General features: G+C 42.6%; 1 protein-coding gene across 1 annotated transcript; it reads left to right on the plus strand.

The window, feature by feature from the left end:
- Positions 1 to 565: 565 nt before the first annotated feature.
- Positions 566 to 53,170, plus strand: cdh2 (cadherin 2, type 1, N-cadherin (neuronal)). Its single transcript, XM_068748321.1, has 16 exons — positions 566 to 625; positions 2,214 to 2,322; positions 32,804 to 33,015; positions 35,967 to 36,128; positions 37,745 to 37,900; positions 38,190 to 38,334; positions 38,701 to 38,873; positions 39,869 to 40,006; positions 40,494 to 40,679; positions 42,230 to 42,483; positions 43,078 to 43,220; positions 44,533 to 44,766; positions 45,509 to 45,742; positions 45,966 to 46,105; positions 50,625 to 50,789; positions 52,964 to 53,170. Exons 1-16 carry the CDS (start codon positions 566 to 568, stop codon positions 53,168 to 53,170), a joined length of 2,718 nt encoding a protein of 905 aa, XP_068604422.1.
- The last annotated feature ends 18,919 nt before the right edge of the window (positions 53,171 to 72,089 follow it).

Below are 72,089 nucleotides of genomic sequence, written 5' to 3' on the forward strand. Positions count from 1 at the left end.
GAATCGTCTTCCTCTGCTTCTGCCTCAAACACTGCATCGTGATCTTCTTCATCATCAGACTTGTCGTTTGTAAAAAAATAAAAAATAAATCGAAACTACAAATGTCCACTACGGAGGACATTTAAAACAAACAAACACTTGAATACTTTGATCAAATCCATTTAAAATAATCCGGACAGCAGACTTATAGAATGTATGAGCTGTCGTGAGGACCAGCTGCTGTCCTGGTGCTGAAGTTGTTGGTGTGACCGGTAGGGAGAGACAGTGAGGTGGTCGGTTGGAGACAGGCGGAGGGGGCTCCCTTTGTTTTTCATTCGGACTGGATGGGGAGGGCGCAGCAGCCTCAGTACCAGGAACGGCTCTCCCTCCGAGCTGACTGCTTAGATTGAGGAGGAGGCTGCTGCACGCCGCCGCCGCCGCCGCCGCTCCTGCCTTTGTCGTGAAGGGATCTTCTTCTTCGCCGCGGCCGCACTTCAGCCACACGGATACTCTTTCCTATTATAATTTTTTTTTTCTACACGGATTCCGAACGGGGGGGGGGAAGCTAAGTGTCGCCGGCGTACCAATGTACTCACTACACGAGGGCAGCAGGCTGTTCCTGCTGGCGGTCTTAACGGGACTGACGGTAATGCGATTTCCCTCCGGGGTTCTCTCGCCGTTACAACCGGACAGTGTTTGTGTGCTTTGTTGCCCTGCGGCGACGGTGTTCGATGAGTTACGAGCCCGGTAGAGCTGCTAGCCGCAGAACCGGGGACTCGACGCGGCATTCGTTGCGCGTAACGGTGTCCTGACGCACCTCGAATTCACCACGGAGCGCGTCTGAATCCACGCGACCTGGCGAGCTCGCTGCTCTTTGAGACGCTTACCTGTAGAAATTGTGCAGCCAACTTTAATTTCGTCATTTTAAATGATTCGGAATCGCACTCGCAGCGAAATATAAACCTTCAAATTGCTGCGTATTTTATTGCATCTGGAAGTTGGGTCGTATTGACCCACATTAACCTGGTTCTCATCTGCTTGTGTTTAGTTTAACTGTCGTGATTTTTTTTTTTTTTTAATTGCTGCAGCTTGTGTTCGTTTAACTCAAGTAAAAAAAAATAAAGAAATAAGAAATGTTACTGGCAGCGATGCAACTGTAAATTGTGACAGTGTGTAGCCCATTTAGGGGTTAAATGCTTGTTGTCCGACCGCAATGATGTAAAATGTGTTTTATATTTGAATGGTTAAATTCTTGACTATGGTTAACATTACAGCAGCCACGCAGTTGGGCAATGGATGAAATAATCGCGTTAAAGGACTGTCGGACGTGTTAATACTCCTTTCTGGAAACGTACGTCCTGGTGCGTTTGCCCCCCCCCCCAAGTCTGCAAGCATTTTTCCCATTTAAATTCCTCTCATTAAGAATGGCAAGTGGCACGGATTCCCACAATGCTCTTTTTGAGCAGGGCTCCTCTCGTTGTACATTCTTTTCAGCGTGCATGCGGGTAAATAGGGCCCCGGCTGCTCGGTCCCAGGAGCCCAATCAATGCTGGGGTTGTTATGTTGGACTATATTCTGACATGCCTGCACACCAGAGCATTTTCTTCCCAGTTTGCTGTGTTATTTATCATTGTTAATTGTCAAGTTTTTAAAAAAAAAACAATTATATAAATGTGTGATCCACCCTTCAGCCAATAATCTTCCAAGCTGCCACATTAAAGACAGTTTTAATTTTCAAAATGAGAGGGAGGGAGGAGCGCCCTATATCGATCGCCTGTGGTGTCTGCACACGGCAGCAGTTGTTCTATCTTTTGTTCCAGGCATTTACAATGATATGTTTATTCCCTGTGGCTTGTTAGCATTTGCTCTGTACTTCAAAAGTGGAGTGTTCGGCCAGAGTTAGTCTGTTGATCATTCAGGCCAACTGAGAGAGTTGGTCATAACCCTGCGCTGTGCCTGGGCCCCTGTGGGAGACAAATGGAGCTTGTTCTTGCCTAGCCATGCTCTCTGGCTAATGCCTTAACCCTTTTGGCCTCATTATCCTAATTGCAGTCCCTGCTATAAAAACAACAGATGCTTTTGTCCAACTGTAAGGGCTTCAGAATGTGACCAGGAGGTTTTTCTTTTGCAGGCAACAGAGTGTAATTTGAGGGTTGATTTATAACTCATTGTTGCCCCCCCCCCCCCCCCCCCCCATCCTTAATCCCCCACCCCCCCACCCCCCTTCATCACAGATTGCAGCAGAGGGCAGGGGCATCCTACCATGCAAGCCGGGCTTCTCTGAAGATGTATACAAGGTTGTGGTGCCAGATATCATAGAGGAAGGACAGACTCTGTTCAGCGGTGAGTGGTGAAATATTTCTAGCTCTGTTTTGTGCTGGATGCTTGTTATGTCTGCGTGTGTGTGTGTGTGTGTGTGTGTGTGTGTGTGTTGGCATGCCTATCAGTTGTGCGAGCTCACCTCCCTGTGTTACTTTCAGGGAGGATCGGTACAAGCCTGACATATTTAAACAATTAGCTTCAGTGTTGCTGTGTGGTATTTTGCAAGTCGTGTAGTTTGCCTTGTAAAAGTGCTCAAATGTGGTTCGACTTTACACAGCTCCTACTCTTTCTGCTTCCAAGGCTGCCTTTTCTGTCAAAGCAGAGACGGACGGAAGTAGATTGTTCCTTCAACACCTGAACATGTATTGTGGCTCAACAATTAGTGGATATATGCTTAAACTGAGGGAGATTAAAAGTGGGAACTGGGGCTGTTTTTAAACGCACTGGATAAAAAATCAACTAACAGAGATTTGAATATATATGTAAGTTTAATCACCAGATATCTCAGCTATTAAACATTTAATATATAGTGTTGCTGGTGCATTTAATCATTTCCAGAATAATTATTTCATGTGCCTTTAATTTGCATTGGCCCTTCCCTTCGCTGCAGAGCTGCACTCTCTGTTATTACTTTTGCTAAAAGGTTCCCACTAGAATAATAATACAGTATTTTATCAATTTCCAGTGTTACATTGCAAAACCCGCTCAATTATAGGAATGACAGCAATTTTATATTTCCAAAGTTTACTACAGGAATGATCCCTCTGTGTGAAACCCAACAATAGTATGCTTAAATTCCTTTGAACCTGTAACGTGCTGCAAACAAGAAAATGGAAAATACAGTTTCTTTTTCTTGCAGTTAATTACGTAGCAGTAGGGATGACCGACACTTTCGTGTTGGAGTTAATATACAGGTAAAATGATGCCACGCCTGCGAAACAGTACGAAACAGCCTTCAGAGGGTAATACAAGATGGAATATATCACCCATGTGCCATCAGAGACGATAGAGCCTTGAGGTCATCTGGACCGGTAAACACTCTTCCTTGTGTTGGATATCACAGTGTGTGCCTAAAATTTACACACTGCCGTTGGTGCGAGTCTGGGGTGGGGTGGGGTGGGGTGGGGGGGGGGGGGGGTAGCAATGACGCAAACAAAGGAGAGAGGAAGGAGTGTTAAGTTGGGTGGATACAGCTTTCACTAAACTTTACCTCAAGTTTCTGTTTGATCCTGCAGGTGATGGATTTCCCTCTGTTGGCTTGGGGATGAGCCGTGACTGGGGGTGGGGGTGGGGATGGCATAATCGGGTTCCCTTTTGTATGCCCCCCTTTTCACTATCCACTCTCTTCTTTTCACTACCAACCCCTTCCCCCAGCGAGCTGTGGTTCTGTGGGATTTCCTTGCCCAAGAGGGGCACTCCAGTGTCATTGTAATGCAGTCGGACTCGCCAGCATGGGCTGATGTTAATGAAACTGCATTCTCTATTGAAAAGATCCTGCAGCTTGTTTAGAACGATGAAGCCCCCCCCCCACATGTGGAAACAAAAGTTTTCAACTTTACTTGCACAGTATGTTTCTGGTATATTTCTGTGGACTTTTCTTTTTTCTGGGTTGATGCATTTAGAACTACATGTTCCAGGCAAAGGAACATGTTATGCGAACGGGTTGTTAAAACCAAGTCCCATAATGGAAATGCACATAAGTTAACAGTTGGAGTTACACTACCAGCGCTTTGTGTGGGGTGTCAGTGCCATCGAGGTGTCGGTGATATCAGTCCTCTGTTCACACACCTGAGGTGAGCTGATGCCTTTGTCCCAACTAACTGCAGCCTCTTCTTTGTTAGTGCTTTAAAGAATACACACCCTGGTGTCTGTAAAACCTGGAAATGGCAGTTCACATGCAAATGACTGATGTTTCTGACTTAAAAACTTCCTGTGGATTTGTTGATGGCCAAGCAGTTAACATCATTATTTGTTTATCAGATACAGTCATATCCCGGGGGTGTTAACTAGTCTGTAATGGTTTGCTGGCCTGGGTTGATGCCCCATTGATATTCAATAGATTTCGTGAAATCACATTAATTTAAATTTGCTTGGCAGAGCAACAAAGAGAAACGGCAGGAAGGACAACTGTTGTTCTCCAAGAACTCCTCTCCAATGATCCATTAAAGCGGGGGTTATGCTTATTGTCTGCAGATTTCAAACCACATTAAGCTTAGCAGGCTAACGAACACAACCCCCCTACAGCCTGCATAAGTGGGTTGACACATCCTAACCTGGTAATTGATCATCGAGCCATACATACGTAAGCAGATGCACCCTTTAAAACGTTTGTGCTCTGTTTTGTCTCATCTTGTTAAGATGCTTGATGAAATGGCTCGTTTTATGAAATTCCATTTAATTTCAAGTAGACTGCAGGTAGCTTGCACCTGGGTGTCTAATGGAATTCTGGCAGCCTTGGAGAGCCAACAAATGTTGTTAAAAAAAAAAAAAAAAAAACTCCCCATATGAGGCTTTTAAAGCAGCCTTGCAAAATGAGTCATTTAAAATATTATTCAGCAGAGGTTTCCCTCCCTAAAAACTGGGTTAATGAAAAGCCCAGCAGCCTAATTGATCTTAATACAACCTCTTACACTGGGGCGCTGCCATCTCTACCCCTAAGCATCTATTCAGCTTTCATTTCTCTCCTTGCTGCTGCACAACGCTGCGTTTTTCTCCCTTTTCTTGGCAATTATGTAAGTTCTGGTAATGAAAGAGAAGTGCGCCTATAGTGTCCTTTAGCCTCGGTTTCAAGTGCTTGAAATGTGAGTCCGTCTGGAGGTTTCGGTGAGGCAGAGGCACAAACGCGTACAGCTGACCAGTTTGACAATGTGATTTAACCAATTAGCGTCACCATCAATAATGAGAGCGTGAGCTAGGGGGATTTCTCTGACCTTCTATATATACACATCATGGACTTTTCATTTAAGACATTTAGTATATTTACCTGTCTGTCCCGTGTTTGCTTAAAAAATACCCTCTGACCCAAACGTCACCATTTTGACAAGAAAAACAATGTAATAACAAAATCCTGAACTATGCAATGTTGTTCCGGAGCTCTACGCCCAATCTGGATTCTGGTGGCCTTGGGTACAGCTGGGGCCGCTCAGTGTGTTTAATGGGCCCCACTGTTTGGTGAGATGTGACCCCATTCGCCCCCTCCTGTAAACTGGGCTCGGCCTTTTTTTTTTTCAGTCTGAACATTTGAATGGGGGATTTTCTGGTGACATAGAGATGAATGAAAGAACAGTCTAAGAGGTTGTGACCCATCACCTGGGTGGGTGCTTTTACACCGCTCCCCTACCTCATGTTATTTTGACCTGTCGAGTTGTTGAGAGAGACGTATTTAAAAAGGATTTCAGGATGTCTGCCTAAAAAAATATTTTGGTTTTTTTCATCCAGCAGCATGATAGAGAATATAGAATTATAAAAGCCTTTGTGGTTTGGTCCGTTGAGTCGTATGCTGCCCTGTTGTTTATTCAAATATTCACAATAGGTTGATGACAGCTTGGATCATCAACCTATTGTGGACCTGGATCAGAATACCAGCTGAGAGAACCTTTGCTGTTTAGATCTTTATTTTTGAGGTGTATGAGGTCTGAACTGATGTCTGCACCATTTCTGAATAATTCAACAGCCAAACAAGCCTTTCTTAATATTCAGAACTCCGTTCAGGATTGGATGCTCGAGCATGGAGGAGCCATCACATAACAAATGAGAAAAAATAAAACCCACATGAGACCCGGTGAAGCTCCTCCTTTCTAATTGTACAGCACTGCTGCTTGCTTCACGCAATGTCTTTGTCATTGCGGTGCTTCAAATGCGACCCCACGTCGATCGCTCCTCCTTATGAGGAGGATCCAGCTTTGTTCACATTTAGAGGCTGTGGCAGCAGCCGCACTTTGTTTGTTCGGAAGAGTATTTGACTGCCCCACTCTGGAAAGGGGATCAATAAATCCAGGGTCTTTGGTCGTAGTGATCAATATGATGTAATGGAGGCTGTGTTCCAAAGTCCAAGCTAAAGCGTCACTGTCTGGTTGGGTTTGAATTTATGAGAATCATTGTTCTCAGCTTCCACACATCTCCCATCGCTGTCCCTGTCTTCCTTGGGATGCCATGGCCTAGATAAACACCACATGGTGTGACGACAGATGGAATATGACGGTAACCTAAACCTGCAGTTTGCTTGAAATGCGACAAGGAAGCAGATTTGGTTGATGCGCCACTCCGTCGCAGTCTTAAGGCTATATTGTAAAAAGTACTCTGTTGGTGTATTAAAGTGCACCCACCCATGCTTTGCGAGCCTGCTGGGTGGCAAGACAGGATGGAGATTATTTTATTTATATCTGACCTTTTTAGGCTTGACATTCTGGACCGAACAAGTCATGCAGCCTGAAAATAATCCCCACATACTCAGTCAGGCAGGTATTCGGACAATGCCTAAGTGTAGATAAAAACATTTTGTAGAGGCTGACACTATCCGTAGCTTCTCATCACTCTCTTCATGTCGCTCTTATCAGCTGCAGCTGCAGACCCTGGTCTTTGCTACTGGCACCTAACTGCATTTGACATTGGGTAGTAAGTAAGTAAGGTATCTATGGGGGATTTGTCCTTGCCTTATAATTAACTTTGTGTCCAAGCGGCTCCTGGAAACATAGATTTCTATAACTAACTGTTGTAGAAATGCTAATTGACCTAGCTGTCCTCTGTCAATGCCAGATTTGACTGGTAATCGGCAGTCGCATGTTGTGTCAGCTGGTTGTGTTGAATGGGCTCTTTTGTTTTCCACAAGGTTGCATGTAAGGATGATTACCGGTACTAAATGAAAATGTCATGGCTGTCATGATCTAGCATAACGGGATACGTAACTGAATAGCAAGCCCTTTATTGTGTCGCTCCCTCATACAATCGTGTGAAAGTTAAAAGGCTTTTATGTTCCTTCGTACCAGATCACACCTGGGTTCCTCCATCTGTGATGCCATATTACGAGTGTTCAAAATCAATGTGAGTGCTTCCACTTAAGAAGCTCTCGGAAGTAAGAAGATTTATTTCTACTTTTAAACAACCCTCTCCTGTTGGCATCGGATGTGAGGGAGCTGGGAGCTGGTTTAGTGATTGCGTAGCTGACACTCTGGTTGTGACGCTTTATCTAATGTGCATAAGTTGCCCCCCACTATTTAATGAGGCCGTGTATAAATAGTTCTATTGACCTGACTTTCTGCATGTATGCCTCCTTATATCTAGGCTAGTGTTGTTTTTCACAAGTGAAATGCTAGCAGCAGTGTGGAAAAGAACATGCCAGCTTGCACCTAGAAGACAAGACATCAGCACTATGGAGTCAGCCGTTTACTTTTGCGGGGAGTGATTTGTGGTGCCTCTTTTTTGCTGGTTGCACACAACCCCATATCTTTCACAGCTCCCGTCTCAACAGAGAAACTTCTGTTTGCAGTGTTGCCCCAGCTTTTAACTTTGTAACCGCCCTGTTCAATTTTTGCCCTCGGTTTCTCTTTCTCCTTTGCTTGCTTTTGTCATTATTCTAAGGTAGATGAGGGCATACAAAGCCTGAGCTTTCCACCGGAAGGCATGTGAAGGTAAGCACTCTCTCTGCTGCTTTCTCTCTCCTCTTCAATCTTTTGTTCAGGAGGCAATACATTTAGCTTCATTTAGCCACAGCTTTGTTGCTTTTAGACAAGAGTGAATTCATCGGCTGCCTGGCTGTAGATGCAACTATGCTCAACAACAAACAGTAGATGCACACAGCGTCTGTGCACGAGGGCAAACGGAGAAGCTAATACTCAAATGAGTATATTAATGAGACTTCAGCATGCGGAAGATTCATGTTTATTTTCACATATAAGCTCACATTTTCAAACATCACGCTGTGAAGAGGCGACATGAATTGGTACGCTATTATTCCTCTGAGAACAATAAAGAAATCTGAAGCGGGGACATGTTAATTGACCCAGATACTGTAATCATATTCATGAAGGCCAATATCCTGTCTGGGAAGAGATGTTTTCCTCACACAGGCCCCAGCAACTATCGTGCTCCAGCAGAGACTTTCATTTCAGTGTACCGATGCTCTTCTTGTTTTATCCATCCTTCTATCATCCCCCCCGTCGAACATGAGCTTCACGATGGAGTACATCCCTTGGTTCTATGATGATGACTAAATTGAGTAATGCAAAGAGATAACAGTAGCATCTAGTCCTATACCGTAATTTATTTAGTTGGAGTTTGTTGCTTCACAATTTAAGTCCTGAAAGTAATTTTCTTTGTGCTTTTGCTCGGTGAGGCAGTTGAGAGATTGGCTATGAATACTGTCCCGGTCTCTATCGATTCCAGGGACTGTATTCACAAAATAGAGGCTAACATTACCTTTTACTTATAATTAGTAAATCGGTGTATGACTGGTTGCCGGGAAGCTCCCCCCCCCCCCCCCCCTGCACCCAAGACTGCTGCCTCACCAGATGAGTATATGTAGCGCACCATATTGCTTGTCTCAAGTGATCCACATCACCAGGCCGTGCTGACACCAGCGCCTGCGATCGCCACGTAGATATTACGATCGACCTGCTGCAGTTTCTTGCCTCCATTTGAACTCACCCTACGGCAGTGAGAAATGTATCGTTCCGCAGCCTGCACTGTCTGAGTTTATATTATCTGTCGATATTTACTGAGGCATTAAAGAGCGTGCAGCATGTTGCCACTTTATTTCCTGTAGCACTGCCTGCTCAGCAGGACTGGCGCTGGAGGGGGTTAGTCTTACTAAAGGGTGTAGCTGCTGCTACAAGATAACGTTCTGCTAATTTCTCTGAGCATATTAAGTGCAGCTTGCATAAAATAAAATTTTACGTATGGTGGAAATCAGCAGCAATGGGTTGGCTGAGGCAAATTCGTATTACACAAGTTCGAATTTTGATTATAAATTCTTGTGAATTGCTTTCTTCTTGAAGTTGTAAACTCAATTATATTACTAATCTATTAATTTTGAAGAAATGCATTTTAATCTTGGTCTACTTTGCTTCAAGTGTCAGCAAGACTCCAAACGTTGCTTTAATACTTACTTTACTTTAATAGTATGCTATAATATACTGGATATTCATCTTATCAAGACTACACTATTTATTTCTCCAGAAATCAATGTTTATATGCATAATCAAAAATATTTCATTTTCCTTAGCATTAGTTATCGGAAGCATAATATCTATTTATCCAGGTCATCAACATGTTAATGGCCAATGAATGGTTGAATTCTTTAAAAATCTACGTAATAAATTGAGGCTGATGTTGCATTGCTTCACGGTGAGTTGTCTAAGTGTGCAACCTTTTAGTCATACTTAATAAAGCAAAATGAAAATGGTGTTTGGTAAGGTTTAATTAAATCTCAATTGTGCTTCTTGAAAATTTAAGAAGCAGCTTCCTAAATGCTCACTATCATCCCACCTACCTTCACCTTATCCCAGCATAGAGCCATACACAATCCTATATCGGCCCAGTATTAGCCCTTCACTCTGCCACTAAGTGTTCTGAGCACTGTGACCTTTGCAGAAGATAAGATTCCTTTGACTGACTTGAAGAGTTTGGAATAACTGCCCCAACCATTCATTTATGGCGTTGCTATCCACATGAGGGCTATGAGCCAAGGTTATTGACCTTTCACACCTGTCACTGGTGATAGAGGGAGCCGGACCCAGGAGGAAAATGGTTTGGGCTTATTAAAGAGCTCTTCTTTGAATCAAACCTGGGGGGGGGGGGGGGGGGGGCTTTCTTTGAATGTATCTGGGGAAAAGGTGCCATGTGTGAAATGCAATGCACATCTCAAACTGAACTCAATTCACTATTATCATCTGAAAAAAAATCTATGAATTGAATCAATTTCTTTACAAAGTTGATTTCAACTTCTGGACAAAATGTTAATTTCACTCACTAATCAATTTTCTTTTGGAGTCTACAATTGTGATTTACATGTTCATTTGTAAGAGTAAGAGAAATGCCAGACAAGCAGAAACCCCTTTTAATAAAGTGAAACACAGAAAGAAATGTTTTCGGTGCTGCAGAGAAACGGAGCTCTGGACAGAGAAGATGGAGCACATGTTATTTTAGTCCAGTTCTCCCCAGTCTGCAAAACCTGGTGGGAGGCAAGGGAGGCATGTATTTATATTGGATCAACATGCTATGAATTTATTTTTCCAACCCCACCACCTATGTTTATAATCAGAACTAGACCCTTCTGGAGTTCAACTAAAACCATTTTTATTGACTTGGGAGAAGCTTATCTCTGTGTCTGAGGTATTGTTTTTTCATAGGACCGAAATCACATTCCTGCTGGAAATGAGCAATATATGAGAACAGAGACTTGTACCACACATGTGTTTTTGTTATTAGAGGGCATCCCAGGTGAGGGTTAACTTTTTAATATTGTTCATTTGGTTTGTTCATGCGTACACCTCCGATACTTCAGGTCGGCTTCACTCTGAGATCATTAAGAGAGCAAGAACTGAGAGAATCGAGGCTGTCCTCCATCATAGGTCTAGTTTATAGGAACCTGTCTCAAATGTTTGTTTCTATGCGATGAGACGGTAAAGGAAAAATAGGAAACAGAAGTGTTTTCTTTGTGTTGTCAGAAAGTTCTCCGGTCAGATGGCATCAAAATGATCTTCATGCACGTGAATACACGTGGAATGATCCCAATAGACTACTCAACATTTGAGATGTGATTTTCCTTTTCTTAAAATCCTCGTTACTAATAGACATACGGACGGGACCAACGCTTTCTTACCACACAAGCTCGGTTTGAACTGGTGTTGCTCACATTGTGAGTCATTTTTGTGATCTTGTACCACCAAATGCTGCACTTAAACACTGAGTGCTTTCTCTCACAGTACTAAAGTTGTCAGGAGGAAATGGACACAGTTTAACGTAAGCAGATGGACAATACGACCCCGCTGGTTGTTTCACCAATTAAAGCAAGCTGCAAAAGCACTTCATGAAACCGTGGCGGCTCCATTTCCGGTCTGCACAAGTGTAAATGTGTCGATAGATGTTAGTCACGGATAATGGCATGGATTCCATTTAATCTGTTTATACTCGTCTTGCTTTGATCCAGTACGCAACTCAAAATCCCTGTCAGTTGTTGATAAATCTGTCAAACAACATTTTAGTGTGAGCAACATGGAGGCCCCATGTCATCCGTTAATCATTAGAGCGTTGGAATTCTTTCTTCTCCACGAAGGAAGAGCTTTTCTCCATTAATCCCAGAACATACCGAAATCTTTCTTAGCGACGGCAATGTGAGGAGAAACATTTTGACAGATTTTGCTTTTAAATCAGTTAATAGCTAAATGAAAGAATCCTCACACCCGTCAACAGAGAACTTCAGTCCTAAATAAAGTATGGCCTGCCGAGAACATAAACCATCAGGTTATTATGTTATTGCCTCAGTATTTATTGTTTGTTGAGAGCATCTCCATCACACACACACAGAGCTAGACTTCTAAAGTTATTGGATAAATAACGTAAAAAACGACCGTTTTCCATTCTGTTCTACCAAAAAATGTGCTGTCTGGGCGAGCGGAGGTCAAAAGACAAACAAGGCTTTGTTTTGCTCTGAGACTTTATCTTTGCATTGACTGTAGTGGTTAACAATTGCACACTGTTTTTTTTATACATCTATTAAAGGATTGGTTTTCAGGTAATGGAAAGATATTTATTCAAGAGTTGTAAAAAAGAGCTGTAAAAAATGCATTACCTCTTGACTGCCAAGATAGTCACACCTCCTTGTCTAAGAACCGAAGTTGTGTATTTGTGTATTTTCCTTGACATGAAACAATCTATAGATGAAAGATTCATAACACACAAGAAGTCAAATGTGAGGAAGTGATCTGTGACTTTCCTTTAATAGATATTTGATGATACAAGACGAAGAAAAATAAAATCCACTTTATTCGTTTGAGACTTGAAACGTTAGATATAGCGCATGCAAACATGCAAAGACGCTGCATTTTTATGACTCAAGCCTTGAATATTAACAGTTATTTATAGTACTGAATCCATGGCCCAGGAACTAAAGAATGATTGCTGGATTTGATATCCTGAGCGTTCTGTTAGACCTGTGGTCTAAGTCCCTATCCTAAGGGTTTTACCCCAGGGGCCCCACTTCTGTTAAGAATTTAGCATTTAGATTATTTATTACAGAAAGTGTACAAAACCCATGACCTTTACTTTCTGTATTTGCCATACTTATGGATGGAATTATAGCCCAAATAAATTATGCCCCCCACCTCTCGAAACCCACTCAACGACTCCTGGGGGACCCTGGACACTTGGAATAATACTGCCAAATCATCCCATTACAAAGATGAGGGGAATTATCCACATTTATCTACCACTTATGGCACAATCATAGCTGGCATTTCTTTTAAGGGTAGACAAACTAACAATCAGAGCTCGATCACGCCGGGCTCCTCTCTTGGTGCTCCAGTGGTGTGAGTGCAGCAGTAGGTGTTCGAGCCTGCTGACCCTTGGAACTAGATCTTAGCAGCCGATGCGGCATCAAGCATCTACTCAGCCTCTAATACACAGCCTTCACATGTTAGTCCATCCCAAGTGTGCTTGGAAAACGCAATTGCACTACCATTGATTTGCGTCAGTTGGAAATAAGGTGATCCAAGACCTATGTACAAGTGCCCCCGCCCCCATGCCTTTATTCTGTCTTTCTTTTGCATATTTCTCTCTTTGCTCCTCCTCCTCTTGTAAATCCATTCTCAGCATGAGGGAGATGACGGTGCCTTAGCCGCTTATCATGCCTTCCACCCGACCACCAAGAGGACTAAGCATGTGCACACAGGCAGCTGTGCATGGCCGTTGAACTCAATTCTGTGCAGGATAAGTCGGGTTTGGCATGTTCTCAGCCCATCAGCACGGTTTTCATCTGCTGAAAAATGACAGCTGTATAGTGGCTTTTTTTCTCTCTCCTGGTACGCGACAAACACCAGCGATGAGATGTGGACAGAACTACAGGAGGCACAAGGAGTGTGTGTGTGTGTGTGGGGGGGGGGGGGGGGGGGGCACACCTTAATGACTGTTGCTTAGAGCAGAGCAAATGTTAGCACATGTGTTAGGAGTTAGTGCCGACATGGCTGTTTTTAAGTGTGGCCTAACACATTAAAGATGCGTGGCTGGCTCCTCTACCTCCCTTCTTTACTATATATGCCATAAACACTGAGCGGTAATGGGAGGAAGGGCAGAAGAAGAGTAATTTATGTGCGGAGGAGAAGCCCGAGATGAGCCCTCCCTCTGGGATTAATGGGAGTCTCTGTCTCTGTTCACAGGAAATATGAAAGGCCCTTTGTTGGTAAAGGGCTTGATTCTGCCAGCAAATAACTACCCCCTGTCATATCGAAAATCCCCCAACCTCGAAATTCATTGCCTCCTCTGCTGCTCATCCTTCAACCCCCCCCCCATAAGCCGATGTGTTTTCTGTCAAAGTCACTCATTTAGGATTCTACCCCTTGCCTGCCGTATAGAAACCCAGGAGACACAAGCTCTTGTTGTTAGTATTCACTGTTCACTTCTGGCCATTGGGTTGGCAGAAGGCGCGGGGAAACGGTACAGTGCAGGTCGTGATTCATACGTTGATGCCATGTTCCCTTGTCTTGCCTCTCCTCTTCACCACTTGAAGTGTATGAGACTCACTCACATATTAGGCAGGCAATAGCTCTTTCCTTGTGGTTAATGTGTGGCCGGTGGACTGTGCTGGGGGAGTAATGATTTATTTTTAGTGTTGTGCCGGTGTGTGTACGTCTGTGTGTCAGCTAAACATACCTCCTTGGGCTATGCTAAATAAAGAATGGCTTATCAGTGAGGGGAAATGGCTGTTTGGCACTAAACTGACAGTATGTCTCTCTTCTGGTCACACCACTGGCTCAGAACAGGAGGGTGAAAGGCTGTTTGTAGGTGCTAATTGCTTAAAAAAATAAATGATGCAGAAAACAAGATATAATACTTAAAATAGTTTTGCTCTCTCAAATGACATATCACACAGCTATTTTTTGCACCCAAAACAGAATGGGGAAGAAGGAAGTGTTTCACGACTCAATGTTTGAGTTTACTTTGTATTGTTCAATTTCGCTTTGCTTAATAATAAATAATAAAGCACATACTATTAATGTGTTTCTGTACAAAAGTCAGTTTTTCTGCACCGCTAAGTTTGCCAAAAGAATTACCTTCTTTTGTCCCACATGTCCAGCTTTTTATTTAATTTCATAAAATTCTGTTATTGGAACACATCTGCCACACCTTGATAAATCTTGACTGTCTGCAGGAGAAAATGGCAGCAGCATTTAAAACAAAATATCTATAAACAACATTCCCCCTAAAAATATCTTCTTGCTCTGCTTAAAAGAAAAAAAAAAACACCGTTACAGTTGCTTTGAGCTGTTGCCATCCCTGCTTCAGGAGCGGCACGCTGGAAGCAAATAATCTATTGGCTCCGTATTGACTTCCCCGAGCTGTCTCCGATGGATTTGGCATGGATAACATGGTTGTGTTTGCAACGAAATGGGGAGGAGGACTTAATAACAGGAGACCCCATCTGAAAAAAAGAGGGAGGAAGAGTGAATTGAGGGGAAGAAGGAAGAAGGCTCAAATTGGCCAAAGCTATGGGTTGTCAGGAGCAACTAAAATGCCAGCGTGTAATCTGGCTCCCTTTCACCCGTTCTTTAAGAACCCTCAGATGCCGTCATATAGCAGGGCTGAATGTGAGCCTGACATTGAAATGATGAAACAAAATGCACACGTTGAATGTCTGCCTTTTTCTTTTATAAATGATTTGTTATTGAGTTTCCCCTGGCTTGGCATGGAGTGTAGATGGAGTAGAGCTTTAATGAGCTTCATAGTTTGATGTTATTCTACGCTCTAATTGTAATACTGAGGATGCCATTCATTTTTTTAATTTACTAGACTGGGAGATGATGGCTGAGTAGTGGGGGGAGTTTAATGGCCATCCTCTGGAAAGGATAAGGCTTATTAGGTCTGATGGGGCCTCCTGTCTCATATAACCTAATGTGGCCATGATAGACAGATAATTCTGGGTTTGTATACATTGAAACTATAAATCGAAGCATATTCCCAGACCCTTGGATTTAGTAATTGCCCATTAGGGGCTCTGTTTGAAGATGACGGGTCCAGATGGTCATGATGTGGCTGAGGGTCCGGCATGGGCTTTAAGTCACAATGCAGTTTAGATGAGGAGCCTTGGTTGGATTTTGTCATTCATTAAAATGACCTTCTCTCATCTCGCAGACCTATAAAAAAAACCCTTTAATGTTCTTACCGGACAAGCTCCACATATTCCTCGGGCTTCTGTGGCTGTAAGGGAAGAGAATTGAATTCCATATGAATTCTTTGCTCATGACACCAGCTGCCTGTCCATGTTAAAATCTAACCCTTGGGCGCCACTCCCTCCATTTGCTGTGTTCCATATGGTCCATTGATCTTTGATGCTTGGCTCCCGCTGGTCTATTTGAGCAGAAGACCTTAGCATGATTGAGTGGGACATATGCAAGGACAACATCAAACATCCGAGTAGATGGTGTAAAATAACCCCGATGTTAATCTGATTGATTTATGATACAAAAGGATTATCTCATATTACAACATGCCTCATTTCTCATTGTTCTACCCTTTTAGAAGATGTGGTCGGTGTTCCAAGGAACTGGGCTATCATGCTATGGTTACGCCAGACTTGCTGTCGGAAATAGTTTGACTGTTATACTGTGCATGCACGGAAGCGTCCGCTCTTCTGTGAACATCCTATCTCTTGTTTGTTTTTCGGCTCTAAACTCCCATGCACAGCTGCCACCAGGCTATGTCTGGAGTTTCTGTGATGCCGATGACCTCCTAAAGTGGATTCCAGTGAGGCAGAAAGGCAAATGTTTGTGCGTCCAGGTCTTCCTTATATCCTCGGTTGCTACAGCTGTCACGTTCTCCCCTTCCTGCCCAGGCTCTTCAGTTCTGAACACAACACAATATCTGCTGGCATCCCAGCTGCAGACACTTAAGGTATATGCAGTTTCTTTCTTTTGACAGACGCCTGCATGCGTAATTATTAGGCGTCTGGCACAGTCCCCCTCATTGAGGCTGAAGTCGCAGCCTTCAAGGAAGGAATCTGATTTAATGCCCTCGTGATGCCATGCTCTCCTGCAAATGCTGAAAGAACTATACTTGAGCTGTGTATTTTAGAGAATGTTCACTCAGGGTAGTAAACTCTGCTTAACTACGCTTCGTGAGTGTGCAAAAATCCAGTCTCCCACCATGTCTTTAATGTCTTTGTTTTCTATTCTGTGGAATGTTGTGGTCTTGTTTGCATGCTGGTCATAATGAGAGCGAGTGGAAATCTTATTTACACTAGCTGGGATTAAAAGCGTTGCCCAGCACAGTGGAAAGTGCCCCCCCCCCCTTTCTGTCTGTCTACGGAGTCGACGTTGAGCTTTTTTCTGATGGATGGGTCTTTTAATGTGACAGTTGAAAGAACCCCCACCATTTCTGCCATGGACCAGGAGCCAATAAAAGCGCTAGTATAGCTCTGCCTGTGCTCCCCCCCCCCCCTTTTTTTTTTCTTTGTTAATATTTTTTTCCTGCCTTATTCAGTTTCCTCTCCCGTTTTCTACATCTCGTCTTTCTCTTGGTCGAAAACTGATACGCAAACTGCTTCAGGTTACAGTGCAGCCGGTGAACAATGGGATGTAGCAGGGATGTGGGCATGGGATGGGGGAGCGCAGCACCAAGGGAGGAGCCACGCTACCCTTTGCCGCTAGGCTAAAAGTATTCAGCTCCTGCCCATTGTGAATCTTCACTCAAAGGGATTTGTGGTGGGACTGATCTTTGACCCCTATACGCCTACATTATGTAAATGAACATACAAAAGAGGGGTGTCATTTTTTTAGACGGACATGTTTTTAAATGTATACATATTTTGAATTTTGCACAGCATAGAGAAAAATATGCTGTCATGTAACTGAGCTTTCTCCATACGTCGTTATTGCGATGTCGGGGAAGGTAACCAGATCCTCCCGTTAGCCCTGCAGCCCCCCCCCCTCCCTCCCCACTTCCCAAATGCTGTTATTGTCCCTGTGCACAAAGGATGGGATGGTGAAACACACGATAGTGGCACACTGAGGTTCATGGACAACACCCTGTCCCACACTGTATCGACTGACCGTTTCTGGTTGTGGAAGTTTAATATTTCCCCAATGAAGGGGGAAAAAATTGGAAAAGTAGTTTAAAGTTTAAAGCAGCGTGATCAACAGAGGTTTTTTGACGTTTTTAAATTCTGATCGGAACAGTGACTTAACTCACCATAAACTACTAGGATTGGATTGCACGTTACACAGGTGTGGCCTTCTATTAATGTCAGCAATAAAGTCGCATCATGAATATACAGAGATGTGGGAAAGTGCTTTAAGAGGACAGGACATGACACAAAATGCTGTATATGGTTTAAAACTGCTGTGAGACCAGATGCGACCTTTGTGCTACGCCAGTACCGGATTAGATATGGGTTGAACTTGTGTTCAGCATCTGCTTCATGTTCAGGCATTGAGTGTGACAGACAGCAGTCACCAGTCAGTGACTCATCATTTTTAACATGCTCAAGAAATCAAGATAATAATTGTCTGCTATCTTGCTGTGTTTCTAAAAACAGAGACTGATAGCAAGACTTATCCTGTAGGGTTAATGGGTAGAAAAGTATCTGGTTTGACACTTCAGCAATGGAAGTTACACAACTGAAATAAATGGCTGGTGCTCGGCCGTCTGTATTTATCCACCCCCGCCCCACACAAACACCTTCCGCACCTTTTCGAAGCTTTTATGTTGATTTTCCTCAGTAAAGCAATGTCCTTTGGAACATAATAATGAATCTGAAGAAAGGACGGCCTTCTGACTCGTTAACTGAAGATGCATTTGAGATTTGCAGACAGCTACTAAATAGTATTTAGTATTTAATTTAACATTTTAATATTTCTCACCTGAATAATATTTATTTAGAGGTGTAAAATGTGTCTGGAAACCGCCGTACTGCATTATAGAGTGGAATCATTGATGTTTAAAAACATAAGATTGTGCTCTTACAGTGAACTCGCTGTCAAGGTCTTTTTTTATTTTATTTAAAAAAGCCGAAGAAGTCAGCTAAATACAGGATGTATTTTTTCTTAAATTTTTGAGTTGTGCTTTTAAGATATCACATCAGTGCAGTATTTCTACATAACAAATTGCTTGTCATTATGTATTTTTATTAGTCCAGCATTTCCAAATGCAAGAATCCTCAGCTTGTTTTTAAAACTCAGTAGGACTCTGATGTTCTCGACTCAAACCACATGTTTTAGAAACTTGAAAGGGTTTCTGGAGCATCAACAGACACAGCTGGCCAGCAGTCTGTGATCTCATAGCGTGCTATGTTTGCCATAGTTTGCTGCACTCATCAGCCTTGCCAAAGTCCAGCCCACCCTAAAGTAATTATTTGCCCTCAGATTTCCAAATCACATGCTCCTGAATAACCTTCAAAAGCGGTCGGTGTCGAGCTGAAATCAATTAGGGCAGTGAATCAAGTCGTGCCGTGAGATTTAGCCATCTGTACGTTCACTGTTGACAGCACAGACCTGATGAGCTTCTAAATGCACACAATGCTTCTTATTTATGGCGTGACAAGTCTTCAACAATGCACAGAACATTTGTGTTGGCATGAAATGGAACGTTTCCATTGGCGGTGAGGCGGCTGTAGACGGTGAGTTAAAGCCTAACGGCATTCGGCACGGACCGTAACAGTTCTAACACACTGGGGTATTAAAAAATATTTCACTGCTCCCATCAACAATCACGCAGCGCTATAGACATGTGTTATTGAATTCACATAGAGTGAGTTATTAGGCTGTGCATCTTGTGTCTATGTATATTGCTGGATCTGTCCAGTGCGGTCCTGGAGGACATTGAGGGGATCATATTGGTTATTAAGCAGCTGGGCCATAACTGACCACAGAGGATATGAAAAACAAATAAAAAGTCATTGGGTTTTATTCTTCACCCATGAACTGCTGGTTTGAAGCCATGTAACACTAAGCATGGTGGAACAAGTTTAAAGTGTTGAATAAAAAATATATATATATATATATATGCAGGCTAACATGAGCAATTCGCACCTCTGGCTTTCCGCCCAGCATGTAGTGTCCTCTGCCAGAAGGGTGCTTGTAGGGTGCTGGGATGAAGAGCTCGTTCCAAGAAAGGAAAAAATGCTGAACGGGGGTTTTCTCTAACATGTTTACCATGTTGCTCGCTTGACTCTGTGAACAAAGGGACAACTACAGTTGGACGGCTACACTTAAAGATCTTTAGTAACTAAAGCTTCAACTGCTTATCATAAACAGAATACTTTAATTCTATTATTTTAAATAATCAGAAAATTAGGCTCGTCTCCACACGATACCCTCTAGTGGATGAACGTTTGCCAAGAACTCAGAACTGGTGCTGTATAAACGGCATGTAGCTACATAAAAAAGTATTAACATGAGATGCTGGGAATTAATATATATGAGTAATAAGGAAAGAGGAATAAAAAATACTAATGGGATTGTAGAGGACTATGGGCGACACTAGAGCTAATGGACTTTATTTAAAAGAAAACAAAAATATTGTTTAGCTCAAGGTTTCATCAGCAAATGGAGCGCAAGTCTTTTGCCCAACCTGGTGAATCACAGACATGTGAAGTGAGCAGTCGTAGATGAGGAGCCACGTAAGCAATAAAACAAGCCCCAGTCCTAGTGAGAGCCTCCATTATTCCTGTTGATCTGTTCATGTGCTACAAAAATAGGATCGATTCCAACCCAGGGAATTGCCGTTCTCATACCTGCAGGCCTAGCGGAGGAGATTTAAAAGAAAATGGCACCCCACCTGAAACAATTTAACCTTCCAGTTTGACCAACAAAAAAAGAAGTGCTGCACCCTGCCTGACTCATGTGCCTGCCGGCCAGTCACTGCCAGCGCAAAAAAAACAACAACAACACTTTGAAGCTCCTGAATACTCTCGACAATCTGCTCATCTCTTTTTATGTACGCGTGAAGGAAGAAAGCAATTCAAACAGGGTGGTACATCAGGAATTCAGTGGTGGATTAGGGCGCAACAGAGAGTTTTGATGTTTAATCACTCCTTAAGCGTAAGCTTCTATGGGGGATAGAAAGGCTTTCCAGTAAGCCCTAGTGGTAGAGGAATGTCTTCTATAGTGCCTTGCCTGGCATAACACACTGCTCTCCATTTTATTTTGTATTTTATTTGAGAGTTAGGGAGAGGTTCAGCTGGAGTAGCTAACTCTTCCTCTCATCTGTCTTTGAGTCTCTTCAGGTGGAGACACCATGATCGCATGTTTGTTTGTTTGTTTTTTGCTTTAAGTTTGAAAACCCATTTCACAATATCTTCAATGCACTTTTGGGTCTCGCTGGCTGCAATGCCTGAAGACGTGCAGATCAAGCCGTTATTGTGACAGTTTAAAAGAGAGAAATAAACAACCTCGTTTGCTGTAAAATTTGAACTGCTTTACTTGCAACGGCCTCACAGCACCAGAAGCCGTCGGCCGGCAGTGACTCGCGTGTTTTGCCACCTGCCTCTTCATGCCACCACCAACGATGTTGTTATGACCCTGACGAACATTGCTATCGCAGCGAGCCGCCAGACTATTCCCACGAGTCCTCGTGTTAGAAACACAAGGTCTGGAAACATTTCCGCTGGCGGCCTTTCCAAGCAGAGACAGATTTGTACATGGCCATGCTTGCGGTTTGGTGTTATAGCTGCAGACAAACTGAGGACAGATGTGTGTGGAGTCATTCCCCCCCCCCCCCCCCCCCTCCTCCGTGATCCTCTATTCCCTTGCTCCTTCCAGTCCCTAATCTGGGACTCATTGTGGCTGTAATAAAGCACAGCTGCACAGATGCTTCTCTGAACCCCTTCAGTTCAGATGATTACATGGGGGTAAGAGGGCTCTCCTGTTAGTCCAGTTGCACAGCCATGCTCCCCACATGGTAATGCTCTGCTGGTCCCTTAACACAGATAATGGGAAAGCAGATTCGTCCTCGTGCGGAGCTCATGCCGGGCCTAACTGCTCACACCTGATGCTGCATTTGCAACCCTACGAACAGGACTGTCATATCTTTTGCTATTTGTGATGTCTAGCACAGATTTTCACTCGTATAATGAAGCCTATGTTCATTTAAAAAAAAATCAAAACAAATGACTCGAATGCACACATACAATTTCCAGATTGCGGATTTCCACTATTCTTCCAGCATTTTTAATGGATTTGTATAATAAAGAATAATGTGTGTGCTTTTAATGCTGCTTACATTGCTATATGTGAATCCTAGGTCTTGGTTCTTGTGCACAAGATGTTTGTATCACATGACATTCCAACTTTATATAGAGCTCTGATGAACTAATCCGATTCTCAATCTGCATGCAGTCAAATAGCTTTTAAATTGAATTCTTTGTTTGATTAAAGTGTCGAGGATTACGCTATCACGTCAGCCTCGTGATAAACATTAATTGCCTTACCTAGATGGATCTAAAGCTGCCATCAATCCATAGAATAACCCGCCTTGCCCTTTGATCACATTTTATGTTGGGGGGGGGGGGGGGGGGGGTCAGATGGGTCAAAGTGCATTTTTAGGGCACTGCTGTTGTTGCAGCTCGATATCTACAGGAACCAGCGCATTGCAAAGGGATAAGCTCAGGTGACACGTTAAGACCGTGCTTGTAAATTCCTAAAAATGCACGCTTTCCTCTGTTTTCTTTCTTCGACGGGAGCAGCACAGAACAAGCTGTCATGCTTCTGAAAAGCTGTGTATGTCTTGAACGTGAACGCATTTGAGAGGAACATTGAGCTTGTCTTTAATCTTGTGTGTATTTTTTGTCTCTTTTTAAGCACGGTCTAATTGTGTTTCGAGCAGAATTTGACACGTATTGATTCAAACATGCAATAGCAAATGTACACACCCTGTCTATTGGCCGCTGCCCCAATCCCCCCCCTCCCCTTTCTCTCTCTCTCTCTCTTCACACACACAAGAATAGGCTTTTTTCCTTACAGTCATTGTTTCGAGGAAGGTTTTTCCTTTCTTTTTTTAAAAAAATGCACTTACTCCGCCTCAACCATTCAGAGGAGACAGGTTTCAGAACCCACTAACTGTACAGCCTTGCATTTTTCCAAATGTTGGTTTTATCTCATGAATGGATTTGGGGGGAGAGAAACAGGGAGACATGTGGTATAGGGCAAGTGAGTAAAATGAGGATAATGGTGGGTGAGTGTTACAGTAATGGTCTGCCCACAAAGATGACTTATTTGTTTTTTTGGCTTGTAAAAAAAATAATTAAATGTCGGCTGCTTCAGTGTTAGTATCCTCCTCTTTGTTAGATGTTTTGCCTTGAAATGTAAAAGAAATCTATTGAATCCTTCTGGGAATATTTCTCCTGATTTACCATGATATGTGCGTTATACAATTTACAGATAGCTTTTAGCAGTCGGATTGATTATACAGTATTTGTTGTGTTTATGTGACTCAGGAAATCATTTTTATTTTGAGTGAGATGCAGAAGCAGCCCTTATCTTACTGCATAATGGTCCTCTCCAGAGGCTGTCAGCCTCATCTTCCTTTGTCTGCTGCTTTGTTTCCCAACCAAAGAGGATTCACATGCCTTCTCCTCATTTCTCCCGTCCCTTCTCCAGAGAGCGAAAAAAAGAAAAAACAGAATGAGGGAATCCATTAGCTTTGTTCTGCAAATCTCTGCAGGAACTTGTGGAAATGTTGCACATGACATAATGGCCCTAAAGACCAGTCCCAGATTATCATGCATTTTGTTGCAACCTTTAATTTCCATCTTGCGCCATAGATGCATGCATCACATCCTTGAATGTCTTTTTATTTTTTGGCACTTTGTTTAAAATACCTCATCAAATGGCTGCGCTGTTCTGTTTCAAGCAACAGAAGGATAGAGGAAAGCTTTGTGAGATTGTTTGTGCACACAGCCACATATGCACAATTAAAAGAACAGAAAGAAAGTGAAAGAAACAAAAATTTTGTGCATGTGTGGTTATGTTTGTAATTGGAGGCAGTGGACCACATCGGTCTTTACCTGCACTAGTCATTTGCATGGATTTGATTGACAACAGAGCTGCACAAAGCAGGAACAATGGAAGTAGAGAGGATGCACAAACCTTGCCTTTTTCACCAAGTCTCTTTTTTGTTAGCATTAGCCATTATTGCTCTAAAAAGTATTTATTTTGCATAAAGGCACATTAAGTCAATCAGCCACAGTGGTGTGTTTGTGTTTCATTTTGCTGATTGCCCCTCCTTTAGATTAAACAGAGGACCTTTTTCTAAAATGTGTAAAGCATTATGTGCTTGACATACCCACAAGAACCACATGAGAATACATGAACAAAACCCTGAAAGTTGCTTTATCTGGCGGTGTGCACAGAGCTATATGCAATATGCATAGATTGAATGTACGGGCTGTTTTCATACACATCAACAGATGGCCTCGACTTGCAGTTAGGTATGAATGTGTGAATATTACAGAGCACAGAGGTCTATTTTATTACTGCCTTGAATGTCGCATGATGTCCCTGCAGTTTTGTTTGCTGAGGCTGGTCATGTTCACAACCGTGTAATGAAAGTTTGAATATATTTGAATACGGCTATTGAGTCGGTTCCATTTATTACCAGGCAGAAAGCCCTTGAAGACTTCTGGATTATCATTAACCATGTGCTTTTGTGTTGCAATGCACAGGATGCATCCCACGTGGAGAACGGGTGCGCACCCCTGTCATGCATGATGATTATTATTTACTGTGTCTGGATCTGCCTCCTTCCAGCAGTAAATTGGCTTCACATCAAGTTGTGAGCCATGACACAGAAGGTTAGGCAATTAATGAAATGTAATCACGCCCTCATATACATGTTAATTTTATCCAATTTGATAGCGTAGAAACAGCTTCCTGGGTGATTGAGAAATGGCTAAGTCTTTTGAACATTGATTTGCACAACCATTTCCCAGTTATCTGTTTGGTTTGTTGGTTTTGTATGTGTCTTAACTGACTTGGAAAATATCCCATTGGGATCTGATATTTGCTTCTATAGTTGAATTTAATCTAAATTGTAATTAAAAGTAGAATCTTACTCTACAGAGCACATGACTGTGGCATATTGTTCCAGTAGTGAAGTGAAACCTTGAAGTTTCTACTGCTCTATCTAGCGATCTTAAAGAAATTGGAAAATTAATAATTGGATCTGTCATGTCTGGATCTTCACTAAATTTGGTGATTCTTTTCCAGCCCTTCCACATCTTACCATCAAGTTTCATGAATTCCCATCCTCTAGTTTTTGTCTCATCCATCTGGTGAACAGACAAACCAACCCTCAGATACAGATGAAAACAGAACCTCATTGGTGGAAATGTGAACTTGTTTGTGTGTATGCTCGAAATTAAAATAAGTTAAAAGAAATACAAAATTGTTCTCAAAACACTCCATAGCAATATTTTGTTTGCTGTCAATCTCTAACTCAAAATGAAATAACAACATTAGATGTGGCTAAACACACACATTCCTATGGTTATTCATTTACCACACAAACAAAAAAATATGTGAGTTGTCAGGGTTTGATTGATAGAATATGTTTCTAGGCTCGACTAAAACATGCTAATTTGCACACAATCTGGTGCTTTTGACTGTTTCGCAGCATCTTGAACCACAGAGACACCAATAGTTTTTTAAGCAGTACTATTACTGTTAAGCTCTTTCTAAAATTGACGGGTATCTGTCTGCCATTTAATGGCTTGTTGGTGCATGTAACTTCCATAAACCCCAGACACAGTTTAGATGGGAGCGCTTACAGTACCAGTGCTCCGCCAGAGTATCATTTGACAAATGACATTTTCCGCAGCTAGGGACAGTGAAGCTGGAGCCTACACCCCTACGATGCATGTTTTAGGACTTTGCATTTCAATACTTCTTGAAAGCCAAATGCGATATTCAACATTCTTTTTCCACAAGACGATCTGGAAATGAATGTGTGCACAACAGCGACTTAACGTGCAATACTTTGCAGAGTGGAATATTTCTATTTTATCTCTTGGCAACGAATCTGTCAGAACCCACTCTGCTGCTGTGATTAAATAGTCTTACAGGAACCAGTGAACATGCCAACAGAGGTTACCTCCTCACTGGGTCACTGCCCCCTTTCTTTGTCTCTTTGATTTTTATGATAGTATTTTGACAGAAATGATCAAGGGAGAAACTAAATGGCTACTAGTCTCTGCTTCAGAGATCAAAAGGACCTAACAATGTCACATCGCAGGTTGCACCGAGGCGGTTTTAGTGCCCGGCCCTCATGACCAGCCTTTTCACAAAATATCAGGTCAGTTTGGAACAGGAGAAACAAAGGCTTCACAACAACAATGAACAATGAACTCTAAATATAAATAATAGTTCAATAAATGTTCTTCTCTATTAGATGTCAGACAGTGGATTGCTAGTGGTTTCTAACTGCTTTTCATATTATTCAGTTTTATTTTCCACTGGAAAAGGAACCCGAATTTACTTTGCAATAAATTGCACTTCATTTATTTAGCATACATTTTTATGTTTACTTTAATGAGAGTGTATGTTGATCCCCCCAAGCCGGCCTCCGGTGACTGAATGGCATAATTTTGGTTTGACTAGCCAACATAACCTGTACAGCAGCCTACAAATCAGACGAGATGCAGATGGTTTTCTCTGAAGATACACATCGGTGTGGTTTATAGCAGGTTTAACTCTCAGGATCGATGTAATTGAATATGAAGTCAAGTCGGTTGCAAATGTTGTTGGAAGGATAATCTCCACATGTCCTGCATAGTGATTACAAAGCTACACAATATACAGAGTCCCGTCAGAATAGAGGCAAATCATTATGTTAAATAGGGAAGATAAAGGAAATAAGAGGAACTTATGTCCAGTCTCTCTAATTACATTATCTATATAATAAATGAAAACAAACAATATCCAGTGCTAAATATTTCCGGCTATTTCTCATCCATCGAGAGGCTCAAAAATGATTTAACGTTCTATCCGGCAGAAAAGGCCCGAGGTGCTGCCGCACTGTAACGACATCATGGCACCGCAGAGATGGATGGTGCTGTGCACTGGAGCGTCCCCTAAAATGCGCATTGCTGTGATGTATGGTCACAATAGACTGACCTCTGTAAGTGATGTATATAGATACCTTAAATGTGTTATTATTCAAAGTGAGATTTCTAAAAGACATCTCACAGTTTCAGCCTGACTCTGGCTTACACCCTCACACAGATTGCTTCATTATACATATCCATGCTTTACTTTCTACAATCTTTATCTTTCACGGTGTTGATCATTAAAGCCTTGAACAAAGCAACCAGTGCCAATGATTATATGATTAATTAGGGTATAGAGAACAATTAAAACCTTTTGTGAGAGTACAGAGAGGTTTAAAAAAGAAAATAATCTGTTATTATTATGACATTGAATGCCTCATGTCATAGAACTCTGAACTAGAGGAACTTAACATTGGAAATTGGTGTCTTTGAGATTATAGATACATTGTTATTACCTTGTCGCATTTATCTAACACCGAGCACCGTCACAGTCCACAGTAATTATAAGTTTCATTCTTTAGTATCAACTGTTCCTTTTTAAACCCGGAGAAAGGGAAATAAAATCAACTGCAAGGCACACTTTCTGGCCATCAACCAAGCTTTCTTTATTTTCAAACTTTGATTTATCATCATATTAATAGTTTTCATAATGCACTCCACCTGTGATCACTCACAGCAGTCGTAGAGCTTAGATGAAAGATATAAAGAGTTAAGAGTTTGACAACCTGGTAATGCGGTCAGTTGAATACCCCCCCCACTAAAGCCGCTGCATATCAAGCCTCTCTTCTCAATAACTCACAGGGCAAAATCCCGGTAGCTATGCACCGATAACTGCAGAAGGATGTAGCTTAGTCTTATCAGCTCTTGGCTGCAGTGACACCGTAATCCACACAATGCTCGGCTGTCATTGTACTGGAAAACACGGAATCATTTCATTTACCAAACAAAGCCCCAAGAATAATTGGGACGTCTCCCCAATGCTCCCCCTTCGCAAGATAACCAATTGAAATGACACATTTTTCAAAGGGTAAATATTCTTTCTGCCATCGTCTTTGTGGAAAATCTTTTGCAACTGGGCTCTAACTGAAAGTCATCTTATGATTGTGTACAGCTGGCTTTTCACCCCGTCTGAGCTCAGCAGGTATCCGCTGAGCACGGAGCTGATGCGTCACCATGGGATGTGTTACGGCCAGTGGACAGGGTAATGGCAGTTTCCTTAAGAATAGTCATTACTGAGAAGCAACAGAGAACCTTTGTACCAACCAGGAACAGGAGAACCTCTAGCAGTCTGAAGGAAATGGGGGTTACTCTATTTTTTATTTATTCTTTTACTATTTATGTTCGACTAATGGAGTTGCTCTCGCTTTGGAGATGAGCAGTTCAAATAGTTTCTCCTTCCTTTGGGCCAGTTTGCTTCGTAAATGGGACTTAAGAATCATTTTGTTTAAAATCGAGCAGACTCCTGTGGCTAAAGCTGCTCAGATGTCTGTGCTACTTAAATTTCTCAGCGTGTGCACCAGTGTGAGTGTGTGTGTGTGATAAGGAAGGTAACATCAATACATTTCTTGAGGGCCTCTTCATAAATCTCTAATTGTGGCAGCAGTGTAGGGAAGGAAAAAGAGCTCCAGCAATATTCATAAACTACACAAACCAAGGGAATGGTCACTCCGATCGAGCTCGGAAAATGAGCCAGCCACTTGTTAAATGTGTTTATGCTCTGATGCCATTCCTCTTTTAGTTTCCTTCATTGCCTGAGACACAGAACAGAGAACAAACACTGCATGTTTTTTTTATGCAAATCCCTTTCATATTTTAGGCCCAGCTATAAGCATGGAATGCTCCGCGCGTTTGAAGTGCAGTGCATTAGTAAAACGCCTTCGAGGGCTTAGTCTGGCAAGAGGCGGTATCGTCAGCACCAGATCCAAGCTTCAGCTAACAATTTACTTTCTCTGAAGAAGACCCTAGTTTCTGAAAACAGAAATATCTTGGTCTCATTTTTGTGCCTCAGCGTGTATGAATTAATTAAAAACGTGTTGCTTCACAAGTGAAATGTAACATCACCTCAAGTGTTGTAATCCATCAAATGCTGTGGGTTATTTTAATAAATAAAAGGGTTGATGGTGTTTTCACAACCCAAAAATTAATTCATTTAATTTTCTAAACTTGAAATTATCCTATCAAATGGGTCTCATTTAAAAATCTGTAAAAAAAAATGATATAAATGCATCTTCAGAAATTTCATCAGCTCAAAGAAGAAGAAAAAACAGTCTTCATTGTAAACCTTGAAACAATAATACATTATTATAGCCATAATTGTGATGAAGAGAATGTAATAATTTGCTTGTATACTCACCAGCCTCGAGGCTGTAGAATTCTCTTCCACAATCACGTTAGGAAAAAAAAACCCAGTGCAGTTAGAGAGACAAAATACCATAATGACACACAAGCAAGCAGCTTTCTTGGTGTAAAAGATATTTGTGTGTTCTGCTTTTAACATAATAATTGGTTGATTACAAATATTGCAATGAATGATTGATTTGTGTCGGGGCACAAAGTATAAATGCTGACTTCCATCTGACATTGTGGACTGGATTACAATTTCATGTCGCAGCAGTTTGAATTGATGCACAAGAATGGAAGTTTCCACCGGGGCTTACCGCATCTAATAAACGGAGGCCCCAGCATGCATGCCTCCGCTTCATATTGTTGTCTCATCATTTGGGCAGGCCTCTCTGCACCTGGACATATTTATTTGTGAAGAATAATCTTATCAGAAGGATTGTAAATTTTCCAAGGGCTGGGATGGGAGCGTCACAGGGGGTGGGGGGGTATGCTGAGTATTTCTCAACCAACAGTGATCTCACTTCCCAGAAATGACTGATGTTGTACTGCAATGATCTCACATCATCATTTTTAGCTTTGTCGTGTTTATCGCTCATTAGACAGGCTTTCCGCCTCCTCGTGTGTCACCAGTGCATTTAGCAGGTAGGCATAAAAGTTAGAACTGTGGCGCATTTCCTCTTTCCTCAGAGTCTGCATTCCATGTTATGTTCCAAATGAAATGTATATATTTTCCTCCCATTATCTCTCTCCCAGCCATTTGTGTCTAAACTAAAGTTATCATGATGGCCCAGACAATAGAGAGGCACTCCAGCGGTACAGAGCGGTTAGCTGGGGTTTTGTGTTGCTTGTCAGTAACATGTGAATAGGATCATTGAGTTGGAGGTAATTTTGGGCCCCAGAGCAGGGCATTAATGGGACAGTCATTTTTGCTGACAAGCCTGCCCCCCCCCCCTGTCGCCCAACCTATTTTCTACTAAACCCCCAACCCCCAGTCGCCTCTGCTGCATCGGCATTTCTATCCAAAGCAGAGGCCCTCATTGTTGCACCCATGACGACACGTCTGATGGGGCGTGGCAGCCAAGATCTCTTTTTAGCCTTTTACCTCGGGGAGCCAATACATCTAGATATACATAAATTGCAGCATCCGGGGATTAAGCGGTGCCGCGCTACACATTTCTGTGTTTCTGCAAGCCACCAGAGTGCGTCTGATAAATGAATAGACACATGCTGGACATTCTCATTCATTATCATTGGAAACGGCCGTGCCTGCTGGGAGTTTGTGTAGTGATTGCCGTGGGGACTGACTGTTGAAGGGCCTCTCAGAGGTTTCCTGATGGCCAAATTTCAAATGATGCTGAAGAGCTAGGGCTCGGCTCGGCAAGAGGCTTCAGCTAAAACACTTGACGGAATGCTGATGTCAAGAGACTTAATACATGCGTTTGTTATAAAAAATTACAGTCTTAAGGTATTGGGTAGAAAATAAAAACACATAAGCTATAACTTCTGAATAGTGAGGCATTACTACACTACAGGTGACATTTTAAACTTGTAAGCTGCATTCTGCTGCATTGTGATTTATTTTGACAGTCTCTTACTCTGTATTCTACCTCTGTCAGAGCGTCTGCTGACTCGGGATGGCTGGTGATGAAGGCTCTGAGTTTACAGGCGGCTGCCAAAGCCGTCAGAGAAAGAAGGTCATCTATCTGCTGTCAGCTTACCAGGTTCAAAGAGGGGGAAAAAATAATAATTGGTTAAGGGTAATTTAACAAAGGCAGCCGCGAAGGAGATGGTCAATATTAAGCCTTTTTCAGTATAGAAGATCTTGTCATCCTTCATCTTCATTATTGGGGCTGCTGGATAGGCTGAAATGCAAATGTCATTGGATGTGGTTGCTATTCTTCAGATAAAAAGCCTTATATGTAATGCATTTTTTTATTTTGTTAGTGTGTAAAGCCAAGCGGCAGGTGTAATAAAATGCAAGGGTGCATGGATCGCGCGGGTTTCCTCTCCCATTGTTGATTTCAATGGGTAAAAGGTGGATTACCTCATTAATCAGCGAAAACCTCAGACATTAACACCCCAACTTTTCTTTTGCCTGTCGGCTGCTGTTTCTTCCAGCCACTCTTTTGCTGACTGAAACACCTTCATCAGTCCAGGGACCAACATCTGCCTCGTCTCCCGTTACAAGCAAGAAGTTCGGTGTTAAATTCACCCCCGTCATCACGGAGGGATGTATCAAGAGATGGGCTTGTGCTAGGAGACCTGATTGCATGTATATGGATGATGCTATTAAATTTAGCCTCCGGGTTAAACGTATGGCTTCCTTTAGACGCTGAACTGATCTGCTGCATCCTCTGCCAAAGCCCAGAGGAAGTCTGTGTGCAACTGCAGATGATACTCTGAAGACATTAGCAGGTCCCTGTGGTAGCAGCACAAAGGAAGATTAGGCACCCTCCTTCAAGGCTTTTGTGAAGTAATTCCACATCTCCTTTAATAATTCAAAATGGCTGCAGCGTCTCCACACAAACAATATATGGTAATGCTGTGATCTCTTTGGCCAGAGGGACTTTCTTTTTTTTTTTATCATTATGCAGTTTTGTTTGTTATAAACACAAGCGAGGGGGGCAGCATAGGTAACGCATTCAGACAACACAATCACACAATGAACTCTTAGGTGCTGAGGTGTGTGTGTGAGAGAGAGTCACATGTGGCCTGTGTTGTATCGCCACTGGTAACATGACCCGGTACGTACCATTGCCACTGAGGCACCTGTGGGACTTGAACCCCCGTGAGTCACCTGTCTGTGGTGTCTGTGTATATATATATATATATATATATATATATATATGAGTTTCAGTGTGCTGATGAAATAAACATCACACACACAATTCTCCAGAGGCGCTCAGACTCAGTAGTCAACCATGAAAGCAAAGCATCCCTGTATTTCATGACGCAAAGCTAGCTTGACATAAAATAAGACTTATCTAGTCGAATTAACCACCTTTATACTGTATATAAATAACCTCATTTACATACAGAGTCTTAAATGTAATGGTTTTGGCTCTTCAGCGGCCCTAATAGGACACACTTCGGGGGGTTTTCTGCATTTTTTTCTACGCCTTCCAACTCTCCTCCAATGCACCCGCTTTCAGCAATACCTTTGGGGAGCAGCTTGAAGTGAATAATGCATGAGCAAGAAGAAGAATCAGAAAACCTTTGTGGACCCTCTGTTTGCATGTCTGTTTATCTGTCTGTCTTTCACCTCTCCAGTCTCCATCTGTTTTTTCTTGAGTCTTCCCCTCAGTGTTGGCTATTTTTATTTTTTACTTCACTCTAGAAGACCCCCCGGAGGTGCATTTTTATAAGATCGGTAACTAACTGATTAGTCTTGGTATGGCTGGTCCACACAGATCACGAGAACACACAGCAGACGAAGGACGACATCAAATCACAAGTGATTAATATTTTCACCGGGAATGAAGAAAACATGCAGCTCACAAACTCTAATACCGTTAATGGAAACATTTGGAACAGCAAACTTAATCGTGCACTAAAGAAATAATCACCCTGAGGTGATTTGAGCTGCTAACAGCAGCAACAGCACGGATGCAGTCTCAAGCTTACTGCTGTCTTTCATAAGAAAATAAAATGCTTGCAAGCATTAGCACTGAATGCTTTAAGCTTGGCGTAATATGTGGTAGATGAGAGTTTTCTTTTTGGAAAGTAAAACCTGTTAAAAAAATTCTTAAAGTTACAAACATGCATATGTTGCTCTCAGTTGTAGCTTTCAGACGTTTAAGTAAAATAAATCTGTGTCAGCAGGTTGGACTTTATAAACATCTGCAATCTTCCTTGCCCAGAAAAATTGCATCGATCCACATATCCATAAATATGTCTCTTTGTATCTTTCAGTGAGCTTCGATGCCTGCAGTGGAGCTGGTCTGGTGCAGTTTGAATGCAGCAACCCGTCTGACTTCCAGATAGATTCCAGTGGCGTAGTCTACGCTGCCAGGAGTGTTCAGCACTCCACCCTGCCATCATCATTGTTGATGATCAAGGCCCGTGACGCCACCACTCAGCAGCAATGGCTGACTCAAGTCAACCTGATGCCCTCCAGCCAACAGGTAAATAAACCTGAACCACCTCTGTAACATTTCAGTCTTCTTTTTTTCTATTGTTTGACTGAAATACCGAAATAATGCATGGTCAACTCTCCCAACAAAAACTTTACACACATCAACCATACAGTTCACTCACAGCTAACCGTTTCCCTCAATTGTAGCAGGTGTTCCAAGCGACTTGATGGATGCTAAGTAATTAAACGTAATGTGACATTTAATGAGGAGCACAAACATACACTCAACACGGTCATCGGGCATCAAGTGCAGATGCAAAAACAGCTTACCGTAAAATGGATTCCAGTCAGCATGCCTCGTGACTGTGAGGTTATTGTCTTATCATCCAAAAGGTGACATCCCTCTTTCACCGCTTTGGAAGACAGGAACCATCTGTCTAAGCTTAACGGCGCTGCGCTAGCCATTCCACGAGACGTGCTGCACAGTCGTCTGCAATTTAATTAAAATGACCATGTGCTCATATTTCAATATTGTGGTTGGCTGAGGATCAGAGAACATGCATTAAAAAAAAAAAACCGTTAAACGTGTCTCATCTGTCGGCTTTGTAACCAGAACATGAAAAGAAGCCGTAAATGATGCGTTATCGTGCAGGTTTTTACTTTACCGCGCAGGTGGATAATGTCATACTGTTCAGTTTGATAATATCTGTTGCTTAAGTTTACAGGACTACACACACACACACACTAGGCTTAACTCGTCAAGCTCGTCTCCTTACTGACCCCATTATATTGGGTTACATCCATCCATCCATCCGTTACATATTGGCCTTTATGTGCATTTTTTAATAATCACTGCTGTCAAATCTGCAGCCATCACCCTTTTGATGTTTTAATGAACAATCTCAAATTCAATAACGGTGTTTATGTTCCAAAGACCAGTGTACGATCCTTCTTTAGAAATTGGAGCCAACGTGAGTTCATGAGTGGCCATGAATAGATGTGCAGCTCGGCAGATAATCCCAGCAAACATGGCCATCATATTTTATGTTGGTGCATAGTAAAACGTATTGTTGAGGGTTATGTATGTGTGATTTAAATGAGTCCATCAGTCACAGTTCTACATATTTTTGGTATTTATATAAAGGTCTGAGAGTCACATTGGATATGCATGTATGAAGTTGATCAGCTGTGTGATTGGTAGCCATATTCAGATATGTATCTGAGTAGAGCTCTTTGGTCTGCCCTGATTTGTCTTTAATGAAATATGGGATCGATTTTCCCGTATCGCGCACGTTTATGAGTTTGTGTGTAGTAGTCTCGCCCACAGCGTAATTATTGTCATGAATCATCACGCATCTCCTAATCACATCAGTGGTTACATTTTTTATTAGTCGATGAGACGACAGCCTCGGGGAACCATTTTAATCAGTGACAACCAAACAATATCCTCATTAACCTGAGTGGGTCTTTGCCCACTATCTTCGTCTCTATTAGAACCTCGGTTCCTCCACTGATGGCGAGGAGAAAATGTTTGACTATCTGAGAGGATCTTTCTAAAAGAGCAAATACGCCTAATCCTTCGCACACACTCCTGAACGCTCAGGCCATCACTCAAAAAGCACTTTCTCATACTCTGAAGTAGAATCCTACTCGGAAGATGGAGGAGATCCATAGACTGTGGATCGGAGTAGACCTCCAGCGCATCAGAGATAGATGTATGTTCGGCGGAACAACCCCACATCGCCATTTATCATTCCAGGCACAGGTTGCAAATAATTACTGCTTTCACTCGTACCCGTTTAGATAGGGTAATAGATATTTCTGAAGCACGCTCCTCTCCTATGCGTCCGCTTGCCTCTGCACTGCCAATGTGAGAAAGCAGCATAATCTAATTAGAAATATGATTTGCAGAAGCTGTCAGGCAGCTCCCCAGATTTTGGGGAACACATTAAGTTATAACACACTTAAAAGACGGGACTCCGGATATGTTATAAGGTGGGAAAGTCACATTTAATTTCCGTTTACATAAGACATACTGTTATAGTTTACACGGCTTAACTACCTCACAACCAGTGTTCAGATGATTATAGGAAAGTGTAGGGAAAACACTTGAAGGACATGACCATTCCAGTGGAATCTTCTACCATCATTCATTGACATTGAAATTTTGCATAGTTTTTCTCCTTTCTTTCCTGCCTTGTTTCGTTCAAGGTTATTTTAACTTTCTCTGGCACCGCTTCATCCTCCCCAGTCTCTGAAGCAGCATAGGCAATTTGAGCCATCTGTGTGTTTAGTGTCTGCTTGCAGGTACCATCCTCCTTTGTTTCAAATCTCATTCATTACAGACGAGGGAGGATGGCAAATCCATTATGGAAGCTGGGCTGTCTGTGTGGGTGCATTTTATCAGGACATAAGAAGAGGCAAACCAGCGCTGGCGGTATACAGCTGCTGCAGCAGCACTCCAAGGCGTTTTAACGTGCATCATCCCAACTGTAGATATTTTACTCTAGGAATGAAGTCGTATGGGGTCCAACAGACATTCCGAATGGGTATTAAATGGCATCTAAAAAGGCTTTTCAGGTCTGCTGCTCTTTTTACAAAAAATATTTTTGCTACTTTTTATCTGTAAACCAAAAAAAACAGGTCCATTGATGTCCATTTTTCCCCAAGGAGTGGCGGGGTATAATAAATGTTTTTATATGTTAATTATAAGTTAATAATTAAACATTTGCAAATATATTTTGCTCAAAATAACAAATATGAAATCCGTGGTTTGTGAAAAAAGCTAAAGGTTTGTTGAAATCACAGTATTTATTATTTGGGACCTGTTAAACTTGGACCATAATTAAATGTCAAAGCATCTAACATTGATTCTTTGTTAGCTGCTATCCACACTCCTATGCTTGCTAGCGCGATGAACATGTTCATACTGTTGCCATATTTAGCAGCATAGATGTGATCATTACCCAGCTCTTGAACTAAATCATTTCCTTTTCACAGGTCCAGGAGGTCCCCCCAGACATGTCCAAGGATTTGCAGGAAATAGCATTTCCATCACGAAACTCAGACAGCCAACTGAAACGCATGAAGAGAGACTGGGTCATCCCCCCAATCAATGTCCCAGAGAACTCGCGAGGCCCATTTCCTCAAGAGCTTGTCCGGGTAATGTAACTCATTGAAACACACACATGCAGAGGCACGCCCCTCAGTCTCTCTGCTTCATAGACAGTGCACTGTTTTTTGTTCAAATGTTCAACCCTGTATGCCCCCTTTACTCTGCGCCCCCACTCAGCAAGGGTCACAGGCACAAGGTGTTCATACTTACAGGTCTATGCTGAAGGTCTTTTTTCTTTTTTGCCTTTATTATTACCTCCGTCAGGATAGAGGTTATGCAATTGCATTTGCATTTGTTTGTATGTCCGTCCTTGTGCAAGACAACTGAAAAAGTTCAACATTTTCAGGAAATGTTGGGAATGTTTGAATGATTATATTTTGGCGATGATCCAGAAGAGATTATGGAAAGTTTGAAATTTTTGCTAACATTGCAGTCAACAGAGCTTCAAAATGTGTTCCTCAATATCTCGGTTGATTTTTAACCAATGTTTATGAAATTTAGCACAGTCATGTAGGGTGGGGACCTCTATCGCACCACCAAATTTCATCTGGATCGGATCCAGATCAATATTACATTTTAACATTAAAACCCCCCATTTGCGGATCAGTTACAAATCAACTCTGATTCACTTTTACTTTTCATAGTCTCATAGTTACAATGTTGAACCTTTTGGTGATGATCCAGATCACCATTCGGATGGTGTAAATGGTAATTACGAGGGGAATGAGCTGCTCGGCGGAGGTTTGCGCTCTCTGAGTGCTTTTCTAGTTTATCTTTGTTACAGAGAGCGGTTTGTACCGGTGTAACCAGGCGTTTTTATCCCCTAGACAAAAAACAACGAGAGGAGACGTAGCCATTGGTGTGCTGTTGGAGGTAGAGTTATGTTGAGTGCTCACTATCGCCCTTGTTCCTCAGTTTCCCGTTGAGATATTCTTCCCTTTTATCTTGGCCCTCAAGGACACACGGAGACTAATTCATTTGCATCCATTCTTTGGTCATTGCTGTGTGTGGGTGGCTGAGGGGAGGGCAAGCAATACTTGGGACCGCTGAGAAGTAGCTCCTTTTTCAGCAAATTAAACCAACTCCCTCACCAAGAGTCGAATCCTGCACATGCTATTTGTATATATAATATTTAATATAGCTGTATTAGAAGTGTAGTTTCTGGGCTTGAGTGGATGTTATCGGGAGGAGACGATACTCTGTATGCTCAGCATGGATCCGAGGTGCAGGCACCGAGGGTCTCGGCTTGCTCCACAGCTGCTCCAAAGCCAAGCCTGAATACTTCACAAACACACACTCCTTCTAATCCAACCGTAGTTGGTGTGAGAAGAAAAGTCAGTCAGTAAAAAGGCAAGTTATATTGCTTTTTTAATCAACAGCTGAATAAGATTTTGTGGAATTCACGTTAGCTGTAATTGATTACTTTTGTTTGTTTGTTTTTCTAGAAATGCTGAAAAAACATCTCTATTTTTGCATCGTTTAAAAAAAGAATGCAAAACTATTTCCTTTCAGACAACAAAGTTACACACTTTAATACACAAATCACCAATTTTAAGGGACCCTTTTCAGTTCATATTGATCAATATTATGTTAGCAGATATGACATGAAACACAGACTAATCTGTTGTCAAGGTTTTCATTTACAAATTGCTTGTACTTACAGATCCGGTCGGACCACGACAAGAACCGGCTTCTCAGATACAGTGTGACTGGCCCTGGTGCTGACCAGCCACCCACTGGAATCTTCATCATCGACCCGATCTCTGGAGAGCTGTCTGTCAACAAGCCCCTGGATCGAGAGCACATCTCCAACTTCCATGTAAGACCAACACATAAAAAAAAAACTACTACGATGATATCCTGACAAACTGCGGATGTTTTATAAAGTTAACTTTATAGGTTTGTCTTTTGCTCTGCACGTACAATAAGTTAGTCGTGAGTTCTACATGTAACTGAATTCATCGGGTTTTTTTTTCAACATACCGTGAAGCCCATTTTCAATGATGGCTACTTGAGTCAATTATCTCAGCAGTACAACATTGACTGTTGTTGACAGCGATGTGCCAGTGTTCAGTTCTACAGCCCAGATGTGTTTGTGCTCCTTCCAGCTGAGAGCTCATGCAGTGGACCTGAACGGCAACCAGGTAGAAAACCCCATTGACATTGTGATCAATGTGATCGACATGAATGACAACAGACCAGAGTTCAGTCATCAGATCTGGAACGGCACTGTTCCGGAGGGTTCCAAGCCAGGTAATATGCCACATAACGCCAAGCACAGCCTCGCACTGTATGAGCAAGCAACCGTTTGGAGTCGGAGCCGAAGGCTTCGCATGCAGGCGTAACTTTAGAAGATCAAACGACAGCGATGGCATTCCTGAGGCATTATTATTACATTACTAACTTTCTTTCCGGCTATATTAACATGGTTGTTAGTATTTTAAGATCACAAGAAAGGAAATCCTGTGTCTGTATCACATAGCTATAAATCTGCTAATGTTCAGTGTAGTGCTCTTGCCCCACTTCTGGTGTTTTTAAATTACCAATAAAAGAATAAATGAACATTGGGGAATGATAACAGATGGAATCACATCTTGTGTTTGTCTTTCTATCATGTAGGAACGTTTGTTATGACAGTAACATCTGTCGACAAAGATGACCCCAGAACGGCCAATGGGATGCTGCGTTATAAGATCCTGTCTCAGACCCCAGAAAGTCCAACTACCAATATGTTCACCATCAACAACAAAACAGGAGGCATCATTACGGTGGCGGCAGGCTTGGACAGAGAGGTATTTGTCCCGTCGTATTTCTTTCCTTCTATGTCATTTTATTTGTTAAGCTTCCTGCGTTGAGTTCATTCACCTTAATGTTGGTGCCAAATAAAATATTAGCATCAGCTTTTAAGACTTTTCATTAGCAAGGCCATCCATTATGTTAATAAATTAGGTCCACCCCCCCCCACACACACACACATTTGTAGACATATAACATCATATTCATTTTCCATGTTTGTAAATATGCGTTGCATTTTTAAATCAGTTTGGCTGTATTGGCAAATATCCTGACTTCCCGAAAAAACAATGAGCCACGGTGACGATTATCAGCTAAATGAGAAAGTAGAAATTAACTTTGCTGTTTGCTAGTTTCTGTATTGACCCTTACAAAGAGGCACCATGTATCACTAATCAGATCAATCTTTCCTTTTTTGCTCCAAGTTAGAATATTTTACCTGCATTTCCCCCATGCTTTGGATTCTACTGCTATGTCATTAATTTGATCTCATGGCTGTTGGAGATGTTGGAGAAAATGAATAAAAGAATGTAGAAAGCGGGAGGCAGTTGGTGAAATTCTAGTGAGAGCAATCCGGCTAGGTGGCTGTTCAATCACTTCCTCCCTGGGGCTGCCATTTTATGACTGCCAGTTGCCAGCATGCAAGTAATTTGCCCGACTCTCATTACCTTGCAACTGGTCTGTCACCTGAGTGGCTTTTAATATGGAAAGAGTCATCTGTTGGTTTCATGGCAGTCAAAAAGAGGAGGGACAATTTTCACACAGTCACATGCGAACTCGTGTCCCTCTTGTAGAACCTACAGACTCATGTAAAACACACAATTACACATTGTAATTGTAACAGAACATTCTTTCAAATAACCAACAACCATGTTGAGGACGTGGTAAAATTAGAAACCAATCCGAATCCACACTGTCCAACATTATTCTGCACAAAAGTCAATGGACTGTGACTTAATCCTCATGTTTTGTTTCTTCCCCCCCCACCCCACAGAAAGTGAATCAGTACACGCTTATCATCCAGGCCACTGACATGGAAGGCAACCCCATGTACGGCCTCTCCAACACGGCCACTGCTGTCATCAGGGTGACGGACATTAATGACAATCCGCCAGAGTTTACTGCTGAGACGGTAAGAAGTAGCGTCTGAGTCATCAGCGGCACAATCTTAGTGGCAAGAAGCATCACAGAAATCCTCAGTTCACCCCATTGTACATATATCCACTCAACCGTCTGTTCTGCTCGCTTACCAGTTGTGCTTGCACAGCATCTCCCTCGCCATACAGATACACAAGTAGTCAGCCATGTGTGAAGTGTTACCCCCCCCCCCCCCCCCCCCCCCCCCCAAATGTTGACACATGCAACTACCGTAGCGTCTGCTGAAGTGAAAGAGGCTTGCTGTGCTGGTGTACCGCTGAATTTTGTACTGCTGCCGTTGTGCTATCAGGAGAGGACAGGGAATAAGATGACCATGACAGCATGATAAGTTACCTTAAATATCCATGTACAGAGGATTGGTCCTGCTGTGCTGTGCAAGACGGGGCCTGGTGGCTTTTCTGCTGTCACAGCAGTGTCACTAACCGCTCGCTGCTTTGTCCGTTAATGGCCTATTCATGCAGTTTTTTGGTGAGGTGCCTGAAAACCGTGTGAATGTCATCGTGGCCAATCTGACGGTGACTGACAAGGACCAGCCCAGCACGCCGGCCTGGAACGCCGTCTACAAGATCACTGGGGGCGATCCCACAGGCAGATTCTCCGTGCCCACTGATCCAACTACTAATGAAGGTCTGGTGACTGTTGTCAAGGTAAGACTTTGTCCACCTTTAATCCCTTGGAGGTACATGCAAGTCTTTTACGCCGAGAGGTTTATGGCTGGCATTTATAGTAATAAGTTCCAATTACATTACGTTATTATGTGGGCATTTAGAATACGCTGACGGCTGTGTTCATGCAATCGTTTGACTGCTCCCTCTGGGATAGAGGCGAGTTGATGCCTCTAGCAAAATAGTTCTAGTATCTTGGGGTCTTGTCCACAAGTGATTGGAACATTAATTGTGAGGTGGACAGGATGTTGGGTGCAGCATCAGCGGTAATGCAGCCATTGTTTCACACCATGGTAGTGGAGAGAGAGCCGAGTTGGAAGGAAAAGCACTCAATTTATCAGTCAATCTTTGTTGGGTGCCAAATACGTTGAAACCAAAAGTAGTACGGGTGCAAGAGATGTTAGCCAATCATGCATCCTCACTATGGCATTTACCATGTGACTGGCATACAGCACAGCCAACCATTTACACTCTAGTCACTACGCTCGTGTGGTCAACCAGGGTCAAAACTCCAGCGACCTAATTACACAGTATTTCTATTCACTCTTTGAGTGCCATTCACATCTAAAGAGGTTTTTGGAAACCCAAACATTCACAGCCAAGCCTGACATTGAAATCTGCCTCTCTTCAACGGCCAATAACTCCAGAACGAAAAATGGTCGGAACACACTTGCACCCCTGGGCTTAGAAATCAGGTGAGGAGTGCAGGCTTCCAGAGGGAATTTGTTAGGACACCTCCTGGGTGCTTTCCTTTTGGAGGATTTTTAGCCATGTCCAACTGAGAGGAGACCCCGAGGTAGGCCCAGAATTTTCTGAAGGGATTATATGTATTTCATTTATCTCAGGGAAAGCCTCCAGATCCCCCTAGAAATGTTGCTAGGAAATGCACTGTTAAGTCCGCTGCCAGCGTGACCCATGCGTGGATGAGTGGAACAAAATGTATTGGAAATGGATCTGTGCTTATAACATGCATTTGACCTGATATAATTGAAGTTGTCTTAAATGTGCTGCATGTTAATGAAGACAGCGAGTTAGTAATACCTCTGTTCTATTTAATTGCCTCAAGAAAGGAAGCTCTTAATGTAAAGCAACTCATAGGAGACTCACAATGATCCATTTTACATGAAGATTTTAAAAATGTACTTTTCTTATACAACTAATTTGCTCTACTTAGCATCTTAACCCAAATTATCCTATTGCTAATTTGAATACAATTATTTTTACTCCAAAATAGTTAATCTGGATGGTTGCTTAACTCGGAAGCTGCTGTCTTGCTGTTTTGTATCATAGCAAATGCATACAATCTTTATATATATATATATATATATATATATATATAAAATCTCATCTTGCTGTCTATTCCGAGCTTTCACTATTTGATTTTTTTGAGGAAAGAAGAATAAAAAGCTTAAATGCATTTAGCTGCTCTCTCCCCAGTGGCAGATTCCAAATGTACAGAAATGTAAAGTGATTTTCTGATGTGGATTTAACGAGTGACTTACTTTATATGCACACTCTCTGACTGTTCCCAGCCTATCGATTATGAGATCGGTAGGACGTATGTGCTGACAGTGGAAGCAAGGAATGAGGTTCCCTTGGCCAGAGGCATCCACTCTCCACGCCAGTCCACTGCCACGGTCTCTATCAGAGTGATTGATGTCAATGAGAGTCCTTACTTCGAGCCCAACCCCAAACTCATTAAACTGGAAGAGGGGATGCTGCCTGAGTCAACGCTGACCAAGTTCACTGCACAGGACCCTGATCGCTTCATGCAACAAAGCATCCGGTACGCCTAACAGTGTGATTCAAAAAGTGCTTCAGAACAGCTATGATATTGCTTATATTACTAACTGCATGATACTTTGTGTCAAACGGGAGTGTCGTAAAAGGTGAAGGTGATTTGCAATGATGGAAATAACACAATAGAGCCAGCATGTCTCCACCTCTTTCTTGCTGAAAAGTCTAGTTTCTTCCTTTTCATCATCAAACGTTTTGCCTCACAGCTGCATGGCCGTGGAAGTGTTTATCTCCCAGAAAATAGTTAATATGAAATAAGCTAGTTTTGTAATTCCACGGTTTGTCCTACAAATTAGTTGGAGCTTCTGATAACAAGCCAGTTTTGGGTTCCCTTGTGAGGCTGCTCTCAAACGTTGGAATAATTATGTAAAACGCAGGATGCCTGAAATATTTATTCTGTGCAAACAAATAAAAGCAAAAGTATTTATAGAAGAAATAGACCACAAACTGGAAATGGTGACTAAAATTGAATTACCTACACCTTTTTTTACCTTCTTTATACTTTCTAAACTCGGCTTCAATTGGATAGTAAGAAACAAGAACCCCTGTAAATTTCTTTCTTTCTTTTTTTTTTTGCCCACAGATACTCCAAACTCTCAGATCCAGCCAACTGGCTAAGGATTGACCCAAACACCGGCCGTATTACAACAATTGCTATTTTGGACCGGGAGTCTGGCTTTGTCAAGAACAGTTTGTACAATGCAACGTTCCTGGCTTCCGACAATGGTATGTCACCATTGAACCGGTACTGCAGTACCATCCCTCCCTTGTTGAGCTCCTATGAAGTACCATTACAGAGTTACAGGGGGTCGTCGACTCGCGACCTCTGCTACTCGCGACTGTTCGAGTTTACGACTGCACCCGTCTGTTGTTTATTTTTTTTCTGTTTACGAGGTGTTTTTACGATATACCGGAAAGCGAGTGAGCGATTCGAGTGTACGACAGTTTCTGCGATCTCACCCACGATGTCTACCGAGAGGACAGTGTCTCTTTCTACTCCGGTAGCATAATATACTTGCGTTAATTTAACATGGGTCGACTTAAGGCATACGAAAAAACCCTCGGAACCAATTGTCGTCGTAAGTTGACGACCCCCCTGTATTTTAGCACGGCTATTGGACAAGCACCACATTCAAGCCGTTCTTGTCAGAGCATTGAGAGAACAGAGGAGCTAATGCTACGGTTTCAAAGGTAAACCTAGTGGATGTGTTATATACCCTATCTCTCAACGGTCAAAGCCTTTCCTTTCACTCCCTCTGTGATGTTTTTCACCTGGAGCCAGTGCACAAATGGACAGCATCTGTTAGGAAAAAATATACCTCAGTGAAAGCCAGAAAAGACATACTCCATGCTTCAAGGTCAGCCCGGCAGTAAGCACTTGGCATGTGTGGTTGGATGACCATATTAGTTGGAGGTTAATGCGTTAGCAATCCCAGACCCATCCAGTGTGTGGATGTATTCACCTTTTCCCTGCACTGGTGGGATTTACCTCTGTTCAGGTTTACCCTGTCCTGTGAAGCATCGCTTTCTCCAATAAGCTTGAAAACTCCACCAATAAAGGGGTTTCTCGGCATTAATGGGTCAGGATTGGATGACTAGCTCCTTTGAGCGTGGCCTGAATTATAAAAAAGCCTCTTAGCTCCGTGAATTCATAGAGAGGCCTCAGAGGAGCGACAGTGTTTGTCCGCTTTAGTATTCCTATCTTGTGTCCTTCGATCAGGAAGACACTCTCCTCGCACAGATGCAAACACGCTAGCAAAAATATTCTGATATTTCCCTTTTTTGTCCTTTTCCTCACTTGATATTTGATTTTCAGATCAGTATGCATTTCGGATGGATCTTTTCCTACTTGAGTTAAATTACTTTTTGGAGTGTCTTATTATTTCATTAGTCCCAAAGAATAAACTCCACACCTTATTTTGACTGCATAATGAGTGCAAAATGAGAGGTGGCATTTCAATAATGTACATACAAATGTGTATGTAGATTTGTAAATGAATAAAAATAAAGCATCCCATGAATATGTATGTTCACGTAGGCGTGCCTCCAGCTAGTGGTACGGGAACTCTCCAGATCTACCTGCTGGATATTAACGACAACGCTCCCAAAGTCTTCCCTCACGAGGTGGAGATTTGTGAGAAGCCAGAACCAAACACCATCAACATCACTGCGCTCGATGGTGACCTGAACCCCAATGCTGGGCCTTTTGCCTTCGAGTTAGCCCACCGGCCCGCTGATGTTCGGAGAAACTGGACCATCACAAGAATCAGTGGTAAAATAGATGAACACAGCTGGTTTCATTCATATCATGCACTAATATATATTATCCTGGCCTGATTAATGCTGTTGTGGCCTTTTGGTCTTTAGAGATCGAGAGAAGAGACATCTTTCAAATTTAAATAATAGCATTCGTTGTTAGAAAAAATGACTACAAACTGTCAGCTGTTGTTTGCATTTAAAGCTTGAGACTGTGATCTGTGATCGCTTTTAACGACTCATTGGGAACTTGAAAATGGCTCACTGCAGAGAGGTCAGGCAGAGACGATGCAATGCATTAACATTACTAAGCAGTTCTTAATTGTTTATGCTAATTCGTGCTAAAAACATGAGTGGAAGAGCTAATTTGTTGTTGTTGTTTTTAGCCAATAGATGTCAGGAGTTGAAAAGCAGTGAATTTATCTTAATAGGATAATGACATTTGGATTATTGCTACTAGGAATTTAGCCTAAACAGCAGCATTATCAGAAGCTATTGAGTAGATTTATGAGCTCCAAATCTAAATCCTGAACATGTTGCGGATTAGAAACGCTGAAGCAACTTCCAGGTATGAATCTGTGATGCATATTTGAGGTCAGGTGATCTATTACATTATATATGACAACTACTCAGAGTTTTGTTCTCTTCTGAAAGGCTCTCTGCTGTGGATGACTGCAATGATGCAGGTTTATTTTTAAACGCGCTGTTGTTAATCTCACGTTCCACTTTTTCCGTACGTTCTCCTTTTCGTCTCTCAGGCGATTATGCTCAAGTGAGCCTGAAGATTGGCTTTCTTGAAAATGGCATCTATGAGGTCCCCATCATAATTACGGACTCGGGCAACCTCCCCATGTCTAACACCTCCTATCTGCGGGTCAAAGTGTGTCAGTGCGACTTCAATGGAGACTGCACCGACCAGCAGCACATCATGGCTGCCGGTTTGGGCACTGGCGCCATCATCGCCATCCTCCTGTGTATCATTATCCTGCTCAGTAAGTATCTCGGTGCGTCTCTCCGGCAGCATGAACAGACGCAGGGATTATAAAGACAGATAAACATTATCCGAGATATTGCTAGATTACTGTTGGATTACCCGAACGATAGCCGTGATCAGGCCTCTTTCCGAGCTCTGGAACATCAGATCCGATTAAACTCGTAGAAAAATATGTAACTTATTATGTTTTGTAATATTGAATATCGCTCTCCGTCTGCCAGTTCTCGTGCTGCTGTTTGTGGTGTGGATGAAGCGTCGCGATAAAGAACGCCAAGCCAAGCAGCTTCTCATCGATCCAGAGGATGACGTGAGGGACAACATTCTCAAGTATGATGAGGAAGGTGGAGGAGAGGAGGATCAGGTAGGAATGAGTACTCTGTGTACTCTAGAGTTTACTTTAACAAAGCCTAAACTGAGTCAACACAACTTGGGATTTTTACTACCACTAACTACTTCAATATTCAAATATATTTTCCAGTTTCCTTCACAAACACTTCAATACTCATAAATACCTATTGTGTATATTATGTGTTTATTATTCCCTCCATTGATGCAAAATGGAGGCAGATCTTGATCCGATCGCCAGCTCATGTCTTTTTGTGTCAGTCTTGTGCCTTTAAAGGTCGCCCAAAATGCTTGTGTTTTTTTATGATGCCTTTTAATCCAGATCATGATTAATGAGGTTCCCTCTTCATCTTTTGGAAGGGATGAAGGTGCCAAATCAGGTGAATGAGCCCGATGTTGGATGAGCGCAGTCATTACAGATTTGCGGACTGGAGCGTTACTCTGACAGAAGACCACACCTCCTGTCAGCTTCTCATAGTGGATGTTCCTGATGTTATCCTTTAGCTGTCTCAAGAGATCAGTGTAGTTTTCAGCTCTGCTTGGAAATGGTGGACTCAATTCTCATCTGTGGTTTTGAACTGCTGGATAAATCTCTCAGGATGCGCACCAACAGTGGCAAAATTATACCTTAACGTGTGCTGAATTCACTTGGCGTCAATGAGGTTCAGTCCCTTAAGTCGCCTGGCATTTGTTGACGGTAACTGCAGGTACCTGCTCTGTGTACCATTGTGTTATTCATTGATGCGTTGGTTTCCTGTATGGTGACGGTGACCCGACTTCCACGGCGAGCGTTGCCTTGCCAGGCTCTCTCTTCCAATCCAATGTTTGAATGCTGTCTCCCACTTCTTCGTCACGCCGTTAGAATGGACATTCTTAATGGTGTTTTTTAAAAACATTTTGTGGAACGCCTTGGGTGAAAATCCTTGAAGAGTTTCTGCCCTCGCTGACTTCTGCCCATCGTGAAGTTTAGATGCTGAGGAAGCCTACGCAAGTCATTTGTGCATTCATGAATTCAAACTATTACCATCGCAAATCAAGTAACCAATTTATCCTGAGGATGCACGTGTAGAACTTTACCAATGGCAGTAAGAGTATCTGTTCTCAGGAGTTTTAGATTGGTTGAATGCATTCACTCTGGTTGTAACACGTAAGCAGATTGTGTCCTCGATCAATACGTGCGTCTCTTTCTGCAGGCCTCTCACTGGTTGAGATTCGACATAAGTCCGAGCACCATACAGGATATTACAACTTTTGAATCAGAATCTCATAACAATTGGAGGTGTATGTTTATCTTGACCACTCTCAAAACATTGCAGTCCTATGGAAGCGGTTAAACTCTATTTTAGTGTTGGATCTATCAGAAATGATTCTTATGAACTTTATATTTGAGCCACACTCATGCCTATTTGGCTTTGCGCAAGTTTTTAAAAACTACTTTCCCTAAATGTATGACTATGAAGTAAATGTGTTTCGAAACTCGCATTCACTTAGCAGTTTGTCCGCCGCTCGCCCCGAACTACTGGAGAAAGTGAAAGCTGACTAACAGCACATTATACAGCAGCAATCTCTGTAGAACTGTGGTGGTGTGAGGACAAAGAACTGCACCTACGCTCCTTTCTTTCTGGAGATGGGTCTGCTCATTACTGTGTGCCGTCATTTACAACAAGGAGAAAGACAGTTTCTATTGTAAATGGAAAATTCTGACTTCCCTTTATAAGGCGATGGAAATTGAGATCTGAAATCAATAAGGCAAATTCGTTAGCTCCAATTAGATATTGGAAGTGTTTCCTCAACTGAAACCGGTGTGTTGCCTCACAACTCAAAAATCACAGACGCACACCCATGATACAAATGTGGTGCCTCAGGCATCAATAAAACCACATCTCTTTATCCCACTCTGCTGCTTATGAACACCCAGACACAAATTCAATTGTCCTGATGACTCCTTGTTAGCAGAACGGAAGCATTTTATCAAAGAAAGAAAAGAAACAAAGGCAGCATCATCAAGATCGTCATCTTCTGTTGTACAATAATGAAGCTCTGTCTAAGGTAACGCTGTGACTGGAAGGCCATTATGCGCTAGCCACTGTGATTAGGCAGGAGGGAGTGCACTCACGTTGTGTATACTCTTCCTCACTTTCACAACAAAAATGCACAAACTCCTGGACCAGAACATTTGAAAAGAGAACCTGATAACAAGCAGCCCTCAGAGGCAAACAAGCGGCTGTGGAAATTTGTTGAACGGGAAACGAGCTGCTGTTTTGAGTGGCCCTGAGGAGGGCTGGGCAAGAGGAGAAAAGGTTCTTGTCTGGTGAATCGTCAGTATTGGGTAAAAAAAACAACAACAAAAATCAGGCCCTACTTTCCCTGCAATGTGGTCTTTATTATACCCACCCCTGTTCTCTCTATCTCCCACTGGCAGGAAATTGAAGTGTCAAACCATTGAGCATTATCAGAGTGTATGATTGTGGTTGCTCCATTGGTATTGCCTGGTTTGATTTGGTTTCTACTCGCTTGTGAAGAACTCGTTTCATCAAAGGCAGACAGACTCATAAATGTGGAAATGCCATTTATAATCACAACTTTAGAACTTGTCTTGCATATGTTAATGTGTTTAGTGTGAGACGCATCTGCTTCTACAAATGGCTTCAAAATAACTTGATGCTCCTCAACATTTGACAGTTTTGCTGTGAGGGAAAAACGGTTCAATGACATATAGTCCCGCGTTCACAAATACGGAGCTCGAAACAAGTTCAAAATGTCCTCATGCAAAGTTTTCACTCAGCACTATTACATGCCGAGTCAGTCCACAGCCATGGGAAGGCGGGACATGGAACTCGAATTTCATGCTATTAGTGCTCATTGAGGAATTTAAACTCGGGGAAAGACATTCGGGAGACGATGATGTTCAAGCCCCTCAATGTTGAGGTTTGGGAATAGGATGTGGAGGTGGAGGAAAGCTTATCGTTGCTGTCTGTGTGCCTCAGGATAATTTAACCCTGACACCACCGCATTTTGTTTGTTGATGTTGGCGGGAGGGAATGCCAGAAATAAACATTGTTGGTTTCATGGAAATTACTTAAGCAAAAGTCAATGATTCTACGATGTAAAGCATCATGAATTAGAGTTCAGAGACAGACGCCGGGCTCCACCCAATTTATTAAAGGCATTCACCAATAGCAAACTAACCCAGATCATACGATAGGAGGGAAATTATATTTATATAACTCCTCTCTAAATAAGTTCATCTTTCCTGGTCTTTGTTTGAAACCTGTCATTATCGAATTTCTTGTGCTTCCTTTCCCTGTTGGGGAAAAAACATTTAGATGCTGCTGCTTTCTCAGATTTAAAACGTAGATCAAGTTTGCAATTATAAAATAGTGGCTCTGTTTTAAATTGCTCAATAATGCTCCGGTTGCCATACTTGAATGTGTGGCCGTCAGGTTCGTTTTCAGAGAGCGAGCTGGTCTGTCATTAGACCTTCCTGCTTAGGTCAGCCATTTTGCTGCTCTGTTGCACCTCCTGTCATCAACTCCCGACCTCCGAGAAGGTCGAAGAAGAGTCCGACTGAACTGGACCAGACGTGATGAATGGCGTGTGATTTTGTGTGATTTATTTTTGTTCACCGTCGTTCTTCTCCCACTCGCCCCAGGATTGGCACAATTTCTTTTGAAATCAGTTCATAGGTTGATGTGAGATTGTAATAGTTAGTGCAAAATGTTTGAGTTGTTTGTTTGTCTGGATTGTTTGCCCATCACCACAGCGTTTGGGTTTATTTATTGGAGCACCTGCAGCTACGTTTTCTCTCGGAGTAAGCGTACATTCATCCTTTTGTGCGAGTACATGTGCAACTGAGCAAAGATACTTTTGAAGGGGGGGGGGATATTAGAGATGGATGGACCACTGAAAATCTAAAGAGGGACAATCCATCATGCACGCTTATGAGACACACCCTGATATTCAAATGCTGTTTTCTCTATATCTGCTGTCACCGTGATTCCATCCAGTCACTCGGCTCTTGTCTTCGCCAGAGACTCTGTTTACTCTTTTCTGCCTCGACTCCTTCTTCCCCCCCCCTCCCTCCTCGCCCATGACTTTGCACAAACTGCGAGCCATTCAGGTTGCCTTGGTAATGTTAATAGGATTAGCAATGGCTTATGCATATCCACCATCCCATGTCTGGGCATTGATTAGAGCAAAACAGTCGCCTGCACATCCTTCCTGCAGCACACCGCACAAGTACACACAGTCTTTGCAGCGTGTGATGTGGTCCTCAGCTTGGACCCCCCCAGTGCTGGCTCCTTTAATGTGTCAAATTGTCCCTGGGCTTGTGCTTCACAGACAAGAAGATTAAAGTTTCCCTTGCGTTCCCTCGACTCTTCCAGTTGCATTCTAACTTTAAAATCTCCTCTACTCAGTTGAACTTCTCTTCCACTTTGCAGCACAGGATGTGTTTACCTATTTAAATAATCATGCCCGGCTTGCAGTCTCTTCAGGCTGCGTAGCTAAGTCCCATCTGTTTATGTGTTGTGCAGGATTATGACCTGAGTCAACTCCAGCAGCCGGACACGTTGGAGCCCGATGCCATCAAGCCTGTGGGAATCCGCCGTCTAGACGAGAGACCCCTCCACCCCGAGCCACAATACCCCATGAGGTCAGCAGCACCCCACCCTGGAGACATTGGAGACTTCATCAATGAGGTAAATGCCCCCATCCAGCAACAGTGTGATGAGGAGCTGCTGCGAATGGGAAAGAAAAAAAGGATTGTTGTGTTTCATGATTAAATCAAGAGCTCAAGTGAAGGGATCAGTGGTACCAAAAAAAATGTAAATTAAATTTTCAGGCCGAATGATTTTCTTAAAATCCTCTTGTATCTAAATAAGCCATTTCATCAATATGACTCCGGCACTTCTCCGCTGCCTTGCAGTGAGAGAGAAAAAAATCAATTATTATTCGGATTGTTCTCATATTTTCCCTCTCTGAAAGTCGAAATTTTTCTCATCTCACACGTACATATCTACTCGGCCTTGCATAAAGCCTGAAAAACACACGATGCTAACTCACTTAGATATAATTGTTTTTCTCCCCACTTTAAGCCAGTGTAGACTTAGATGTGTAGCCGTAGAAATGGGAGATGAGAGCGGCAGTCTACCGGCCTTTTATCGCGGCGCGCTGTTCGGTGGCCTCGTTTGCCTGAGGCCATCATTGACTCCAGCATGAAGGGAGAATGTAAAATGAAAAGAACAGTCATGTATTTTTCACGAGCTCCAACAGACCAGAGTTTCGCAGAATTACAAATGGACTTCTCTCCTCACTTTTTGGATGGCACCCATGTTGTTAGATTTGGAACTTGCTCTTTCTGCTCAATCGCTCAGATCCCTTAACCCGGGTGCCACGCCTTTCCAATCTTGCAGCGTCTCATGAGCACACCTAATAGTAATACATGTGTCGTAACGGGTGATATTGAGGGGGGGGGGGTGATTTAATGCTCTGCATTGCTCAAAGAAGAGCGGTTTCACCAGACCTGTCATTTTAATATTCTCACAAGGCCTTTGAGGCGTTTCAACTCGGAGCATCCTGACCCAGAAAACGCTCCCTGCATCCGGGCATTGCTGATCTGTTTTCAGTTCCACATTTCTCTGCTCGCTACAGCACTCACTCTGAGTTGGAATTTGACCTAACTGATGGGACTAGCTGCCAGAGGAGCAGGGAGGCGAGGATGGGTGGGGGGGAGGGGAAAGAGTTTGATCTCCCTTCTGTGATGTGCACATGCCCCAGGAATGTGTAGCTCTTAATTAAATTAGAGCGACATAAAAATGTGGTTTCACCATAAGGAATTTACCCTCATACTGGCCCAATAGGCTCCTCCCACAGAGGGACAGCATTAGAAGACGTCTCTGAATAGAAACTAAAATGGAGGTGTATTAGACAGTCTTTTGTGTGGGACAGAGTGAAAACGTGGGGATTTTCTGTTCTCCCACAGAGAGACTGCCTCACTTAAAATCAAATTACGAGATTGGGGAAAAGTAACAAGTGGAAAATAATCTCATTTCAGTGCGTCATGTTTCTTTGCTTCTGTTAATTCGTGTATTATTTGTCGGTTACCACAGAGGGAGAAGCCAGGCTTTGATCCAACATGGTTCATGTCCAAAGTACATCTCAACTCATAGATTAGCAATCCATCAAGTCTCCCAAGTCCCGTTAGGGGGGCTGGGCTTGGAACGATCCATAAGGACCATTCGTGGCGCTGTGAGGATCTCAAGGAATGCTGAAGACGATCTTGCAGGAATAAAGACTCTTCCCAGCAACACAAATCTCAAGATGACAGGAGAGACATGTTTAATCATTCTCCTCTCATCTCTGCCTCACTGAAGCTCAGCGCTTTACCTCCAACGTGTAGCCATGATGGATACAATATATTAAAGGAACTGCAATCTGGATCATGGCTAACAAAGTGGCAGAGATGTACTAGCTGTCGAGAACCCTTGGAGATGGTGGGGGGGCTTGCACAGAGGTCACGGGCGGGGGTGGGGGGGGGTGAGTGGAGATGATACCAGTCATTAGTCAGGCTGCTGGTCATGCTCCATCCTGCCTTTTCATCACGCAGCGGATAATCCTACATCACAGAAGCATCAGGACGGTTCTGGCCAAAGCACAGATGAAACTCCCAGGAACACTGGAGCCTGATGAATCTTATTTCCTGAAGTCGATATTTCAAACACTGACTTGCTTCAAGATAGATTAGCCTGTTTGTGTTCAGCGGCAGGGGGGGGAGGGGGGCGGGGGAGTTTGTGTCGATGTGGGCTCCGTCTTTATTGCAGATGTGTTTTAATCTTTTCATTTCTCATCTCTGCTTTTATTTCCTTCTGCTCAGGGACTGAAGGCAGCAGACAACGACCCCACCGCTCCTCCGTACGACTCCCTGCTAGTGTTCGACTACGAGGGCAGCGGCTCCACGGCTGGCTCCCTAAGCTCCCTCAACTCCTCCAGCAGCGGGGGTGACCAGGACTACGATTACCTCAACGACTGGGGGCCTCGCTTTAGAAAACTGGCAGACATGTATGGCGGAAATGATGACTAGGACACACAGCCACTCCTTCAAGGATGAAAAGGTGGGGGTGGGGGGTTGGGGGGGGGGGGGGGGGGGGGAGATTTCCTGATGGACATGGACACAGCTTCTGATATTTTCTGAGAGATGGAACTGTGACAGTAAAGAAACAAAAAATAAACACTGATTCAGATTTAAAAAGACAAAAAAGACAAAAATCAAAACCAACCAACCTAGGCTTATTGTTGTAGTCTACGCAAACATACGCTTGTTGAAAGCTTAGGCATAGGCTGTGGTCCACGAATGGAGGATGCGGGAGGGGCCTGGAACACCGGTGGACTGTCACCACGTCGATTGTTGGTATTGAATGCGCTCAGTTACACTTGAATTTTACAGTACAGAAGCACTGGGATATAATGTGCCTTTTTGTACATTTTTTTGGATCGAAATGATTAGTTTTACGTTCAAGGCTTTAATGGTACTGACATTTGGAGTGATTTCAAAAAGTATGTTACACTCTGGTATGCTTCTACATGCTTTTATTCTTCGGTTACACAATGCTCCTGTTTGTTGAAGATTATTTAAATGACAAAGACCAAGAAATGAAGGATTATCTGTTAGTTTTGATGGAAAGGAAAAAACAAGAGCAGCACTGTACAGTACGCTAGACATCTAGACTTTTTCACTAAACATTCAAATTATGCAGCTGCTTGCAAAATAAAGGGAGTTGTGAATCATACTTTTGTAGCAGATTTATTTTCTTTTTTTCTGAAGTGATACTTTTTTTTGTTTTAGTCTAATCTATGTACACTTCATTTGCCTTAGACATCATCTGATATATAAGTTTGACTTCACTGTAAAAAGATGTGTGTGTGTGTGTGTGTGTGTACATAATGTTTCTTTTCCTTATCTTTTTTCTTTTTGATGTAGTATATGAAAAGTGCAAAAGGTTCCAAACTTGTAAATGTATGATTTGGGCAACAAATTCAAAGTTTTTGCATGTTTTTATCTTTTCATGACAACAAAAATGGTTACAAAAAAAAAGTTGTTTCCCAAATTTATTTACGAAATAAAAAATAAAAATCTGGGTGACAGTAAACGTGTAGAAGTTGAGAGTTTTTTATTTCCAAAAAAATTTAAAAGTGGTGTTCTTGTCAGCACAACTGTTGAATTTGTACCAAAAAGAGGGGTTTGGGTGGGCTAACGACGGACACTGATTACCGAAGAAGCTTTAAGACAGGAAACGGTTTTAGATTTAAACATTGTGGATAAACATATGTACTGGAAAACAAATTATACATCTCTGACCCCAACCATCCAAATAAAATGCTAATTTTGGAGCTAAAACCCGCCTCTCTATTTATTTGTTTTACTTGGTTCAGAGGCTTAATTGGGTTGTGAATCGTACAATCCATCTCAAAGGACAATAGCTTTAAAGAACAAAAATACTTCATTATACATTCTCTTACCAGAGGGGAGAATAAATCGTTATTCACACGCATTGTGTTTGCGCAAAAGGCTTTCGGCTCATACAAGTCCAGAGAAGATGAGTGACGTGGCTCTGAGGCCTGAGTCTGTAAACAATGAGCTCAAACCGGAATATTGTCTGTTTTCCGACTAAGCCCAGGTGAAAAGCGTAGAGAAATGCCAAACCCATCCTGCACATGTCTGCTATCAGCGATGTGTGCTGTAGGTCAGATTGGATTTGACCTAAAAAATGAAGAACAATTCCTCCAAAAGATTGACCTCGCGACTCACCGTCTGCCCTCCTGGGACGCGTGGAACGGTGAGGATGATTTTATGTGGCGATGGTTGCTGCGGTAACGATCTATTCTGCTGTCAGATGCACATTGAATCGGATGATGGAAGTCACCAGACGTCAGTCGTTTAGCCTTCGTCTGCCCTTTTCTTCCTCTCTATTTTATTATTGCGCTACCTGGAGTTTTGCAGAGCCACCGCTTGCACACGGTTGAGCGGACGTGGACACGGCTTATTAATGCAGCCAAATAGACATGAGCTCGGTTTTCTAGTCATCACACAAAGCACAATGGATGTCTGTCAGAGAATAACCAGTGGACCGTGTGTTTCTTTTGTTTTTCTGCTGGTGTAATCAGTGTAGCTGCTCCATGTTAATCAGTTCCACATCCTGTGCCTCTTAAGAACACTGGTAGTCCTCATGCATCCTCCAGCACGAGGCGACAATTTCTATTTAGAGTTGTTTTTTACATGACCTCCTCTGCTGCAGATCACTTCTCTCACATATGCCTAGCCGTGCACTCCATTTGCCGAAGCCTCGAAACATTTTCTATGATGAAATATTAAACATCAAACTGTCTGACCTCCAGCTGTTGTTTCATCTGCGTCTGAGTCAGATTTGTTTTGTCAAATCACTCGCTTTAACTTCGGTTTTCAATCCAGACGAGTGGGTTTAATGTATTTCCTTTTGTGTGTGCTCTCTCTAAATGTAGCTGTTACGCGATGTGAGCCGAGATCTACCTAATGCCTTTGCTTTGATCTGGGCCAGTTCCAGATGTGACTCAACGTACTAGAAGGCCTTTATCAAACCCTTTTTTTATTGCCTAAACATGCACAAAGCTGGACACACTGTCAAAGGAGTATTTAGCAGCCTCAAAGTAATAGCGGTAATGTTTTGCTTTCTGGCATAGACTTTTAAAAAGGTCGATGCAACTCATTTATCTGAGAATTACATGAAGGGTTTTTAGCTCGGCCTGGAGCAAAAACACAACAGGAAATGGCTCAAATGGATCATTTCAAGAAGACATGCATTTTCTGGACACTTAGTAAAAGGCGAGGAAAGTCGTGAACAGGTCGCCAGTTCATCACAGAGCCAGCGTACAAGCTGGTAATTTAATTCGACTATTATTCTTGGCTTTTGTGAGGAAGATGAGCCACAGAGAGGAATCCTGTGCAACCATGACAACAGCAAGAGCATCACATTAAGGTCACCATAAAGCAAAAAAATAAAAATCCATTACTAGTAAAAAAAATCCTGCATTTAAAGTTTACAGGAGTTCACAAGTGTTATTAGATGAAGTCACTTGAAGCATTCAGAGAAGCGGTGCTTTGTCCGGACGCCGGAGCGTAAATGACTTGATGCACACTCGCATCTCTTAAACTCAGATTAGTCTTTCTCCATATTAGTTTTGTTGACCCACATCGGTGAATGAAATTTAGGTTTTCAACCTCTTTTATGAATAGTTTTTATTGTATCAGTATCATTAGATAATCATCTATCATTGGTTAGTTATTGGTCTGCGTTTGCTGGTTTGGACGCCGCCGCCATAAAGTTAGCTGGCTGTGAAAGCCACTGAGGCGCACGGGTGATCTCTAAACATCCACATCAGCATAAATGTTTGATTTTTCAGATTGAGGCAACAAGTTTTATAGCAATATATTTTTTGTAATGGTCAGCAGGAAAAAATAAAAATAAAAATCTATATTTCAACAGCAAACTTCAGATTCCCAACATGGATTATTCCCACAGGAATGCTGGCAATCCGAGAGAAGCACAGATGGAGTCTGAATGGAGGAAGTGCTTCACTATAAAATATCCCATTTATAGACACGTAGCTTTAGACGCTGTTATTAAACCGCACAAGCGTCTGCTTCAGTCAAAGCATGGCAACAGCAGCTCAAAGCGGGATTCACTGGACAATAGTAGTGTTTGAACGTGACATGAATCTTTGCTCTTGTTCAGAAAGTTCACATTCAGTAGTGCATCCTGATTGGATCTGAATGAAATTCTGAGAACACGCCGTGGTGGTGACTCGTTACTATCCCAAAGCATGCGGGGTGTAAGGCTTAAATTTCCATACTCTGATAACTATTTATTGTGGATACATTCACAGTACTGCATCAAACTGTGCCCCATTGCAAGGGTCTGTGAGGTTGATAAGTTGGACAAAGTCGGTTGCATGGCAACTACTGGCTCCTTGTCAGTGTTGGTGGGGAATGTGGCATTTTCAGTGTGGAAATGAGATGGAAAAAAACCAACACGGAAAAGGTGCTGCATGACGGAGGAGGACTCCTAAATTCTGGCTACTTAAATTCATCAAGAAATCAGTGAGTTTTAGCATTCCTGGAATGTGTTAACATTTAAGGACATTGAAGTATGGTAGGAATTAGTTCGAGATAGGGGCATGGTGAAAGCAATGTTTTCATGTTCCTGCTTCATCGTTCCGTGATCTTTTTTTAATTATGTGAAATTCCTTTCTGTGCCTATTTGTGACATTAAACACTTTGCAGACCACCGTACAATATTAATGGCTGGGAGAACAACTCTGCTACATTTGCATAAGATGACGGTCCTCTTGGTCCTTGGAAACTTTTGAGGATGGGTCATACATCTTTAAAGTGACCAATCAACATTTATTAGCAGAATGCTAGCTTTTTGTGGGCAAAATGTTATTCCCAGAAAAAAATATATGATCAGTACTACATTTGCACAAACAAAAAGAGCATTTGTTATGTTGAATATGAAATCTATACCTGTTTAGCTCCATCCTTTGAGGACTCCGGATTTGGGAGCAAACAGGTTGCCTGTCGGAGGTCTGTTTAGACTCTGGGACAGATCGATCGATCAATAGATAGATCTATCTACCTATATCTAGAACTCATTCTAAGGCAACAAACGACACATGGATTCTTCCTTTGAGGTGATTATAAAAGAATTAAAACATAATTATGGAGTCTATACTCCGCTTCTGCCTATGGATTCTCCTAAATCGTGCACGGCGCCTCTTTAAAGGACAATGTATTTCAAAGATTAGCGTCATTGACTGAGCAAGCAATTAAAAAGTCTATTGTGGGAGGCACATTTTCATCATGTATTTACCATGTGGCAGACCAAGGATGGCTGCATTAACAGCTCAAAATCGTATCTCATTTGCACATTTTAGGTAGCTGACAAAGGATAAAAATAGCCGTGCGAGGGAATTTAAATATGCAGGAAGTTTCATTCACGCTAATTAAGTTGGATGGGAATGACATTGGATTCATGTGCCAATTTATGCGAATAATGCACATTTTTAAAAAATAAAGCAAACACTAGGAGTAATACAAAAACTGTAAATGGAAAATGAGTGTGCTGTCATTTGTTGGTAAGCATTCAGGGCTTTGTTGTCTGTCCTGGAGTGAATTCTGGCTCTCATTAGCACATTCTGGCGTTCCAGCAACTCCATATCTTTTTCTCATTAGATAAACAATAACGTGGCCAGCACATATTGCAGTGAGTTTTTTTTTGTTGTTGTGGAAATATTAGCTCCAAATAGTTGGAGGAGCTCAACTTACAGCCATGGAGTACTCCCTGGCTGTTCTCCTTGGGAGATGGCTGCTGTTCCTACAAGCACCCCAGGGCCCCTTTCACTGACTGTGAAACAATGCTTTCACCAACACTCCCTCACCATCCCGGATTTACAAGACAGCCCTGCTCTGCTCCTTGGTGTCAGTATGGATGGCTGAGCGGGTGTCACAGGGGGGGCAGCCTCCGTGGAGGGGGTTGCCAGTAAACATGCTGAATGCGGACTAGAACCCCGTGCTCAACTTTCTCGGCTATGCTACTCCTGACCTTTGGTGGACTTCGAAATTACGGATGCTACCGCTGATGGCTCCCAGCTTCTGACACTTCTTATGGTTTCCTAGCCCTATGCATAGCTTCAAATGAATAAGTAAGGAGGCTGGATGATGGCGCGTGCACACACTGCACATGGCAGGCATCAATGTCCTCCCAGTCACAAGTCAATGCCTTTCCACGCCGCTGTGACACCGGCATCCAGCCTTGATCTACAGCTTGCTGTGTTCTAACCCGCTTTCAATTGGGTTCCTTCTGCTTCAGCAGATATTGTTCCGCCTCTGTTTGCGATACGGATTTATCAGGCCGGATTTATCATGCCGTTATTCTCTGTCCACACGGTGCCGTGACAACGTGGTCTGAGAACTGGGGACGGTGTGTGTGTGTGTGTGTGGGGGGGGGGGGGGGGGGGGATGCACTGAGATGAAAACGATGAACGCTGTTTCTTTCAGCTGAGCATGAGATTTTCAGCCTGTGTGCGAGCGTTCGATGTTACTTTCTGCTCCCTGCAAGTGTGCAGAAGGAATTTCTCATTTCGCTGTGGTTCCTCTTGCACGAGTGGTTGATGTGCTCCACAGTGGGCATGTAATCATAAACCATACACACACACACAGACACGCAGGCCATCACTTCCTGTTGCTCCCTCCCTCCCTCATGCACCCACATGCCCTTTTATCACAACCTGAAAATAACTGGAAAAGAAACAATTACATTAAGCAAATGGCAATGGTGCACTCTAGAGATTTTTTTTTTATTCTCCCGTCAAATAAAATATGCAAAAAAAGTGCAGAAAAAAAAGACGAACAGCGTTGGAATAAAAGAAAGGAAATAAAGATTCCCTGGAGAGCCTCTAGATTTATTCATGCATTTTAACGCTTGACATTTCTGTCACCCTCTTGTCATTAAGAGTTTATGTCTCTTGGCCAAATCCATGCAATAACAAGATAATTCCTTCCAATGAGAACAAATAGATTGATGTTCTCATGGTCTCGCCGCTGACTCGTGATGGACTTCCATGGACAGCGGCTAATAAATGCGCTGAAGGCTATGTAGCCCCGAGATCAATGCGCAGCAACTGGGTCGTTATGTTATTGTCTATACGGAGGCGAAAGGAGGCCACTGGGTAGGCCTGTCTTTCCTGTCTGCTGACTCCGTTGTAGTCACCCATTCGTGCTGATAGCCGAGGGCCAGAGCGACGAGCCGTCAGCCGAGCAGGAAGGAAACTCTGGAGCACTTCGGCTTTGTTCACACGCTGTCAGAGCGCTTGATGGGCTCATTTCAGTTTTAAATCAGCCTGATAATTTTTAACAGCTGTAAAATGCAAACAAAAAATGAATCGCTGTGACACGTCATCTCATCTGCTTGGCTACTTAGTGGCATAAAATGCTGATTATAAGCTCCCTTTAACCTTTTTTATACTTAAAATTCAATTGAGAAAATTCCCATGTTACGATAAATAGCTCAAACTGATATTTCACGCTAATGCACCGTCCCCACAGCCATTCTGAAAAGGTGTAAAAACAGATTTACACAGCAAATGGATGATGTTAAATGAGTTTCCATCCTGTGCTGAATAATCTCTCTTCAGGCCATCGTTTCCACAAATGCCGTTTTCTCTTGATTCGACCTTTTGCCCTCAAGTCTAAGCGGAGAGGAGCTTCTGAAGCAGAGTGGCTTATTCTGGAAGCATCTCTGTTCCCGGTAACAGGACACTTTTACCTTCCATGTCCTTCGGAAGTCCAAGTTCAAGCACGCGTTTTACTCAGGAGGGATTTGAGTGTCACATTGGGCCCTCCAGCCACAGAGTCCTTGACACATCTACATGTCTGCTGACATTTAAATGGATGCTTTCATTTATGCCGGTGTACAGCTGAAACAACATGAAGCTGGATGTCTATAAAACACTTTTCTTTACACTCTGCAAAATAATGACACAAACACAACTTTTCATATTTTCTACAATTCTCTTTTATTTGAACAAACTGACTGAATAAGGCAAAAGTATTTGTCAGGTTTTTTTTTTAGGAATCAGAATACTTTATTGATTTCTGGAAGAAAATTCCTGTTTGTTGAAGTTGCCGCTTTTATATAGGACAACGTTTCCCTTATTTTTCTGTAGAGAGCAGGCGTTTAGTCTCTGGAAGCGTTTTACAGTTGGCTGCTTTCATGCTGTGCCGTTCTTTCTCTGATTGCTTCCCACAACTGGGTCTGTGGCCCCCCCCTGAATGTTCGACCACCAAGTTTGGTCTTGATATGTAACCGTGTCTTCTCTCTACGGGGCCGACGTCTTTGACCAGAAACATCACTGACAGGGAACACAGCTCAAACCCGGACAGCGGCGATTTTTGCTTTGTGTGCTGGAGCGTCAGCTTGTTGAAAAATGGCCTCTTGCGTTTCACTCCCTCTGCACAACTCGGATGGAAGCTTTTAATTCTAATATTTTTCATAACTTCCAATATCTTCTCGTTCTCCTTCATATTAATGGACAGTTTACGTCGCACCTGCTCACCAGTGCCAGATGCAGAAAATTTCTGGTTTACCGTGATTGCGCCTCCTCCGCATTTCTCAGTGGTGGAGAGGAATTGAATTCTGAGTCATCGAAACATGGCTCAAAACATGACTCATCCCTGCAGAGTCCAGAGTGATCACATTGTCGACAGGATCCTGAAATTTCTGAAGACATTTTGCAGCGTGGCAGAGAGCAAATAGACAAATGATGTTTGTGTTGATGCCCGGATTAGGACCGAGCGAGGCGGAGTATAAATCAACTATTCTGACAGTTTGTTTAGATCATTCACTTAAAATCCAGAGACGCAGAAACACATTTAGTTTAAAGTAAGAATAAAAATAAATAAATCTGAATTTAAGAGCAGTTAGACGAGACTGATAAAGAACATTAAAGCTTATTTTCCTGATTTTTAAAAAAGCTTTTACTCCACTTTCAAACGTACTTACTCAGCCATGAATCACATGCTTTTTGCATTTCACTATCACAGTATTTTTCTTCCAATAAAAAAATGAACCATCGCAAAAAAAAACGCAACAAACGGGCACACCTTATTAGGTGCGAGGGGATAGTAAGAATGGAAAACGAGGCTGCATGTTTCAGAACTTTTCTCCGATGCTTCACATCTTGCAGCAGAAAATGTAATTCTCTCTCGCTCTAACTGTCTTTTGTTTCCCTTTTTTCACAAATATTTTTAGCTCTAAAAAAAAATGACGCAACTTGACGAGCGTCACGAAGCATCTTCAACCAATGCAGTGAGAGGACTGCCTCTCTTGACTTGTTTTGAACCTGAGAGCGCCGTATCATGACCAAATAGATACCCTGACCAGATGTGGCTCAGTTCAGGTGGGCAAAACGGCACTGAAGCTGAAATCATTACAGCGCTGCACAATGTAGGCCGCCACAATCCTAAACAAGCTACTTAGTTTATTGTCAATTCAAAACTTTGCATTCTGTCAGGTTATTCACGTCTAAGGGTTTTAAAAACCCACCTATCAAAACGTCTTCATTCAACAATGATTTTCATGCTTGACTGAAATAACCATGACGTCTTTATCCACTTAATCTCACATGGCGACTCCTTTAAACTACCTCGCCCTTATTCAAAGAAGATATGAGAAGAAAATGACATCTGTAAGACTTCCCCGCCTGGGATGGGCGAGTCCACCATATGAATCCAGATCGTCGACCATGGATAACGAGCCACTGTCAGGACTCGGCGATGGGTTCCAGCTAGGCGCCGCCGAGCAGTAGAGACTGTTGGCGCCCGCAGCAGCCTGTGCAGCCAAAACCTTCAGGCTTCCTGCCTGCCCAACAACTTTATCCTGATGCTGGGCGGGCGGAAACTCATTGCTGGGATAAGGGGCAGCATTTGATGACACTAAACCCCAGTGAAATCCTGCATCTTTCACAAACTCTTTAGCAGGTCCAGCAGCCCCAGACAGGTCCAACTCAGGAATGGGTCACCGTGCCACAGGATGACATCATCTGAAGGTTGTGTCAGTCCATGAGGAGGAGGATTACTGCTGTAATAAATGCGTGGTTCTGGGCAGGTGTACAAGTTTTACTAGCAACGATGCTAGTAAAATAAAACATAAAAATGAATAATAAAGTAAGTATATACAAGGAAGGCACTAAAGAATGTTTAGAGTCAGGGAAGTTCCTCAAACATTAAATACACAATATTAAGCCATTTAGTGTTCATATAATCCTGACCTCATGACTAATATAATAATATATATTTTTTTTTAGCAGAAATGATTCCCACCATTAATACAGACTATAACAACGTGAGCTCATTCATTATCCTCACATATCGGCTCCACGTCATTTTGCCCTATTTTTAAAGACCCACAGAACATTATGTACTATGACTATGCAAACACGTATTAAAAAAAAGATTAAAGTCTCTTCTTTCATCAGGAAAACAAAGTGCGTTCCTGCCATTATTCGTTCTGGAGCTGTCATTGCCCGTTGAAGAGAGGCAGAAAATTCCATTTCAAACCCAACTTGGCATCTTTAGGCGTCAATTGGCAGTGAATGAGTTAAGACACATTAGTCATGAAATGACCATGCAAAGCCAATACATGCTGACTCGTGAAACACTCAGATGCTAAACTGGCTTTCAAAAGAATTTGATCTTTGCAAAACTGAGAATCCAAATTTCCACTAATAGAAGCTGCCTGAGATGAAAGATTCTGAAGCGTGAGTCAGAAGCGGACGGTTTTTTAGCCGTGCCAGGGAGCTGCCCTGCACCATAATGCACGTCGCATGACCTTGTCATCCTGGTGTCTTGCTGTGAGCTCCAACACCATTAACTTGCATGATACTGTGATCAGTAGGACCTTTTAATAAGAAAAAGGCAAACCTTCTCACAATCCATCGCCTAATTCCTGATTGAATGCGTGATGCTGAAATGTCAACGCAAAGGCGCGTTAATCTAAAGGCAATGAGTTCCTCTTCTCACCGATCCTGGCTATTGTGTATTCAGCACTCAGACAGAAGTTTGCATTTTAAGTATAGTCAGTGAATTCTACCAGGAAGACAGATAGAAAGAGGATGATTTCTAAAAATAATAATAATAAATCATTGTAAAACTCTTCTACAGATAATCTGATTCAAACATGAAAACTGTTCGAAGTCATAAAATCATTTGAATGAGTAAAAGCGTCCTGTATGCTTGAGCGATCTTGATTACCGAACTGCATCCAACAGGTGGGCACAAACATGCCTCTTTTTATTTACTTGCTTGCATTTGTATTTAATATTTTGCAGCGTCTCTGCCTTTCTGTCCTGGCTGGCAGAGGGGAGACCCGAGCAGAATGCTAATCTCTGGAGGTAATGAGCGCGTTCGGAGAAGAGTCGAGCAGCACGCGAGCGGATCATTGGTCATCTGTCATCATTGCTGGACTATTGGGCACAACCTTAATCGAGGACGGCATCTATGTTTACACGTTAGGAATTACCTCAGATGAGCGTCTGCGATGGCTTCCTCTGGTGTATTACTCGACACGCTCTGCTGGCTGTCAAGTATCACCGCTCTGGATTACATCAGACAAAACATTGTCTTAAACCCTAACAAAATGTCACGAGGACGTGAATTATGAAACTGCTTCTTGCAAACACAGTGAACTACGCTTCTAAATGAGGTGCTGGAGTTCAATCCTAGGTAAATGGTAAATGGACAGCGCTTGTACAGCCCTTTTCTTCACCTTAATGCTTTACAATATGCCTCACATTCACTCTCACACACACACAAGTGGGCGACTGCTGCCATGCAAGGCTCTGCCAGGCCCACTGGGAGCAATTTAGGGTTCAGGGACACTTCCACATGTGGGACATTCTACTAATGTATTTTGTACTCGTACTCGTTTGACGACGACGACGCTTTCCGAAATGTAAAATCATGAGTTTGGCGCCAAGGCATCGCGGTTACGACAAGCGGAATGCGCTGGCTGCAGAGTTGTGAGTGAGTACGTACAAAGTAGAAATGGCCGATATGTATGCAAATATTTTAAAAAATTCATTCATCGCTTCACTTCCAGGTCCGCTTTATCTGTCTACCGGGGCTCGGGTGTTGCTGGAACCTATCCCAGGCTTTCTATGGGTGAGAGGCGGGATATACACCGGAAGCGTCGCCTCGCATCGTGGGCTAAACAATTTTTGACCACAGTAAATTTTGGCAAAGTTGTCAATCAACGGGGGTTTTGTTTAACGATCTTACAAGCACAAATGAGTGCTTTTAGACAATGTGCAGACATTTTTCAGGTAACCTTTGTAAGGTTCCCCTGAGAGGTGAGGTGAAGTTCTGGCTTGAACAGATGCTATAGCTGCACATGCTGGCGCTGGGTGCACAGGCATGAGTTGGAGTGACCACAGGGAAACACCATGTCACCTTATCACCGATAATAATAACAATATTCCATTCCACCAATAGGTTCGTCTAAAATCTCATGCACTGGATTTTTATACCGAATAAAAGCAGCAGGCTGTCCGTGTTTTTGTTTTCTGGCTGCAGTACCTGGCTTGTAGTCGTTGTTGATCTCGGCTCTCTGAGATAGACGGGGGCGACTGGGCTAAAAAGTGAGGCAGCGGTGACAGCACTGCCGTCATGAAAGTAAGATTTATGGAATGAAAAGTGGTGCTAAGAAATAAAACTGTATTTCATTCTCTATTCATGCAATAAATATGGATTTTTCAGTTATTTTTCCAAGTGCAAATTCACCTAAGGACATAAGGACATCAGAAGTAAAGACTCCGATTGGACATCAAGCTCTGAATGGTCTCTTATCTAAATGGTTTAATTGATGTGAGATTATGGCTGAGTTCCGTCAGTAATCCTGCAGTCCTTGGCAGGGAAAAAAAAGCCATTGTCTTCAAAGCATTCGACTTGAGTCTCCCTCTGAGGTTTGATCACCCCCCCCCCCTGCGAAGGAAAGAAGTGCCATTCTCTTTCTGGCAATAGCAGCCTTCTGTGTCTTTCTGCACTCAGGGATGGTATTAAAGTGGATGCGTTTGTGTTGTGCTTCAGACATTGTGATGGCTGCCAGGACTTTCAGGGATTGAGTTGGGAACATTTGGATGTGTGTGTGTGTGTGTGGGGGGTAAGGATGCAGTCAGAACACCAATAGGAGCTTCTTCTACTTGAGAGGACACCCACAGATTCCGGTGGGAGATATTCCGACAGAGCTGCCTGTAAACCTGGAGGTGGAGAAAAGGAAAAAGGCAAATGTAAATAATTTGCCCAATCTACAGAGGACATACAGTGGTGTTCTTGGTGTTAAATAATCTTTTTTCCTGAACTTTGTCTATTACAAGAATACATTGTCTGAATGTTCGATGACGGCAGTGCAATATTCTACAGACTGCGGTGTTTTGCTAAGCCATATTGTAAAAAAAAAAAAAAATGCAATTAATTTAAACCTGGAAACAATCCCACAACACCATTACTGTAAGACCTTGTTTACAGACACAGAACAAATAACCTGGATAATTTCCAGTACAGAAAAAACAAACAAACATATATAAGGCTTTATTTACGGTAGGGTCTGGATGCAGTGAAGGTCATTCCTGCTTTATGGGCGCATTAATATTTCAGTTACCTCTAAACCCATATGTTTTTCTACAGGCGGGCACAGAGGTGAGGAGGCTCTGGCATACTTCAATAATGAGATCCATCCAAAAGCAAGCAGGGATAGGACTTTGGCCGTCCCCCCCGTGTGCAGGTTATATTTTATTCATGTGGATATTAACACCGTGCCGAAGTCGGGGACACATTCTGTGATTAATATCAATATCTTGACAAAGGAAGTGTCTCCAAAACGGTCGGCTAATTTGCGTCTGCAGGAACACTTTTGTGGAAAAGACAAAAAGGCCGGATGATTAGTGAGAGCTCATTGAACTCAGAGCTTCAAAACAAATGAGTAAAGCTTTATACACCCTTTGTGCTGGTAAAGCCCCTTCCCCCATCGCACCACACCACACACACACACACACATGGACCCCTCATTCCCACTCAACTGTACCAGCAATTAGAACGCCATTTGCTGAGGCACATGGGAGGCTAAGCCCTGGACTGCACCGGATTTATTAAGGTGAGGGGAGCTCAGTGACCCTCTCTCCAACCAGCCTTTTGTAAACTTCCACAATTCATACAGTTCATTTAAGGGATGCAAACAATGAGCCTCGATGGCCCCGCTATGATGGATCTGGGGCATCGTGAGCAGCTCCGCTGACAAGCCACGTATCTCAAATGCCTCTCACCCAAACCCAGAGGAGGGAGGAGGGAACATTTGAAAATATATAAATGGGTCACAGTACATTATAACACACATATCCAATCTTGTTCACGACAGTGTCGAGTTAATTTACAATCATTCATTTATTATTACCTCATATTCATAACCTTCCCTGAGTAATTGTCATCACCAGACCAGGGGAGTTACAGAATACATGAAATGACATGAAGTAATTAGGAAATGATCCCGAGTACCTCGTCATTTCTGTTCTAGTTAAAGGGATGTGAGACTTGAAATTTAACAAACTCCTCTTTGAGCCCCCCCCCCCCCCCCCCAACATACAACATTTTTATTAAAATCCATCTGTATCTTTTAAAGATTTTAGAACAAGCAAAATATAACCTCGTCAAATTCTTGTGGGTGGAGGTGATTATTATTATTCATTCAAAGATTAAATATATTTTGTATCTCTAATCAGATCACACAGGAAAATTAAAACCTATGTTAGTAACAACAACTAGAAAAGTACTCAGAGAGCATAGACCTTCGCCGAGCAGCCAATTCCCCTCCTAATTAGATTTACCATGTCCACATGGTGATCTGGATCATCATCAAAAGGTTCTAAATTGTTCTTGGTGTCTTGGTGTCAGAGTTAATTTTTAAATTGAGTTTTCAATGTTAAAATTTAATATTTTTTCCTGACCTCATTCTGGATCAGATCCAGAAGACATTTCTCATGATAGTTCATATATTACCCCGTCATAACTGTGGTTTTTGGTGAGTTAATTTAGTGCATATTTTACAAGATATGATTATTTTTTTAAACTCAATTCTAAGTAGATGGGAAAATCTTGATATTTTTGTTTGTGTGTATGTGTGTGTGTGTGTCCAGACTGGTATCCGGATCGCAATCAAAATTTGATGGGATCTAAGTTAGACCATGACCCATCCAGCAGTTTCTGTAATCCTGCTAACAGACAGGCAGACAGACAGACATATGCCTGCAAAAACATAATCTCTTTGGAGGAGGTACTAAAATATAAATATATGTAACCTTCTACTAAATCTAAATTGATGCCTCACCTCAGATGTTCCACGAGGAGGAAAAAACATGCCTCAAACCGTTAACCATTATTTACAGCACACAGCTAATTTGCTAACTCTAAATCACGCCCAGTTAACTATGCCTTTAATCCCATTATGAGTTTTTTTGCTTAGCCGTCAGCTCCACAGCCCGACGTTCAACCTTTTAGACGTAACAGAAGGAGCGGCTCTGCTGAACTTTGCCTCCAATCAGCATCTAATGACAGGCAGCACTCGGTGGGGAGTGTGTGTCACGTCCCTTTCTGCTTCTCCGGGGGCAGGGGGGGGGGGGGGGGGGACGACGCTGATCCTGCCGACCCTCCTTTGTGGAGGCAGATTGCGAACATGTGACTAAATCAAAGTTTGTACCTTGAGGATCTACAGCGGCTGACTGAACCTCACACCCTTACATCTGTTTGCTTGCTGCGGCTGCTACCTGCTGCCGCTCCTCAGGTAATAACAGTACAAAGGGAGTGAACCAAAGCTAATGTTTAAAGAGGAGTTGTAAAGCTACACAACAGGCCACAAAGCTCTTCCTTGATGCAAGTATATGGCCTTTGTGATTAATGATTTGTAACTGCCCCCCCCCCCCCCCTGGATCCCAGCCTGTGAACTGCAGTGTCAGAGGAACTTTGTGTCGAGGTGATGGGTTTCACTACGGTGCCCTCGCCCCTCTCCAATCATCGCACGCAGCGTTCTCTTCCACTCAGCAGCTTTGATCATGCTGAGATTGTGGTTTTTTTTGGGAGCCTGTCACTGCTTTCCTTCCTTCGCTCCAATCGTTCTTAATGCCAACAGTGTTGTTCTGAACTCCGGTGACACGGAGAAACGAGGGATCCAACAATGGGCCTCATTTGCCAAAGTAGAGACACAGAAATATGTGCTGAGTTAACTCTACTGATAATGCGCAATCAAAACGAATTAAGCTGCCAGTTATGCTGTGGCAAGTCTTCCCGAACATTTGGTGAGAGCATTTTGTGTGTCTGCTTTGGTTCCCAATTCTTATCCTTGTCAAGGAACTGAGCAAATCTGTCAGAGTCTTTCCAAAGCGTCATGTTGAAATGGATAAAATGGGTGCTATAAAGCTGTTATTACACCACCCTGGGAGTCACATTATTTGTCTGTGTCCATTTCCTTTCACTGAAACCACTCGAGGGAGCTGATTTCTTGTCTGAATGTCATATTTTTGATCTCTCCTCTATATTTATAATATTCTAACGTGGCTGGCCAAAGCAAACAGATACAACAAGAGCAAAATTCCTGTCATCCAAATCCTAACTGCTCTGATAAGCCCGTGCGATGACGAGGCTAGTTTTTAATCGCACTGAGTAAACACCAACTGCAATCAGTTTGCGCCCTTGAAGCATTCTGAAAAACTTCCTGGACCGAGGCGTCGGATCAAGGAGGGCTTTCTGGAGAACGTTTTTCTTTTGTCCTCGACGCCGGGAAGGACCCTTCCTTAATACTAGCTCCTCTTGTCCGTCTGAGAAAAACACCAACTGGCTACAAAAGAGGGCAAGAATGAAAGAGGGATAACATCCAGAAAGGTCAAACCGGCTCCACGGTGACTCTCTATCCACTCCAGTACAGAACGCTTGTTGGTGGAGGAATTATCTACCCTCCTATACATTCACTCCATCAATACATCTTCCATTGCACATCTGATGTTTAGGAGTTGCTGTAACATCCTTTGTCATCCCGACACAATGACGCAAGCGCATCCAACGAATTACAAACCACGGCCGATGCCAGCGGAGCGTCTCGTGGATTATTTGTCACGAGAAGAGGAGAAGTTGTTCCACATCAGCGATGGAAATATTCTCTTGTTATCGCACAGGCTGAGGTGACTGTCCGCGGGGAACCAGACAACACAAAAACAGAATTTGCACATAATGTTTTTACAACCGAGGCTGAAAAAATATACTTTTATGAGCTACTCATTTGAACGTAAACAGCTTAAGGACCATGGAGAGACTATCATGTCGCTATAACTCCAAGGACAAGCGACTCAGAGACCGACATTGTTTCACTTCACATCAAGCTGCAGCAGTGATTAAAATCCGAAAAGCATAAGGAAATCATGTGTGTGTGAGAGAGAGACTTTGTAAAAAAGAAGGATCTGGCACAGAGCATATGGTGGTCGTCTTGCCAGTCCTACTTTCACAGTTTGCCGTGTGCCAGAGTCGTCAAACTGATTTCTAATACACCATGTGTTCCAATTGTTCTCAATCTGTAGCTGCTGAATCACAACGATGGAAGTAAACAAGGTGAGGACGGCACATTGTCCTGTTTGTCTACTTTTTGCTCCGCTCCTCGTTTGCTTAGCTACAGCAGCTTAAATAGCTCGCAGGGAAAACGTGTCCTCCGGCGCGAGCCGAAGTACCGCGGTATTCCGACAATCCATCTATCTGTGCCTCTCCATCTCGGCTGCAGCGCTGTGCTGACCTCATCCTTCTTCCCACCAGCAGACACCCAGTGGAGATGATCAGTAATCCTCCCCCAGTTCACTGGACCTTAAACAGCAACGGTTTAAAGGAACTCGGTGGAGTGTCTTTTTTGTTTTTTTCCTCAGACTGACTTTTATACAAGAGAGTCTCAGCTGCTGGCCTTTGCCCAGTGGGACATGTAGTCAATTTCTCAGTGTGAGACATGTGTGTTTGTGCATGTGACAATAAAGCCTTAATGTTCTTTTCAGAAAAGTTTTCTTTTTTTTTTTTTTTCTTATCAATTTGCTTTTTCAGCTTCGGAAAACATTTTGAGTTTTTTTTAGAGGTGTGTGAGGCGAAAGCAGAAGATAACTTTATGGTCTCCTCCTAAAGTGGTTGTGTGTGCACAGAACAAAATAATCCACAGCAAGTATTTGTCTATGGAGAAGTACGGCCAGGCAGTGTGAGAGTGTGGATTGGGAGTCTGGGTGTGAATGTGTAACTTTATGTGGCTCTCTAGGTGTATAGGTGCAGCAGTCTATACATAATGATTGTCTCCCAGGCTGCTCAGCGATATCAGCAGAGTGACACACAGGGGAAATAAACAGCAGCAGCTCAGCAGGATGAGCCTAATTAAACGCAGCACCTCAGCGCTGCAACCATCAGACTGCTGCGGCCTGAACCGGTCTGGACTTGATTGGCCCTGCCAAAGATCCGCCGTTGCCATGATCACCAACTACAACCCCAAGTGAATGCTGGGAGGAAGAGGAGGAGGAGGAGGAACTGGACAGCACCCACGGTAGCTCTTCTCTGCTCTGTGCAGACCCGATGCAGTTCAGGGCTGGGCAGCACTCAGAACGATAATGAGGCAGTCCTGAGACTGAAAACTTGGCTTCTTCCTCTTCTGACACTAAAAAAAAATCACTTGAGGCAGATTGATTTTGGGGTCAAGGAACCTATAGAGGAGGGAGGAGGAGGAGGAGAAAGGCGTCCCAGTTGTTGGCTCAAATTTAGCTGAACCTTCATACTTGTCTAACCGAGAGAATATCTAAGAATCCTGATACTTTATTGAAATTATTAAACCACGCAGCTGCAAATTGTTCAGCCTCAAAGCTCCCTGGTGTAAATGTTATGGAGTTAGAATCACTAAAGTGTGTCAGCCTCACAGCGAGGAAATACACAATAAACCTTGAGATATCTCAATCTCTGTCATTCTAAGCATGAAGTGATTTACGGGGATAAAAATGGAAAATGACAAATTACTGGTTCATTAAAATCAGCAAGATTACAATGAAAACTGAGTATTTTTTGAAGTAGCACATTTATTCAGCAAAATGGCATAATAGGCTACACATGTGATAAATATAAAGAATGATTGTGGATGCATTTAGATGTTAAACAATAACCTTCAATCATGCAGTACAGTATTTTATTTAATAATATGGGTTTCTATGTAAAAATAAAACATATTTATCTTGAACTACAGTAGATATAATAAACAGAGCACAAGATTGCATCATTACTAGATGTTCCCTACTTAAATAAGTAAAAACATGTTAATATCAGACAAAAAATTCCATGCTGTAAATCCCACTTGCAGGACAGCAGT

The sequence above is a fragment of the Brachionichthys hirsutus genome, chromosome 15 (assembly GCF_040956055.1).
Source record: "Brachionichthys hirsutus isolate HB-005 chromosome 15, CSIRO-AGI_Bhir_v1, whole genome shotgun sequence".
NCBI lineage: Eukaryota > Metazoa > Chordata > Actinopteri > Lophiiformes > Brachionichthyidae > Brachionichthys > Brachionichthys hirsutus.

What these genes read in the sequence shown, in the direction of transcription:
- cdh2 (XM_068748321.1), top strand. Translation starts at nt 566, where the DNA reads ATGTACTCACTACACGAGGGCAGCAGGCTGTTCCTGCTGGCGGTCTTA. An exon ending in TCCGGAGGGTTCCAAGCCAG is followed by an intron (nt 38,335 to 38,700) that starts GTAATATGCCAC and finishes TCTATCATGTAG; the next exon opens with GAACGTTTGTTATGACAGTA. An exon ending in TTCATGCAACAAAGCATCCG is followed by an intron (nt 42,484 to 43,077) that starts GTACGCCTAACA and finishes TTTTGCCCACAG; the next exon opens with ATACTCCAAACTCTCAGATC.